This window comes from Tenrec ecaudatus, assembly GCF_050624435.1.
Source record: "Tenrec ecaudatus isolate mTenEca1 chromosome 1 unlocalized genomic scaffold, mTenEca1.hap1 SUPER_1_unloc_16, whole genome shotgun sequence".
In the NCBI taxonomy this organism is placed as follows: Eukaryota; Metazoa; Chordata; class Mammalia; order Afrosoricida; family Tenrecidae; genus Tenrec; species Tenrec ecaudatus.
The window spans coordinates 394,685-466,582 of record NW_027457556.1 but is presented as its reverse complement, the minus strand read 5'-3'; the positions used below and the strand labels follow the sequence as shown (position 1 = coordinate 466,582).

General features: G+C 51.0%; 2 pseudogenes; one reads left to right on the top strand and one right to left on the bottom strand.

Moving 5' to 3' along the window:
- Positions 1-31,343: 31,343 nt before the first annotated feature.
- LOC142435808 (large ribosomal subunit protein uL3 pseudogene) lies at positions 31,344-32,530 on the top strand (annotated as a pseudogene).
- Positions 32,531-43,577: 11,047 nt separating this feature from the next.
- LOC142435803 (cytosolic phospholipase A2 beta-like) lies at positions 43,578-53,549 on the bottom strand (annotated as a pseudogene).
- Positions 53,550-71,898: the final 18,349 nt, after the last annotated feature.

The following is a 71,898-nucleotide window of genomic DNA, read 5'->3' as shown; positions in this document are numbered from 1 at the left end:
ATTGTAACGTGTAAAGGCCTGGAATTAGGAAAGCAAGAGGAATGAGTACAGTCAGCATATCATAAATTGAAAGAACAGAAGAAAAAATCCAAGCCTTGGATTAAAATGTTCAAGGATTATTTATCAAACTATTGAATGATGCAGGGAGAATCCAAAGAATATGGAAGGAGTATACAGAGTCTCTGTACCCAAGAATTACTTGAGGTTCTATTAGTTCAAAATGCCAAGAGGAAGTTGAAGCTGCAATGTAAGCATTAGTGAAAAGCAAGGAAGGGATAGGAATGGAAATATTTCAACACGCTCATGCAGTGATAGTCCATGTCAAGAAATTTGGAAGATAGCTATCTGGCCAACCAACTGAAAGTGATTAATATTTGTGTCCATTCTAAAGAAATATGACGCAACAAAATCTGCACATTAATTTAAAATAACATTAATATGACATGCAAGTACAATTTTAATGACGATAACTTTAAAAGTAGTTATAGCAATATGTCAACAGGAAGCTGCCAGAAATCCAGGCTGTATTAAAAGAGGGCATGAGGCAAGGTATATCAATGCTGATTTCAGATGGACCTTGGCTGAAAGCAGAGGATACAAGGAAAATGCTTACTTATGTACTATTGACTATGCAGAGGATTTTACTGTGTATCATAACAAACTTTGGGTAGCATATGAATACATATGAGAACAATGGGAATTCCCGTACATTTAATTGTGCTCCTGTGGTACCTGTACATAAACCAACAGGAAGTGGTTGGAATAGAACAAGGGAATACTGCGTGGTTTAAAATCAGGAGAGTGTGTGTTGTGGTTATATCCTTTCACCATATGTGTAAGACAGGGTTCTCTAGAGAAACAAAACCAGGACATTTATGATTTGATAGATAGATAGAATACGAAGGAATATAACAGCTAATTAGTCCACATAGCAGTACAGAGGACTCAGTTTAACTCACTTCCATGCAACAGTAAATATGCCAGTACAGCCAGGCAGCAAACTGCAGAATTAGGTAAGGCAGCCACACACTGGTCTGGTCACCAGAGAGCAACTGAGAGATAGGAGTGGCTTGCTGAGCCATTTATCTCTTTGCCCACTAATCAAACTGCAAACTTATTAATCCCACATGTTCTTATTGGCCAGGTTGGCACTATAAACCTACCTATCTATCACACTATACTTATTCAAATAATCTGAGAAGCTGCTCTGTATGAAGAAGTTGAGGCATCTGGATTGGAGGAAGAATCATTAACAACCTGTGTTATGCAGATGACCCAGTCTTGCTGGCTGAAAGTCAATAGGCCTTGAAGTACTTACTGATAAAGCTCATATAGTACACCTTCAGTATAAATTAGTCTTCAACACTAAGAATACAAATGTCATCTCAACTTGACAAATATAAACACACAAATCATTATAAATAGAGAAATGTAGCTAAACTCTATTTTACTTGGACCCACAATCAATACTCACAGAAGCAGCAGTCAATAAATCAATGTATTTCATTGGAAAAATTTGTTGTAAAAGACCTCTTTAAAATGTGAAAGAGCAAATGCTTTACTCTGGGGATTAGCAAGTTATGCCTGCTTTTAGCCTTGATATTTTTAATCACCTTAGATGCATGTTAAAGGAGTCTTAATTTCAGTGTCTGTTATGGGTTGAATGACAAACAGCAAGGTTGGTGGTTCAACCCACTTGCTGCTCCACAGAAGAAAGAGGAAGCTATTTGACCCTGTAAAGATTTACAGCCTTGGAAACCCTATATGGTCACTTTGAATAAGAATAGACTTGATGGTAATGTTTGACATATGCATGTGAAAGATGGACCATAAATAAGGAAGACTGAAGAAAATAAGATGCCTTTCAAATATGATGTTGCAAATAATATTGAATATACCATGAATGCCCAGCAGAACAAAGATGTCTGTCCCGGAAGAAGTACAGCCAGAACGTATTTTAGAAGTGAGGATGGTAAAACTCCATTTCATATACTTTGAACATGGTATCAGGAGAAATTAGTCCCTAGAAAAGGACAAAATATTTGGTAGAGCATCATCCAAAAACAGGTAAACCCAGAATGAGATGGATCAACACAGTGGCTGTAACAATAGGCTAAAATATGACCATTGTGAGGATGTCACAGGACTAGAAAGGCTTTTATTCTATTGTGCATAGGGTCACTATAAGTGGCAGTGCGTGAGATTTTGTTGATTAACAACACTGGGATATGAGCAATGTCCCCATGGCATATGCTAAACTGTCACCATGTTGGACACAGTTGATCTTTGTGGCTTTAGAGGGTAATTATTTAGAGGGTTATGATTCCACTGAATGTTTTTCTGTGTATTCAAACTATTCCATCCTAAGATTCCACAGATCTATCCAAACCAAGCTCACTGCCATTGATTCAATGCTAACTCATATCGACCCTATAGGACATGGGTACAATTGTACCTGTGAGGTTCTGAGACTGTACCTCTTTACAGAGTAGAGTCCCATCTTTCTCCCGAAGAGCAGCCGGTGATTTCAAAATACCGACCGTGCAATTAGCAGCCCAATGTGTAACCAAGAACTATTCAGGGAAGCTAGAGGGAGAGCATGAAAAGAAATGAGTAGTTGAGGTAGTTGGATGCACATCCATCCCTTTGTTCTACTCTCTATGACTTTTTCTGAGTTCATTCAAAATGTAAATTAAGACACAAAATAGAATTCTACCCAACCCTGCTATATGCCTCAACAGTATCCATTTTTCTCATTCTTACTACTAATAGAAGCTCAATTTTGTTTAGGGTGATAATGGACCTACATAAATCGCTCCCTCCTAGGCTCCCTTGCTGCTATGCATGAGCATTTGACCCAGTTTGGGCCAAATATGTGTAGGTGAAAGATACTGAGTAGGACTCCCAAGAAAGTTTTTCTTGTTGTTTAAGGCAAAACACTTGTCTTGCATAACCCATTTCATTTTTGTCCTTGGCTCTTCTGCTGTCATGCTCCCTAGTCAGAATATTGAAAGATGGGAGAGTCACATAGGTTACATGAGTTTGGCAGACCAAAAAGCATGCATTTTCCTATATCCAAGATGAGTCCCTGAGCAAATACGCCAGACCTAGGCTACCGATTTCAAGACTTACTATTGTATAAGACAAACCCCTGTGTGGTGCAAAGGGTTAACACAATTCACTGCTAAGCCAAAGATGCCTTGGAAGAAAAACCTGGCAATCTACATTTAAAAATTCAGCCCTTGAAAACCTCATGGAGCACAGTTCTACCCTGAATCATATGGGGTAACTGTAAATCAGAATCAATTCAGTGGCAACTGGTTTGATATTTTTGGTGTTAATATAAGAAAAATGAAGCTTTTGTGATTATACCACTAGAGTCGGTTTGGTTTTTCCCATGTAGCCAGATGCAATTTGGACTGATAGAGAAATAATTAAAAGAATGTAGAGTTAAGTAAGCATAATGATTATGGAAATAATCATTTAGCAATGGGCTGCTAACCACAAGGTCAGTAGTTCAAATGCACCAGTCACTCAGGGGGAGGCAAAAAGTGAAGCTCTCTGCTTCTGTAAAGATTTGCAGTCTTTAAGCCCTATATGGGGTTGCTATAAGTTGTAATCACCTTGATAGCATTGTATTTGTTTGAGTTTGGTGACTAGTATGGAAGCTTTGAGGGGGTAGTAATAGATACTTTGAATACTATACTTAGCACTATAGGTATTATGTTTTTTGCAAATGGATAAACGAACAAAAGCGATATTCATTTTGTGTTTTCTGTAGTTTGCCTTATTCTTCCAAGAAGATTCCTCAAGTGTTAAGACCCAGTCTTCTCTGGCATACTTGAATAAAAGAATAACTGATAGACACAGACTTGAACCCTGGCCTGTGTGATCTTGTTTGTGTCACTGTTTTTCGATCCATTTCTCATCTGTGAACTGGGGATTACACATGTAGCCCACAGGGTTGTTTTGGAGATTCAGAGTAATGTGTGTCTTGGATTGAGTGCCCTTGCATGCCGAGCTTATTCCTCAGGCCTGGGTGCAGGGAGTCTATTTGAGATCTGATGGCAGGGAGTGGGAATAGGAAAGCGGACGCAAGACTGAGTTAGGGGGAGAAGCAATTACAATGGGAACGGGGTGTTGAGGCTTATAATGTAGGATAAAGGGGCTTGATTCCCCCAGGACTTCTGAGGAACATGGGTTCTGTCCTAGAATTGCCTACCAGAAACAGGAGGCTGGGCTCTTCTTCGCCTGTAGTGGTGTTGAGCATTCCTCCTAGTAGGGTGACCTGTCCTACCTTCCTGGGTTTGGCTTTCCATGCCTTTGAAAAGGCTTCGAGGCAGAAGGACATGGAGAGCTGCGTGCTGCACAGTTGTGATAAGACACCATTTCAGCAGGAGTCTGCACTTACATAGAGCCGTTCGCCACTGCTATGATGGATATCAGGAGGGGCCCTGGAAGTGCAGTGGTTACAAGTTGGTTTGCTAACTTCAAGGTCAGCAGTTCAAAACTACTAGCTCCAAGGAAGAAAGATGGGGTTTTCTACTCCAATAAAGAGTTGTAGTGTTTGAAACTCGCAGGGGGAAATTGTACACTGCCCCACAGGATCGCTATGAGTCGGTATTGACTGGAAGGCAGTGAGATGGTGTCAGAGATGGGTCAAAGAATGTGGCATGGCAACTCTAAGAATCTGCTACAGAACCATAAAGTGCCTGGGATAGATGAGTTTATTGTGCTTGACCTTTTAAAACCATCAAACGGGAAACAGAAAGACAAACATACCAAGTGTCATTGGAGATCCGGGGAAAGCAGAGAAACACTTCTAATGATGCAGGTTTGCTGCACAGCAATCTGGCAGAGCTTAGTGAAAGCCCATTGAATGTACCCTAGGACCTAGTGAGCCCCTCCTGGGCGTACAACCAAAGAAGCGCAGTCACTGAGTTGACTTTCATTCCTGATGACCCTATCAAACAAAGCTGAATGGTCCCATGATGTTTTCAAGGCTTCTATTGGGAAGTAGACAGCCATGCCTTTATCCCACAGTGTGTGGAAGACGGCTTCAAACTACTGACCTTTGGGTTAGCAGCCAAGCACTTAATATCTCCCCCATCAAAGCTCTCTCCTGGATGTATAAAAACAAACAAAACCCCAGTTGATTCTTCCTCATTAGCAACCCTACAAGGCACAGTAGAATTGCTGCTTTAGGTTTACAAAACTAAATTCTTACGACAGCAGACAACCTCTCTTTGCTCCATGGAATAGCTGGTGGGTTGGAACTGCTCACCTTGGGGTTAGCAGCCCAACGCTTAATTCCTGGGTATATAGGCCAAGCTTTTTTTTAATTTTTATTTTAACAATTTATTGGGGCTCATACAATTCTTTTCACAGTTCATACATATACATACATCAATTGTATAAAGCACATCTGTACAGTCTTTGCCCTAATCATTTTTTCTCTTTTCTTCTTTTACATTTTATTAGGGACTCATACAACTCTTACCACAATCCATACATATACATACATCAATTGTATAAAGCACATCCATACATTCCCTGCTCCAATCATTCTCAAGGCATTTGCTCTCCACTTAAGCCCCTTGCATCAGGTCCTCTTTTTTCCCCCCTCCCTCCCCATTCCCCCCTCCCTCATATGCCCTTGGTAATTTATACATCGTTGTTTTGTCATATCTTGCCCTATCCAGAGTCTCCCTTACCCCCTTCTCTGCTGTCCCTCTCCCAGGTAAGAGGTCACATGTGGATCCTTGTAATCAGTTCCCCCTTTCCAACCCACTCACCCTCCACTCTCCCAGCATCGTCCCTCACGCCCTTGGTCCTGAAGGTATCATCCACCCTGGATTCCCTGTACCTCCAACACTCATATGCACCAGTGTACAGCCACTGTCCTATCCAGCCCTGCAAGGTAGAATTCGGATCATGGTAGTTGGGGGGAGGAAGCATCCAGGATCCGGGGGAAAGCTGTGTTCTTCATGGATACTACCTCACACCCTAATTAACCCATCTCCTCTACTAAACCCTTCTATGAGGGGACCTCCATTGGTCGACACTTGGGCCTTGGGTCTCCACTCTGCACTTCCCCCTTCATTTAATATGATCTATATATATACATATATACATACATATATACATATACACATACATACACAAACTTATATCTTTTTTTTTGCATGATGCCTTATACCTGGTCCCTTGGGCACCTCGTGATCGCACTGGCCGGTGTGCTTCTTCCATGTGGGCTTATTTGCTTCTGAGCTAGATGGCCGCTTGTTCACCTTCAAGCCTTTAAGACCCCAGACATTATCTCTTTTGATAGCCGGGCACCATCAGCTTTCTTCACCACATTTGCTTATGCACCCTTTTGTCTTCAGCGATCCTATCATGTAGGTGTGCAATCAATGATATGATTTTTTGTTCTTTGATGTCAAATAACTGATCCCTTTGGGACCACTCGATCACACAGGCTGGTGTGTTCTTCCATGTGGACTTTGTTGCTTCTGAGCTAGATGGCCGCTTGTTTATCTTCAAGCCTTTAAGACCCAGTCACTATCTCTTTTGATAGCCGGGCACCATCAGCTTTCTTCACCACATTTACTTGTTCACCCACTTTGGCTCCAGCCGTTGTGTCGGGAGAGTGAGCATCATAGAGTTCCAATTTAATAAAAGAAGGTATTCATGCATTGAGGGAGTGTTTGAGTAGAGGGCCAAGGTCCTGCCGCCACCTTAATACTTGACCTATAAATATAGACACATAGATCTATTTCCCCATCCTCCTATATATATTTGCATGTACATGTCTTTATCCAATTCACAGGGCCCTTGGGGCATTTTTACAAGAATGGTCACCACACTGATGCCTGCAGTAGAGAGGAGTTGGAGCCGAATTGGATGCCAATCAACAGACAACTGAAGATGGAAACAAAAGAAAGATGATGATTGCTCATGACCAAGTGGCACGCAGCAGCACATGCAATTGATATGCAGCATGGCAATAACTCTTAATGACATTGCAAGGAGTTGAAAAGGTCAGAAACTGAATGAGATTTATATTGCAGTACCATTCACGGATGCTGAAAGCCCATTCACCAAGCAGCATGGTCTAGTGCACATGGCTGTATGCCTATAAGGACACACACACACCAAGCACCCAGCAGGGGGTATTAGTCTGAAGAGGGGAATGGAAGTGATGTGAATGTGGAAAAGGAGGGACAAAACACAAGCAGGGCCTGACATTGATCAGGGTTCACGGTGTGCTATAAAGTAGGCATGATTAATCACTTCCCTGTACCAGAAGGCTGAGCTAGATTTTTAAAGCAAGTCATAAAAAATAAAATAAAATAAAATAAAGCAAGTCAAGTACCTGGAACACAATGGTTGTTAGCTGCTGTTGAGTCAGCCTCCAGTCCAACTCACTGTGACAACCAGCTCCCAGTGACTCCATGGGCAATATTCTCCCTGGTCCTGCACCATCTCTTTGGTTGTGCATCAGATTGTGATTCACAGGGGTTTTCGTTAACTGGTTTTCAGAAGTAGAATGCCAGGCTCTTCCTCATCGCTCATCTTAGTCTGGACACATCACAGAAACGGGTGCAGTCTCATAGCCGCACCCAACCAAGCTTCCCCATTTCAGTATCATAGCAACACAGAAATCAGTTCAGTACCACAGCAATAAACAAGCATCCCCCTGACAAATGAGTGTTGGATGCACATGAGTTGCATTGTCTTGGACTCAAACCCAGATCTCCCACATGGAAAAGGAGAATTCTACAACTGAACCACCAATTTACCCTCAGAATATAATAAGTATCCAGTAAATGGTTATTAAGAATGTGGCTGCCAGGAAAATCCAGCAATTTCCTGCCTAGGCTTAACACTAATATCTTCCCCCACACACTAGAAGGCTGCAGAGGAATGACTTTCTCCATGCCAGCCCTGGTATCTAGACAAGGGACCCTAACACTGAGCCACTGAGCCCCAGCAGGCTGGGGAGCAATGTCAAATTGGATGAGGGACAATCCTGGTTGAGTTAGTTTCCCTAAGCTTGCAGGGCAGTTTAGCATGTCCACAGCTGTGTTCAGAATAGCCATGTGATTACCACCGAGAGAAATTCTACATGCTTTCACACCCCATGCTAGTCGTTGCAGCCATCGTTGAGTACAGTTCATGCTCATCACTATCTAGAACTCACGGTGACGCTGTGGGTGAGCCATTGGGCAGGTAACCTCAAGGTTGGCAGTTCAAAGGCACCAGTTGTTCTCTGAGAGGAAGGTGAGATGATCTGCTCCTGTAAAGATTTAGCCTGAGGAATTTTATATAGGGTCACAGTGAGTCAGGATCAACTCAATGGTGTGGGTTTGGTTTATTAGACCCACCATCAGATCATATTTACTGTATTTATTAACATGTATATTTGCCCCAAATCCAATGTCTTTTATTTTTATCACTGCATTTCAATACAATTTGTGCCTTTGTGATTCTGTATTTCATTGGAGGTATTTGGAAATATTATTCTGGGGAGTGGGCAGGTGTTCCATAGCCTTTCCTAAATGCCAAAAGGATCCATGGGGTTGCAATGGTTAAGACCCTCTAATAGAGTTTATCAAAGAGCCCTGGAGGCACAATGGTTAAGTGCTCAGCTGCTATCCAAAAGGTTGAAGGTTTGAACCCACCAGTGGCTCTGTTCTTGGAAGAAAAACCAGGCAACTCATTCTTGTAAAGATTACAGCATAGAGAAGCCTAGAGCAGTGGTTCTCAAACTTCCTAATGCCACAACCCTTTTATACAGTTCCTCATGTTGTGGTTACCTCCACAACCATAAAAATATTCTCATTGCTGCTTCATAACGGTAATTTTGTTACAGTCACCCTGTGCAAGGGTCCCACAGGTTGAGAACCATTGGTCTAGAGAGCTCTGCACTGATGCATTGAGTCACTATGAGTTGGACTGGACTAGAAGGTTCCTAACAAAAACACCAACAATACTTTATTACCATGACCTTGTTAACTCAAAAAGATTAATAAGCAAATTCACAAATGAGGACATCCAGTTGCCCCGCCAAACTGGAGAAGCATGAGTTAAATGGTGACCCTGACCCCACGGTGTCCTCCACCTGGTGCCATGCTAACTTTATTCCTTCTGCCTCTCAGTTCTGTGGAGAAGAAGGGGAAAGGGAGGGAAATTAAAAGAAAGAAATGAAAAGGTAATTTTTCCAGCTTCTTCACATCACTGAATTGAACTTTACTTTTAGTAAAAGTATTATGAAATGGAAATGGTGCTTTCACTATTTTGCTTTTAGGTGATATTCAGAGAAATGGTGCTGGTAATTATTTGAGCCGGGGAGGTTAGTGTGCAGATTTTCGGAATATGGTTGAGCCAGCATGCCCCCTTCCAGGCCTAGCATTTCCCTGGGCTATGAGGAGTTATAGACAGTCTACCCTCTTCTTCCTCTGACTTCGCTGTAAACCATGGACACACTGGTTCTGACTTGACCTGGCTCCAGTACAGAAAAAAATATCCTCTTTGCATAATTGTATTGTTTGCATTGGAAGGCACCCAGAGACAAATCTCTCTTCTGGTGGCATAATGGGTTATGTGTTGGGCTATTAACTGCAAGGTCAGCAGTTGGAATTCACCATTCACACCTTTGGAGAAAGATGAGGCTTTCTTCTCCCATAAAGAGTTATAGCCTTAGATGAGTATAAAAACTCAAAATGCATTGGCAGAGATTCCACAGAGAATAAGCCTCCATTAAATCCCCTGGGACCATTCACCAGGGATGGGATTAAACCCTGCTCACCGTCAGTACATCAGAAAATGTATTGTTGCAGATATGATTAGGTTAAAAATTAACATCTTATCATTTGTCTTTACTCTTAACACGTTTTTCATTTGTTCTTTTTTTAATTTTCTGCTTTCCTTTTTATTGAAAAAAGTAACTAATGTCACTAAACAAGTAGAGAATTTGTTAAATGAAAATCTAATCGGTTATGTAAACTTTCACTGAAAACATAACACTTTTATTTTTACAAAGAGTTATAGCCTTGGAAACCCAGGAAGCCGGAGTATTTTCTCTCGATAGGATTGTTATGCACCCAATGGCAATGAGTGTTGTTGGATTTTGTTTCTTTATTGTTTTCTGTAGCTATGGTTGGGTATAGGGTTTATGTGTTGGGTTGCTGAACGCAATGTCTGAAATGGCAAATTTGAAATCCCCAGCCACTCCAAGGGAGAAAGATGAGGCTTTCTACTCCCCTAAAGAGTTCCAGTCTGAGAGCAGCCAGTCCACAAAGAGAATAACATGGCTGGCCCCACTATGAGACATGATGCCCCTCAGTGACCAAGGGTGATACAGGGGACAGCACTGGAGACACAGTGTGCGAATGGCACCTGACCTGATTCCACCACACTGAGGCAAAGTGTGGTGAAGTGCAGTGGAACAGGAAGGGAATGGAGTGGCAAGGTCCCCAGGGAATTTTCAAAGTGGACTTTGGGGCCAGGTTGTGGCGCCTCAACAGACTGGATTGGAAAACACTCCTAAGGTCCAACAAATGATCCTTGAACTAACTACAAGCTCTTCTTTCTTGATGTGTTTTGTTTTGTTCTTTGTCAGTGGTTTGGTTTTGTTGTTTTGTTGTCTGGTTGTATACTGTTGCTTTGTTTCCTCTGTCTTGTTTTCGTGCATGTTAGTGTCTCCACAGGTCTGTCTAAATAAGACAGGCTGGATGAACTATCTGGAGGAAAAACAACAGGACCGACAGTTTCGGGGGCACTTTGGATAGGGGGAGGTGCTGGGGGGGTAAGGAAGTGGTGTTAACAAACACAGGGATAAGGGAACAACATGGGACTCAAAATGGTAGTGAGGGGGAAGTGGCAGGCCTGGTAGGGAATGATCAAGGGTAAGGTTACGTAAAGAAGAGGTATAGTTGTAACCCAGGTGGGGACGGAGCATAGTAGTGGGAGAGGAGGAAAGTCAAGGGAGATGGAGGAAAGAGCTAGGAGTCAAAGAGCATTTATAGAGGTCTAGACAAAGACATGTACATGAAAATATAAATATCATACATTTTCCTTTGTAGTGGTAGACCCCCAATCATAAAATTATATTCTTTGCTACTTCGTAACTCTCGTTTTGTTACAAGTTATGGATAGTGCCACCCTGTAAAGGTTTCGTCTAAGCCCCAAACGGGTCACGACCCACATGGTGAGAACTGCTGCTCTAAATTTAGAGGAGTTTCTCTTAAGGTCTATTTCACCATACTGTTAGAAGCTCAAGTCCATTTGTTGTTGTTGTTAGGTGCCGTCGAGTGGGTATGTCTCATAGCAACTCTACACACAATATAATGAAACGCCGCCCTGTCCTGTGACATCCTCACAGTGGTTCTCTGCTTGCGCTCATTGTTGCAGCCACTGTGCTAATGCATCTTGTTGGGGACCGCCTCTCTTTTCCTGCCCTTTCATACCAAGATTTGGGACTTCCTCTAGAGCAGTGGTTCTAAACTTTCCTAATGCCATGATATTTTCATACCGATTCTCATTTAGTGGTGAACCCCCCCCCAACCATAAAAATGATTTCATTGCAGCTTCATAACTGTAATTTTGTTACTGTTATGAGTCACGACACCCCTGTGAAATTTTCATTCCATACCCACAAAGGGGTCGCGACACACAGGTCAAGATCCTCTGCTCTAAACTAAGAGGAGATTCTCTTAAGATAGAATTCAGCATACTGGTAGATGCACAAGTTCTGTTGTTATTGGTGTTAGGTACCATCGAGTGGGTTTTGGCTCATAGTAACTCTATGCACAATATAATGAAACGCTTTCCCATCCTATGCCATCCTCACAGTGGTTCTTTTGCTTGTGCTCATTGTTGCAGCCACTGTGCTAATCCAACTTTTGGGTAGCTGCCACTTTTTTGTGGCCTTTCAATTGTACCAAGACTTGTGTCTTCCTCTAGGGCAGTGGTTGTCAAATTTCCTAATGCCATGACCCTTTCACACAGTTCCTCATGTAGTGGTGACCCCCATCATAACATTATTGTTACTTCGTAACTGTAATTTTCCTACAGTTATGAATCATTTCACACCTGTGAAAGGGTCATTCGATCGCCAAAAGTGGTCGCGAACCACAGGTTAAAAACCGCTGGTCTAAACTAAGAGGAGTTTCTCTTAATATCTACTTCACCCTATTGTCAGAAGCACAAATCCTATAGTTATTGTTAGATTCTGTTGTGTAGCTTTCGACGCCTAGCAACTCTAAGCACAATATGATGGAAAGGTGTCCTGTCCTGCGCCATCCTCCCAGTGGTTCTTTTGCTTGCGCGGATTGTCATTGTTGCAGCCACTGTTGTATTCCATCATGCTGTGGGCTGCCTCTTTTTGCTGCCCTTCTACTGTACCCCGATCTATGTCTCCCTCTAGGGCAGTGGTTTTCAACCTTCCTAATGTCATGACTCTTTCACACCATTCCTCATGTACTAGTGACCCCCCCCATTCATAAAATTATTTTCCTTGTTACTCCATAACTATAAATTTGCTATTGTTATGAATCAGGTCACCCATGTGAAATGCTCATTGTTCCCTCTTAAGACGTCGTGACCCACAGTTAGAGAACTGTTACTCTACAGTAAGAGTTTCTTTTAAAGTCTTCTTCAGCATATTGTTAGAGGCACAAATCCTGTTGTTTGGTGCCTTCGAATGGGTTCAGGCTCATGCCAACTCTATGCACCATGTAATGAAATGCTTTCCCGTCCTGTGCCTTCCATATAGTGGTTCTTTTGCTCACACTCATTTTTGCAGCCACTGTGCTAATCCATCTTGTTGGGCACTGCCTCTCTTTTCCTGCCCTTCTGTACCGAGATATGTGTCTTCCTCTAGAGCAGTGGTTCTCAACTTTCCAAATGCCACAACCACTTCACACCATTCCTCGTGTAGTGGTGACATCCAACCATAAAATATTTGCATTGATACATCATAATTGTAATTTTGCTTCTGTTATGGATCAGGCCACCCATGCGAAAGGTTCGTTAGTCTCCGCAAAGGCATCTCGACACACAGTTGGAGAACAAATGGTCTAAACGAATTGGAGTTTCTCTCTAGGTCTACTTCAGAATATTCTGAGAAGCCCAAGTTCTTTTTATTATTGTTTGGTACCTTTGAGTGTGTGTTGGCTCATAGCAACTGTATGCACAATATAATGAAACTCGGCCCCATCTCGTGCCATCTCACTGTGGTCCTTTGCTTGCGCTCACTGCTGCATCTATTCCATCTTGTAGGGACTGCCTGACTTTTGCAGCCCTTCTGCTGTACCAACATTTGTGTCTTCCTCTAGGACAATGTTTCTCATACATCCTAATTCTGCAGCCCTTTCGCACAATTCCCAATGTAGTGGTGGACTCCAAACATAAAATTATAAAATTATATTCATTGATATTTCATAACTGTACTTTTGCTACAGTTATGAATCAGGCCATCACTGTGAAGGGGTGTTTCGAAACACCCCCCACCTGAAAGTGTTCACGATCCAATGTTGAGAACCCTGCTGTAAACTAAGAAGAGTTGCTCTTAAGATTTACTTCAGCATATTGTTAAACACACAAGCTCTGTTGTTATTGTTGTTAAGTTCCGCGGAGGGGGTTTTGGCTCATCGCATCTCTGCACAATATCATGAAATGCTTCCCAGACCTGTGCCATCCTGACAGTGTTTGTATGCTAGTGCTCATTGTTGGAGCCATATTGGGGGGAGGTGGCTATTTTTTGTTGCCCTTCTACTCTACCAAGATATGTGTCTTCCTTTAGGGCAGTGGTTCTCAACCTTCCTCATATAGTGCTGACTGCCAAATCATAAAATTATTTTATTGCAACTTTGTAACTCTAATTTTTCTACTGTTATGTCTGGGCGACCACTATGAAAGGTTCATTCATCCCCCAACAGGGCTCGTGACACAAAAGTTGAGAACCGCTGCACTAAACTAATAGGAGTTTCTCTTAAGGTCTACTTCAGCACGTTATAAGAAACACAAGTCCTGTTGTTTTGTTGTCAGGTGCAGTCGAGTGGGTTTTGAATCATAGCAACTCTATGCTCCATATAATGTAACGCTGCCCCATCTTGTGCCATCCTCACAGTGTTTCCTTAGCTTGAGCTCATTGCTGCAGCCACTCTGCTATTCCATCTATTTGGGGGCTGACTCTATATTGCGGCCCTTCAACTGTATCAAGACTTGTGTCTTCCTGTAGGACTGTGGTTTTCAGCAATCCTAATGCCTCAACCCTTTCATACAGTGCCTCGTGTTGTAATGACACCCCCAACCAAAAATTATACTGTTGCTACTTCATAACTGTAATTTTGCTACTGTTACGTATCGGCCCACGCCTATGGGAGGGTCATTCAAACACCCCCAAAGGATTTACCACTCACAAGTTGAGAACGGCTGCTCTAAACTAAGAAAAGTTTCACTCAAGGTTTAGTTGAGCATATTGTTAGATATATGATTCCTCCTGTTATTGATGTTCGGGCCGTGGAAAGGTTTGGGCTCATAGCAACCCTGTGCACAATATAATACAGGCCTGCTCAGACTTGCATCATCCTCACAGTGGTTCTTTGCTTGTGCCCATTGTTGCAGCCAACGTGCAAATCCGTCTTGTAGGGACTTCCCCTCTTCTGCTGCCCTTCTACTGTACTTGCGACTTCCTCTAGGACAGTGTTTCTCACCCTACCTATTTCTATGACCTTTCCATACACTTCCCAATGTGTAGTGGTGGTCCCCAAAGCATAAAGGTTTTTTTCTACTGTTTTTCCATAACTGTAATTTTGCAAGTCTTATGAATCTAGTCACCCCGTGAAAGGGTTGTTCAACCAACCAAAGTGGTCACAAATCACAGGTTGAGAACCGCTGTTCTAAATTAAGAGGAGTTTCTCCTGTTGTCTAGCTCAGTATATTATTACACGCAAGAGTCCTGTTCTTATTGTTGTTAGGGGCTGTCGAGTGGGTTTGTCTTATAGTTGGCTCATAACAACTCTATGCACAGTATCATGAAACACTGTTCCATCCTCTAACACCCTCACACTTTTCCTTTGTTTTCGCTCATTGTTGCAGTCTCTGTGCTAATCCATCTTTTGGGGGACTGCCTCTCATTTGCTGACCTTCTACTGTACCCAGATTTGTGTCTTCCTCTAGGGCAGTGGTTCTCAAACTTCCTAATGCACGACTCTCTCACACCATTCCTCATGTATTGGTGCCCCCCCCCAATCATAAAATTACTTTCCTTGTTACTTTATAACTAAAATTATGCTACTGTTATGAATCAGGCCACCATGTGATATAGTCATTCTCCCCCTCAACCCCCAAAAAGCATCACGACCCACAGTTTGAGAACTGCTAATCTACACTAAGAGGAGTTTCTTTTTAAGGTATGTTTCAGCATATTGTTAGAAGCACAAATCCTGTTCTTGTTTTTGGCTGCCTTCGAGTGGGTTTTGGCTCATACCAACTCTAGGCACAATGTAATGAAACGTTGTCCTGCCCTGTGGATCCTCACAGTGGTTCTTCTGTTTGCGCTCATTGTTGCGGCCACTGTGGTAATCCATCTTGTTAGGGACTACCTCTCTTTTCCTGCCCTTCCGTACCAAGATTTGTGTCTTCCTCAAGAATAGTGGTTCTCAACTTTCTGAATGCCACTACTATTTCATACCAGTCCTCATGTGGTGGTGACACCCCAACCATAAAATATTTTCATTGCTACATCATAAGTGTAATTTCGCTTCTGTTATGGATCAGGCCACCCATGTGAAAGGTTCATTAGTCTTCTTAAGGCACTGTGACACAGTTTGAGAACCACTAGTCTAAACTAATGGGAGTTTTTCTTAAGGTCTACTTCAGCATATTCATCGAAGCACAGTTCTGTTGTTTTTGTTTGGTGCCTTTGTGTGTGTGCTGGCTCATAGCAACTCTATACGCAATATAATGAAACGTGACCCCGTCTCGTGCCACCCTCACAGTGGTTATTTTGCTTGTTGTCATTGTTGCAGCCATGGGCTAATCCAACTTTTGTGGGGCTCCCTCTCTTTTGCTGCCCCTCTACTGCCATTTCATTCATTTCCTCAGGTAGTGATGAACCCCCAATCATAAAATTATTTTCATTGCTACTTCGTAACTTTAATTTTGCTACAGTTATGAATCAGGCCTCTACTGTGAAAGGGTCATTTGACCCCCCCAAAGAGCTAGCGACCCACAGGTTGAGAACCACTGCTCTATACTAAGAGGAGTTTCTCTTAGGATCTACAGCACTATATTGTGAAAAGCATGAGTCCTACAGTGATTGTTGTTAGGTGTTGCCCAGTGGGTTTCGATTCTCAGCAACTCTACGCACAATATAATGAAACGCTGCCCCGTCCTGTGCCATCCTCACAGTGGTTTCTTGTCTGCACTCAGTGTTGCAGCCACTGCGCTAATCTATCATCTGGGGGTCTGCCTCTCATTTGCTGCCTTTCTGCTCTGCCAAGGTTTCTGTCTTGCTCGAGGACAGTGGCTCTCAACCTTCCTATAATGCCACAGGCCTTATATACAACTCCTCATGTAGTGGGTACAATCCCAGTCATAAATTTATCTTCATTGCTACTTCATAACTGTAATGAAGCTACTGCTATGAATTGGGCCACCCCTGTGCAAGGGTAGTTCATCACACTAATGGAGTCCTGACCCACAGGTTGAGAATCTCTGCTCCAAACTATGAAGAATGTCTCTTAAGATATATTTAAGCACATTGTTAGAAGCAAAAGTCCTGTTGTTATTGTATTTAGGTGCCTTCAAGTGGGTTTTGGCTCATAGCAACTCTATGCAAAATGTAACGAAACGCTCCCCCATCCTGTGCATTCCTCACAGTGGTTATTTGCTTGCGCTGGTTGTTTCAGCCACTGAGCTAATCCAACTTAGAGGGGCTGCCTCTCCTTTGCTGCCCTTCTACTCTACCACCATTTGTGTCTTCTTCTCGGACAGTGGTTCTCAATCTTCCTAATTCCACGACCCTTTCATGCAGTTCCCAATATAGTGGTGGACCCCCAGTCATACAAAATTTTCGCTGATATTTCATAACTGTAATTTTGCTAATCTTATGAATCAGGCAACCCTTGTGAAAGGGTCATTCAACCCACTCACTCCCCAAAAGGGGTCTTGATTCATAGGTTGAGAACCCTGCTGTAATCTAAGAGGACTTTCTCTTAAGATCTACGTCAGCATATTTTTAGAAGCTCAAGTCCTTTTTGTGTTGCTGTTAGTTGCCGTCGAGTGGGTTTTGACTCTCAGCAACTCTACGCACAATATAATGAAACGCTGCCCCGTCCTGTGCCATCCTCACAGTGGTTTGTTGATGGCACTCATTGTGGCAGCCACTTAGCTATTCCATCTTGTAGTGTCTGCCTCTCACTTGCTGCCCTTCTGCAGTACCACGTTTTGTGTATTCCTCTTGGGCAGTTTTTCTGAACCTTCTTAATGGCATGGCTCCTTTATACAATTCTTAATGTTGTGCTGATCCTCCAACAGTAATTTTTTTCATTGTTACTCAATTACTGTGATTTTTCTACTGTTATGAATTGGACAACACCTGTGAGAGGCTCGTCTGAAACCCCATATGGGTCGCGACCCACAAGTTAAGAACCACTGCTCTAAATTTAGAGGAGTTTCTCTTAAGATCTAGTTCAGCATATTGTTAGAAGTACACGTCCTGTAGTTATTGTCGTTAAGTTCCGTCGAGTGGGTTTTGACTCTTAGCAACTCTATGCACAATATAATGAAACGCTGCCTTGTCCTGTGCCACCCTCACCGTGCTTGTGTGCTTGGCCTCAGTGTTGCAGCCACTGTGCTAATGCAACTTGTTGGAGACTGCCGCTCTCTTCCTTCCCATCTGTACCAAATTTGTGTCTTGCCCTAGTGAAGTGGTTCTTAACCTTCCTAATGCTACTACCCTTTCATATCGATTCTCATTTAGTGGGGACCCCCAACCATAAAATTATTTTCATTGGTACTTTGTCACTGTAATTGTACTACAGTTATGAATCGGGCCACCCCTGTGAAAGGGTCATTCTACCCTCCCAAGGGGCGCGACCCACAGGTTGAGAAATGCTGCTCTAAAGTTAAAGGACTTTCTCTTAAATTCTACTTCACCATATTGTTAGAAGCACAAGTCCTGTAGTTATTTTTGTTGAGTGCTGTTGAGTGGGTTTCTGGTCACAAGAACTCTATGCACAATATAATGAAATGCTGCCCAGTCCAATGCCATGCTCAGAGTTGTTCATTTGCTTGTGCTCATTGTTGCAGCCACTGGGCTAATCAATCTTGTAGGGGCTGCCTCTCCTTTGCTGCCCTTCTACTCTACCAAGAATTCTGTCTTCCTCTAGGGAAGTGGTTCTCAACCTTCCTAATGCCATGACTCTTTCATACCATTCCTCATGTAGTGGTGACTGCCAAATCATGAAATTATTTTCATTGCTACATCATAACTCTAATTTTTCCACTTTAATGAATGGCCCACTGCCGTGAAAGGGTCATTCGTCCCCAAAAGGGGTCACAACCTTCAGTTTGAGGACCGCTGCGCTAAACTAATAGGAGGTTCTCTTCAGGTCTACTTAGGTACATTGTTAGAAAAACAAGTCCTATTTTTTTCTTGTGGGTTTTCACTCATAGCAACTCTATGTCAATATAATGAAACACTGTCCCGTCTTGTGCCATCCTTGCAGTGTTTCTTTGGCTTGTGTTTATTTTTGCAGCCACTGTGCTATCCCGTATATATTGTGGATGACTCTATTTTGTTGCCCTTCAACTGTATCAAGAATTGAGTCTTCCTCTTGGACAGTGGTTTTCAACATTCTTACTCACGACCCTTTCATATAGTTCCTCATGTAGTCGTGACCAACCAACCATAAAATTATTTTTGTTGCTACATCCTAGCTGTAATTTTGCTACTGCTATAATTCAGGCCACCCCATGAAAGGGCTGTTTGACCCCCTAAGTAGACACGACCCACAGGTCGAGAGCCGCTGCTATAAACAAAGGGGAGATTCTCTTAAGGCCTTATTCAGCATATTGTTAGAAGCACAAGTCCTGTTGTTATTGTTGTTGGGTGCAGTCGAGGGGGTTTGGCTCATAGCCACTCTCTGCACAATATAATGAAACTCTGGGGGTCTTAAAGGCTTGAAGGCAAACAGGCTGATATCTAGCTCAGAAGCAGCAAAGCTCACAGAGAAGAAGCACACAAGCCTATGTGAACACGAAGTGTTCAAGGGATCAGGTAGCAGACATCAAAGAACAAAAACCATTACTGTGTGATCACCTTACCCACATAAACGCTGAAGATCAATGTGTGCATAAGGAAGTGTGGTTAAAAAGGCTGATGGTGTCCGGCTATCAAGCGATATAGCATGCCGGGTCTTAAAGGCTTGAAAGTAAACAAGCAGGCCCAGAAGCAACAAAGCCCACATGGAAGCATCACACCAACATATGTGATTATGAAGTCCTGAGGGGACCAGTTTTCAAGCAACAAAGGCGGGAGGAGGGATTATATCATCGTGAATGAGGGGAGTGCATGACGGGGGACCAATGCCCACCTGTAGACAACTGCACATCCCTTGCGGAGGGGTAGTGGAAAGGAGATGAGTCACTCAGGGTTCAGTGTAGAAATAATGAAACCCACAACCTTCCTCTAGTGATTAAACACTTCCTCCCCCCATCTCTCATGATCCCAATTCTACCTTGCAAACCTGGTTAGACCAGAAGATACACAGGGCTACAGATGGGAACTAGAAACACAGGGAATCCAGGACAGATGAACCCCCCAGGACCAGCGGTGAGAGTGGCGATACTGGGAGGGAAGTGGGTGTAGAAATGGGAAACCGATCACAAGGATCTACATATAACTTCCCCCCTGGGAGATGGGTAACAGAAAATTGGGTGAAGGGAGACGCCGCGCAGTGTAAGATAAGAGAAAATAATAATTTATAAATTATTAAGGGTTCATGAAGGAAGAGGAGCAGGGTGAGAGGGGGAGAGGGGAAAGGGGAAATGAGCTGATTCCAGGAACCCAAGCGGAAAGCAAATTTTGAGAATGATGAAGGCAACGAATGTATAAGTGTGCTTTACACAATTGGTGTATGTATGGATTGTGATGAGTTGTATGAGCCCCAATAAAATGATTTTAAAAAAGAAAAAGAAAGAAATGTCTATAAATGAATGAAGGCAACATATGTACAAAATGCCTGATGCAATCAATATGGATTGCAACAAAAGTTGTAAGAGTCTCCAATAAAAGATTTTTAATAAAAATGTATATATAATAAATATTTTCCTAACTTATATAAATGATTAATAAGAATAACATTAAGCAGCCTGGGATTTTTATAGGAAAAAATAATGATAAAAGAACAAATGAGAGATTCAGGAGGAAGCAATGGATAGGAACTTATTATAAGAAAAGTTTTCTCTTATGTGGAATGTACATTCTCTTACATGACAACAATCAGAATATGCCATAAGAACCTCAGACCAAATACTAGAATAAAATAGAGGAAAACATTCCCAACCCTTCAATAAAATGCTATATGCTTTCTATGATTTTCACAAAAAGGTCAAATTCTTTAACAAAATATTTTGTTCATTCAAATTTTTAATTATGCATAAATGTATGTCTACTTGCATTACATCTCATACAAAGGCATAAGAATTGTTTTTGCTCTATCTAAAACTAAATAGAAGATAGTGAAGGTGAAAAAATTGCTTTCGTGAATGTTGCTTTGAAATACAAATAGCATTGTCCTAAGAAATTATAATGATTTAATTTTTAAAAATCATTTTATTAGGGGCACATACAACTCTTATCACAATCCATACATACATCAGTTGTGTAAAGCACATCCGTACATTCATTGCCCTCATCATTCTCAATACATTTGCTCTCCACTTAAAGCCCTGGTATCATGTCCTCATTTTTCTCCGCCCTCCCTGTTCCCCCCTCACACATGAACCCTTGATAATTTGTCAGATCTTACATATATTGTCTCCCTTCACCCACTTTTCCGTTGTCCTTCCCCCAGGGGGAAGTTATACGTAGATCCTTGTAACTGAGGTCTCAGAGCAGCTGGGTGTGATGCAGGGGAAGCTCTGGAAGCAGCTGCAGACACTGCGGGAGTTGGCAGCCCAACAGTGAGGGTCACTGCATCCGTGGGTACCAGAAAACTGGCTGGGGTTGCTTCTTCCCCTAGATGCTACTCCTGCCTTGAAGAGAACCATGACAGAGGCCCGTGGACATGTGTCAGGAAAAGATGAGTCCTTCACTGTTTCCTCTTCCCACAAACTTTTGAGGAGAGCCTGCAGGGCAGGGGCTCGGCTCCCTGGCTCCTGTCAAATGCCCTTCCCCACAGACACACCCTCGCCAGCACCAACTCCCCATGCCCTGGGTTTGCTTCTTGAATCCAGAGGAGCAGCCTGGGCAAAGACCATGAAGAACCTTGTCCTTCAGGCAGCCCCTTTGATTGGGTCCCTTGACCTCCAGAGTGTGGACACATGCACACTAACTGTTGGGGGACTCAGGCTGTCACCAGAGGGGCCAGGATCTGAAGAGGATGCTGGCACTGCAGGGCTTCCTGAGGGAAGCCGAGGACTTGCAGAGCTGGCTGAGCAACCAGCAGCAGGTGGCCAGAGGAGAGAAGACTATGAGCACACCCTAGTGAGGAAGGGGCTAGGAGCAAGGAAGGTGCCCTGGAGCCGAATGAAGACGGGTAGTGGAGGGGGGCTGTATGCACAAGGGGCTAATGGGGAACATCAGTCTGGACTGAGGACAGCTGTGGCTTCCTATTCCCCTCTCTGCGTTGAGGGGAAGGTTCTGTGGCTGTTCAGTCCTGCCCTGCCCAGTCACTCACTGAGCTGTCTCACAGCCCACCAGCCAGGGACCCCTGTGACCCCTCTCCTCTCTTCTCAGCTCCTCTTAACCAAGTTTGCAATGTTTCGGCACCAAGTGAAGATGGGTGGCCACCAGGGGGCAGCCTGCCGCACTAGCGGAGAGCCTGCTGGAGTGGTGGCCCAGCACTGCCCCCAGGGCCCAGCAGTGGTGACAGGACCTACAGTGAGTACCAGCAGCCTGCAGCAGGGGTGAGTTTGGGAGGAGGTGCTGGGCATGGGATGAAGAAGCTTCCAGGGAGACCCTTGCTGTGCTGCGGCTCTGCCAAACCACTGTCTCTGGACAGGGCCCGAGGTCAGGGAACCCAAGGCAGCCCCTGCCGTCTGCGGCCTGGGGAGGAGGCAAAGCTGGGTCGGTGGATCAGGGAGCCTGGTCACAAAACCCACTTAGCAGGGTCACTTTCCCAAGCCACGGGCTCCCTGCACCTGCAGGGGCGTTCTGGGAAGAGTTAAGCTGGGCTGAGGATGCCCTGCACAGCCCCAGGCTGACCCAGGTCACAGTACAAGCTACTGCGTTTCCAGCCCAGATGGAGCTTAGGCGAGATCCCGATTTGCCCATGATCCTAGCCCAAAGGCTGGTCCGGAGTCTCAGGGGCCCGGCATTTGCTGCATGCAAGAACCATGGAGGGGTGCAGCTTCTACCTTTAAAGGGTGTGCAGTCTCCTCCAAACACACAGCATGCCTAGGTGGCACACAACGTGGCTACCTGCCGTGTGCCGGGCTTTAGAATGACCCCACCTGCTGACTCATGGGGATCCTCCAGAGGGTTTGCAAGTCAGTAAATCTTTCCAGGAGCAGGGAACCCCTTCTTCCTCCTGAGGAGCAGTTAGTGGGACTGAACCAGGCAACAGCCCAACACTTCCCAAGCAGGCCTCCTGGAGCATCGTAAGAGCAAGAGGTAAACTGCTAGTGATAATGGGCTCCTGGGAGGAGAGTTTTCAGAAAGGCCTAAAGCGCTGAGCAAGATCTCAGGACAGTGGCCCTCTGAGAGCTTAGGACAAGTTCTAATCCCAGCCAGGAAGCTGAAGGGTTGACCAGACAGAAGCTGAGGGGGAGGAATGAGCATGCTGGGATAACTGCTGACCCCCGCCTGGGGGCAGGGCTGCCTGGTTGGAGCTGTGGGAGCTGACTCAGGCCAGACCCCACCTTATCTGAGACGCTGAGGCCACCCTCAAAGTTCACAGCCAACTGTCTCACGTGCTCGTCCGTATCCAGGTGTCTGCCTGGGGAAGGGGGTGGCTTCTGCAAGTGCTGCCACCCCAGGCCCAGAGTCCCACACTCAATGCCCGGGCGCTTGGCCACCATGCTGTCTCAGGAGAAAGCCACAAGCCTCCCAGAGCCTGTGTCCCACTGGGTAGAGGCCCTCCTGAGGAGACATGGATCGCACCAATGAATCACACAATCTGCCTCTGACACCTTGAGGCCTCCTCACCCCCCCTTATCATCACCCAGGTGCCGCTTCCCACTCTGGACTAGAGTGCATAGGTATTAGCAAGAGATAAAACTCACGACACATGGAACCCAGGAACAGGTATGGGAATAGAGATACCAAAAGTGTAGGGGGAATGGAGGTAGAGCATGGGAGGAAGGGGAACCGATAGCAATGAATGACATATAACCACACCCCCTTCGCAGGGAGAGGAGCAACAGAAATCTGAGGATAAAAGAGACAATGGTCGATGTGAGATATAAAAATTATAACAATCTATAATCTATCAAGGAACCATGAGTGGGGGAGGAGGAAAAAAAGAGGAGCTGATCCCAAGGGCTCAATAGAAAGTAAATGTCTAGAAAAGAATGATGGCATGTTCCAGATCTGTGGGGACACAACAGATACTCTCCCCTGGGTGGGTTAGTACCAGAGGATGTACAGCCGTGCAGTGGGGATGTGGAGGCATAGGGAATCTAGGACAGACGAAACCTTCAACACCAGCGGTGGGAGTGGCGACACCAGGAAGGAAGGGCATGTAGAAAGGGAGAACCGATCTCAGAGATCTATGTGTAACCTCCTCTCTGGGAGATTGTCAAAGGGGGGGCGGGTGAGGGGAGACGCCAGGGAGTGTAAGATAAGATATAATAATTATTTATAAACTATCAAGGGACCAGGGGTGGGATCGGGGAGGGAGGGGGATGGGTGGAAAAAAAGGGAAACCGAGTTGATTCCAGGAACCCAAGTGGAAGGTGAATTATGAGAGTGACGAGTGCAACGAATGTATAAGGGTGCTTTGCTCATTTGATGTATGTACAGATTGTGATAAGAGACTTATGAGCCCCAATAAAAAGATTAAAAAAAAAAGAAAATGATTAGTGCAAAGAATGTACGGATTTGCTTTATACAAATGATGTATGTATATGTATATGTATGGATTGTGGTAAGAGTTGTATGAGCCCCTAATAAAATGTAAATAAATAAATAAATAAATAAATAAATAAATTTAAAAAAAAAAAGAAAAGAATGATGGCAATATACGTATGACTATGTCAGATACAATTGGTGTATGGATTGTAACAAGAGTTATAAGAGCCCCCAATAAAATAAATAAATTTAAATTTAAATAAAAAAAACCACCAAAAACCTCCATCTGCACAGTGAGGCAGTGAAGGGACAAGAGTCCCGAGTCCCTCGGCTCTCACACAAGGCCACCAATGGCTACCTCTAAGTGGGGGTCTGCCAAAGTTGTGGATGGGTGGGCAAAGCTATCAAGCAGCCCATGAGGGACTTCATTGGTCCTGGAGAACTGGGTGGGAAGGAGGGGTGACGGGCAGAGCTGAGGCTGAGTAGACACTTGGTAAGGCTGTGGGATTGAGCGGCAGAGACATGGAGGTTTGGACATGAGTGGTGGTGGACTCAGGCCGGCTGTGACGCTGCCTCGGTACCAGGTCCCCTCACCCCGTGCTCTCCCGTGCTCTCCCAGGCTCCAGGTGCAAGACTATGCCTCCTGGGCAGCCAGTGTGCAGTGAGATTTGCAGGTGGTGGAGGAGCCCCAAGACCCCGGCAGTGGAGCCCAAAGCTTCAGTGTCCACCTAGAGCTGCGGGCCAAGCTGGAGGCCCAGAAGGAGCAGCACCAGTGCGCCACCCAGCGCGGACAGCAGGTGCTCCAGGCTACAGGGCCATCCGCCGTGGAGGTCGGCTCCCCTTTCTGGCCCTCCCCCAGCCCACTGGACCACCGCACGCTGGCCCCACAGGGCCAAGCACCTTTCTTTTCTATTATTTTAATCATTTTATTGGGGGCTCGTGCAATTCTTATCACAATTCATACATATATGCATTGTGTCAAGAACATATGTACAGGCTCTTCCTCTAACTGTAGTGGCCTGAGGCGACCTGCTAAAATGGTTCGCTACTCATTTGACCCAGAAAACCCTACAAAATCCTGCAAATACAGAGGGTCGAATCTCCGGGTCCACTTCAAAAACACCCGTGAAACTGCCCAGGCCATCAAAGGCATGCATATCTGGAAAGCCACCAAATACTTGAAAGACGTCACTCTGCAGAAGCAGTGTGTGCCTTTCCGACGGGACAATGATGGTGTTGGTAGATGTACCCAGGCCAAACAGTGGGGTGGGACCCAGAGTTGGTAGCCCAAAAAGAGTGCTGAATGTTTGGTTCACATGCTTAAAAATGCAGAAAGTCATGCTGAACTTAAGGGTTTAGATGTGGATTCTCAGGTCATCGAGCACATCCAGGTGAACAAAGCCCCCAAGATGCACCACCGGACTTACAGAGCTCTTGGCTAGATTAATCCACACAGGAGCTCCCCCTGCCACATTGAAATGATCCTGACTGAGAAGGAACAAATCGTTCCCAAGCCAGAAGAGGAGGTTGCACTGAAGAAAAAGATTTCCCAGAAGAAACTGAAGAAGCAAAAACTCATGGCTTGGGAATAAATTAAGCTTAAATAATAAAAGGGTTTTTTTTTTTAAAGAACATATGTACATTTGTTGCCATCATCAATCTCAAAACATTTGCCTTCTACTTGAGCCCTTAATATCTGCTGTTCATTTTCCCCCTCCCTCCAAACTCCCCCCTACCTCACGAAACCTTCATCATTCATAAATTAATATTATTTTATCATATGTTGCACTGTCCAAAGTCTCCACCTTCCTTCTTCTCTGCTGTCCCTCCCCCAGGGAGGAGGCTATTTGTAGATTCTTGTAATCAATTTCCCCTTTCCACCCCATATTCTCTCCACCCTACAGGCATCGCCACTCTCACCACTGGTCCTGAAGGAGTCATCTGTCCTGCGTTCCCTGTGTTTCCAGTTCCTATCTGTACCTATGTACACCCTCTTATCTAGCCAGATTTGTAAGGTAGAATTGGGATCATGAGAGTGGGGGGAGGAAGCATTTTAGAACTAGAGGAAAGTTATATGTTTCATCGTTGCTACCCTGCACCCTGACTGGCTCATCTCCTCCCTACAACCCTTCAGTAAAGGCTGTCTGGTTGGCTACCAATGGGCTTTGAGTCTCCACTCTGCACTCACCCACATTTTCAATGATATGATTTTTTGTTCTTTGATTCTTGATACCTCATGATCCCTTCGACAGCTCGTGGTCACACAGGCTGGTGTGTTTCTTCCATGTGGGCTTTGTTGCTTCTGAACTAGGTGGCCACTTGTTTATCTTTGAGCCTTAAAGATCCCAGATGCTATATCTTTTGACAGCCAGGCACCATCAGCTTTCTTCACCACATTTGCTTATGCACACGTTTGTCTTCACTGATCGTATCAGGAAGGTGGGCACCCACTGATACGATTTTTAGTTCTTTGATGTCTGATAACTGGTCCCTTCTACACCTCGTGGTCAGCCAGGCTGTTGTTCTTCTCCCATGTGGGCTTTGATACTTCTCAGCTAGATGGCCGCTTATTTATCTTCAAGCCTTTAACACCCGAGACGCTATATCTTTTGATAGCCAGGCACCGTCAACTTCCTTCACCACATTTGCTTATGCACACATTTTTCTTCAGCAATCATGTCGGGAAGGTGTGAATCCTGGAATGCCAATTTAATAGAACAACGTGCTCTTGCATTGAGTAAGTGCTTGAGTGGAGGCCCAATGTCCATCTGCTGCCTTAGTACTAAACCTATAAATATATGCACATAGATCTGTTTCCCTACACTCATATAAATATATTTACATATGTACATTCCAGTCTTTGGACCTCTATAAATACCCTTTGTCACATAGTTCTCTCCTCTATTTCCTTTTACTTTCCTCTTGTCCCACTATCATGCTCAGCCTTCATTTGGGTTTCAGTAATTTCTCTCGGTTACCTTGCCCTTGCTGAATCCCTACCAGACCACTCACACCCTCCTTGCTACTGATTTTGGATAACTTATTGCTCCCCTGTCCCTGGGTTGGTCAGCACTACCCATTTGCCCCCTTCTCTCCCACTCCCCTATTCCCCCGGAAATGTTGGTCCCCTTGTTTTCTCCTCCAAACTATTCATGCAGTCTATCGTATCTAGATAGGTCTGTAGAGATAATAATATGCACCAAAAATCAAGTCATTGCAAGATAGGCAATGAGTGAGAACACAGCAATGACAACAAAAAGGAAACCAATTACCCATAGAAGAATAAATTAATTTTGGAAGGCAAATGCTTTGAAAATGATGAGAGCAAAGAATGTACAGATGTGCTTTATACAACTGATGTAAGTATGGATTGTGATAAGAGTTGTATGAGTCCCTAATAAAATGCCTTTTTAAGAATAAAATAAAAGAAAAAAATTTTAAAGAAAGAAAAACCTATATATAGATGTAGGTCTGATTTTTAATCTCTAGGTGTGTCCTTCAGTCAGGTCCAATGGGGTACCATGCTTTGGCCCCAGTGTCTGTTCTTTGTACTAACTCAGGGGCTCCCTGCTCTGCTCCCACGGTTGCTCTGCCACACACTTTTAGTGGTTTGCCTCAGTGCCATAGGATCTGTCTGGGCCAGTTCTAACCCTGAGTCTCCAGTGTTGTCCCCCTTAGGGCCCTGGGCCATCAATGGATGGTGTGTCTCATAGTGGGATCAGCCACATTGTCCACTCTGTCCATTGGCTGTTCAGAGCCGGGATATCGTCCCCCAGGCCTGATGGGCCTGGATATGCTCCACTCTCTCTTCCTCCCCCTTCTTTGCTCCCATTTGCTCTGATCAAACATGCCCCTCTCTCCTAGATGCAGCTTCAGTGCTGTCCTCTGAAGTAAATTCTTCTGGGGGTAGGGGCAGTTGTCCACATAGCTGGTATGGAAGCCCAGCCCTCAGGCCTCTACACTGGCTCCCCACTCCGTGCGGGCACACTGCATTCATCTGGCACTGGCTTTATATCTGGTCCCTCTTTCCCTGTGGAAACACAAACAATACCCTCCCCTTGGGTGGGACAGTCAGGCACCTTTTCTCTGGAGCTTCCCTCAGCACCACCTTCGGTTGTGTCCATGCCCATGCCCAGGTCCAGGAAAGGCTATGTGCCCTGCAGGATGCTTGGGAGCAGGTCTTTCAGGCCTGGGAACGGAATCAAGGGAGACGGCAGGCCATGCACCACAAGCAGCTCTTCCTCAGACTGTGTGGCATGTGGACAAGATCCTGCAGGCCCAGGAGACAGCTCCCCTCACCACACACAGACACACTGACCCCAGGATCTCCAGTCCTCCTGTAGTACCACCCCAATCCCCCTTGCTTCCTGGATCACTGGCTGCTATTCTGATACGGAGCTAGATAGTGTGTCCTCCCAAGTGGCCAAGGGGACACCTGAGCCTCAGGTCACTCAGGGCCATCTCCTCCCCAAACCTGGCACCGGCAAGCCAAGCCCTACATGGTTTGGTTGGAAATTGATGGGGCTACTCCCCACCTCGTCAGAAGTTGGGATGTTCCTAACGGCCCCCAGGTTGGAGTGCTCTTCTTCCTCAGGTTCCTTCCCCTCCTGCTCATTACCCACCTCCCCACCCCCAGCCGCAGGCCCCTTGATGCACCCCCAGAGAGCCCAGGCTGTAAACCAAGGTTCTGGCAGATGTTGCTGTCTAGGGTTCCCTTTGAACCACCATCTGTGCCCCCGAACCCCCTCCCCACCTCTGTGTCACCTCAATGGCTGCCCCAGGTCTTCCAGGAAGCCAGTTCCCTGGAGGGCTCTGTGGAAGAGGTGGAGCGGCTGATCCAGAAGCATGGCATCTTCCAGAGGTGTTGAGCACACAGGACAGGGAGGTGATGGCCGGGACGGTCATGGACGTGATGCTGATAAGGCCGGGGTATCCAGACTGTTGGGGGCACACGGGTGAGGTGTGTATGCACACCGAACCTGTGCCGGTGGGTGAGGGATTACCAAGGAGCCAGGGGCTCCAATCCAGGGCTGGTGACCAAGCCGAGGTGCCCAAGCACCCAGAAGCGCATGGGGATGGGTTAGGCCACACTCTGGGGACCACAGAGGGCATTTGGATCTGCCCATATCACATGGCCCCTGCTTCCTTCTGCCCAGGAGCCTGGCCAACCCTCAACTGCAGAGCTGTTAGTGAGGGTTAGAGACTTATAGTGAGGGCTATGGGTTGTGAGCCAGCCCCAGCAGGGGTACACTCGGTACTCAGGGATGGGTCCCCCTCACACCTCCCACCTCCCACTACGCAGGAGGCTGCGCTGAGAGAGCAGGCCAGGGTGCTGCCAGGCCCCTGGGTTCAGGGCCTGCTGGGCACGATATGAGAGCGGCCGGTTTGAGTGGAAGCCCTGGGAGAAGGTCAGCGACACAAGCTTCACACCTCTCTGATTACTGCCGGCTTTCTCAGGGCTGCTAGCCAGGTCAGAGGGCACCCCACCTGAACCCCATTTCACCTTTACAAGTGACCTTCAGCCCCACTAGGGGCCAAGGGGCAGCCTGCGGTGGAACGGGATGTGGAGAGTTTAATGGCTTTTCCAGGGGCAAAGCTAGGACTGGAGCCCAGGGCCCTTGATTCTCAGATCCGTGTGGACAACTGTCATCCTGATGGGCAGAGTAGAAAGGGCCCCAGGGGTGGTTGAGGGGCACCCTCCACATGAGAACCCACCCATGGACCCTGCCCAGCCACTTCCTAGATCTGAAGACTGATGGGCCTGGGCCCTGTCATCTTGGGAGAAAGAAAAATTATTGTGCTGTCCCTGAGCCTGGTCAGCATTTCACTCCTTGGCACAGCCCGAGGGGGAGACGGGGTCACCGTTTGGGGCCAAGGCAGTATGAACATCAGGGCACTCATGTCCCCATCATCACACAGGACGGCGACTGGATCCAGGGGTGGGGCCAGCAGCTGGAATAGCCTGTCCCTCTTGGGGACCACAAAGAGAAGCTGATGCGGTTTCAGAAACACCTGGCCTATGAGACAGAGACCCCATGGAAGGGAGGCAGGAAGGGAATTAACAGGAAGGACTGGGACCCATGCTAGGTACTGGTTTTCCAACCAGCAGCCTTGTCCCCAACACCCGCAGTGTCACTGTGCAGACACTAATCAGACTCTGTCACCTGCCTGAAGCCAAGGCCAAGACCAGCCAGGAAGAAAGGATCGAAGAGAACCCTGGGCAGAAGGGCAGAGGCCAAGCCTGTAATGTGCCCGTCCTCCACAGGGTGCCCTTGCTAGAGTCCTGGACCTTGGGAAGGCTCTGGAGAGCATGGAGAGGCTGCTGCACAGACACGAGGCCTTGGAGCAGGAGATGGGCCTCCTCCAAATTCAGGGGCAGGTATGCCACTGGGTCTAGCATCGGGGCCAGGCCAGGGGACCTCTTCTGTGGGACCCTGCAGAGGAAGAGCTGAGCCAGTATACTCCCATGCCAGGGGCCTCTTGAGCACAACCTGATCCCCTTCCTCAGCCTCCGGACATACCCCATATCCCGGAGCAGAAGGCAGCCCTCCTCTGCCAGAGAAGCCTGGGTCAGCCCGCAGCCTCGGCCACAGGTGCCAACAGTTTATGGACAGCTGGCAACAGCTCCAGAGCACAGCCCAGAAGTGGTATGGAAACCTTTTGGGTCCATTTCTTCACTCCTGCCCCCCTTCAGCAATCAAGTCCCATGCATCTCCTTGACTCCTTGTTTTAGGGTACAAAAGAGACCTTCAGGACAAACAATGTAAAGAAAACATCGATCAAGTCTTAAAAGAGACCACGACCACACAATGACCCAGACACATCATCCGTGAAACAAATCCAGGGAGACTCATATATGTGTAAGAAAGAGGTCTACTGGCTATATCTAAAACAGATGGAAATAGAGTTACCATATGACCCAGCAACCCCCGCACCCTTACTGGGCAAGAAACAAACCAAGATCAGACATCTGTGCTCCAATGTTCATTGTGGCACAGTTCACAATTGCAAGGAATTGGAAACAACCCAAATTTCCATCACCTGAAAATTGGATTAAAAAGCTGGGGTACCTCTACCAGCGGGGATCAACGATGTAATGTCACACCGGAAGTTCTCGGCGCCCCAGCATGGGTCTCTGGGATTCCTGCCTCGGAAGCGCAGCAGCCGGCACGGCGGGAAGGTGAAGAGCTTCCCCAAGGATGACGCCTCCAAGCCGGTCCACCTGACGGCCTTCCTGGGCTACAAGGCCAGCATGACCCACATTGTGCACGAGGTCGACAGGCCAGGCTCCAAGGTGAACAAAAAGGAAGTGCTGGAGGCCGTGACCATCATGGAGACCCCTCCCATGGTGGTGGGGGGCATCGTGGGCTATGTGGAGACACCTCGCGGCCTCCGGACCTTCAAGACGGTCTTTGCGGAACACATCAGTGACGATGAGTGCAAGCAGCGGTTCTACAAGAACTGGCACAAGTCGAAGAAGAAGGCTTTCACCAAGTACTGCAAGAAGTGGCAGGATGACGAGGGTAAGAAGCAGCTCGAGAAAGACTTTAGCAGCATGAAGAAGTCCTGCCAGGTCATGCGCGCCATCGCCCACACCCAGAAGCGCCTGCTCCACCTGATGGAGATGCAGGTGAACGGGGGCTCGTTCCATGGCTGAGAAGCTGGACTGGGCCCGAGAGAAGCTGGTGCCAGTGAACCAGGTGTTCGGGCAGGATAAAATGATCGACGTCACGGGGGTGACCAAGGGCAAAGGCTACAAAGGGGTCACCATGCGTTGGCACACCAAGAAGATGCCCCGAAAGACCCACCGAGGGTTGCGCAAGGTGGCTTGTATCAGGGCCTGGCATCCCGCCCGTGTGGCCTTCTCGATGGCCCATGCTGTGCAGAAAGGCTACCACCACTGCACAGAGATCAAAAAGAAGATCTATAAGATTGGCCAGGGCTACCTCGTCAAGGACGACAAGCTTATCAAACAACGCCTCCACCGACTACGATCTCTCTGACAAGAGCATCAACCCCCTGGGCGACTTTGTCCACTACGGGGAAGTGATCAATGACTTTGTCATGCTCAAGGGCTGCATGGTGGGCACCAAGAAGCGAGTGCTGACTCTGCACAAGTTCCTGCTGGTGCAGACCAAGCGCCGTGCCCTGGAGAAGATCGACCTCAAGTTCATAGACACCACCTCCAAGTTGGGCCATGGCCGTTTCCAGACCGTGGAAGAGAAAAAAGCTTTCATGGGACCACTCAAGAAAGACCGGATTGCCAAGGAGGAAGGCGCATAACAGATGGTACTGCTGGTGGGATCAGAATAAAGATTTCTTTTCCAGTGGGGGCAAAAAAACTGTGGTACATACATACAATGGAGTACTACGCATTGCTAAAAAGTAGTGATGAACGTATGAAGCACATCACTGCATGGGAAGAACTGGAGGAAAGCATGCTAAGCGAAGTAAACCACGCACAAAAGGACAAGTACACATTGAGTCCACGGAGGTAAACTTTAAAAACAATGCAAAAGGGACATAGGGGAAAAGCTACTGTATGAACATTACTGGGGTGAGGACCAGGTAATATGGCAGGGACCAGACCAAACTCAGGGATACACATGGTAGACAGATAAAAAGAGGCGGGGAAAGGAAAAGTAATAATAATAATAAATAAATGGGTAGCGGGGTCACAGGGCACTAACCCGCCCAAGGGTGCCACCGTGAACCCGTATATCTCCGATCTGCCTGCCTCTGTGCCTTTGCTTGTGCTCACCCTTTCTCTACTTGACTCGGTCCTACACCTGTTCTTTTGTGTCTGGCTTTTGTCATTACCAGCAGCCCTGCTGGTGTAGTGGTTACAAATTGGACTGTGATCTGCAAGACCGGCAGTTCAAGTCCACCAGCTGCGCCTTGTGAGAAAGATGAAGCTTTCTATGTCTGTAAAAGTGTTACCATCCCCGGAACCCATGGCGGGAGTTCCACTCTGCCCTTTGGTGTCACCATGAGGCAGAGTTGACTGGATGGCAGTGAGTTGGGAATTTTATTTATTTCATTCCCAGCATGTCTTTCCAAGGTTCATTTGTGACCTGACATTTATCCCCCTATTTTAATGAAAGGACACCACTCCATTCTAGAACTCGAACTCACTGACTTGGTCCATCCATCTGTCCACGGACTCAAAGGCGGCTTCCACCTTTGGCTGTCGTAACTATAATGCAGTGATGTCCATAATTTAAAAGAAAGCGTTTTGACATGATGTTTTTAGGGGACACAGTGAGACCAGAGCATTTGTCCCTGCTGGTGAAGGGACTGGAGGTCAATCCTTTTTTTCCTTCTTTTTTAAGTGTCTCTATTCCCATCTACAAAAGATGGGCCCCACTCAGGACTGTATATGGTTTCTCTCCTTGAAACAAAATAATCCATTGTTGTGCCCATTACATAGAGGGGGAACGAAGCTTACAAGCTAGTGCCCAGAACCTACAGGCACAAGGCTGGTGGCTGGAGGAGGTCTGTGTGCCCACTGTGGCTGCAGGAGGGACAGAGGGGCCTGCAGGGGGGCCACTGGGCCTCAGAGACCTTCCAGGCGAGGCTACAGGAACTGCAGCAGCTCTGGGGCGAGCTGAGGGCCAACTGTAGGAGGAAAGAGACCACGCTCCAGGAGGCCTGCAAGGTGGGATTGTGCACTCCCTGGGCCAGGTTGGATGGTATCCCAGGTTGCCCAGTGCCCACTGCTCACCCCACGTCCTGCCCCAGGCCCTGCGTATGGGGGTGCATCTGGGAGCTGGAGAGCTGGCTGCATCCTGTGGAGGGGGAGCTGTGAGTCCCTGGCAGTGGATAGGACCGTCCTGGGGTGGATGAGCTCCTGGGGGCACAGGCAGACGTGGAGGCAGCAGTGGCTGACTATGCTCAAAGGGCACAGAGTCTGCTGGCCCGGGCCTGGGCCTTCATTCCTGAAGGGCTCAGCCTCAACGTGGAGGATCCTGCCCTGCTGCTGCTTCAGAAGTAGATCTGCCTGTGCCCCCTCCTCCTTCCCTGCAGGAATCCCACCCCTGTCCCCAGCACACCCACTCCCAGCGCTCCTGTGACCTGCATGAGGAGCTTACCTTAAGACTGTCAACCCTGCACCATCACCACCCCCTGACCCCTCCCACCCCCACCACTCACCCCCACCCCCCGCACTGACAGCAAGCTAGAGAGCCTGCGGGAGCCCTGAGGCCCGCAGCCTCCTTTCCCAGTTCTTTAGGGACACTGATGAGGAACTGGCTTGGGTGCAGGAAAAACTGGCCCTGGCCACAGCTCAGGACAACGGCCAGAGTCTGAGCGAGGTGCAGCACCTGCAGCAGCAGCACCAGGTGCCAGCCCACCCCAGGATCAGAGGGGAGGGTGTCTGCCCCAGCAGGGAGCAAGCACAGGGCCCTGAGTGACCACTGGAGACTACAAGAAGACACAATGTGGGGCCCAAGGAGGAGCTTCTGCCTCAGCAGGCTTTGGGACATCCTGGGCTCTTTGCTGACCATGGAGACAGGGTCTATGTCTATGGGGCCCCATAAGGCTTCAAGGGAGTCTCCCAAGGAATGGCCTGTTCACATAGCAGCCCTGGAGACCTTGCGTACTCCACAGAACTTGGAGCAAGAGCTCCACAGCCGGTCCTGGCCAGGATGGTGGAGGACACAGGGCACAAGCTGCAGGCCGGCACTTTGCCACCCAAGAGGTGGCAGCTGAGGTGCAGCAGCTGGAGAGCGCTATTCGCTGCCTGTGCGCAGAGGCAGAGCAAAGGAGGCTGAGGCTACAGCAGGCTCAGGAGGCCCAGCAGCTGCAAATAGATAGAGGTGAGGGGCACGAAAAGTGGGGGTCTGCCCGGTGTCCAGGGCTCAAGGGGACTCCTATGGGGGACCCAGACTCTCGATGTGCCTAGCAACTCCTCTAAGCACTCTCTTGTTCCAAGGCCTCTCTTCCACACGTGTCCAGAGATGAGACCCACTGGGTCCTTTAGCTTTGCTTTCCTACTGAGGCAGAATGGACCCAATGGCAGTGGGTGTGGGGGTGTCTTCTAAGCCGGTGGCTCTTCTCAGTCGGTTATTGCATTCGAATGTCCTGGAACTTTGAAAAGATATGGACATGCAGCCTCCCATCCAGACAAAATCTGGATCTACAGGGGTGGGGCCTAGGCAGAAGCACCTTTTAAAGCTCTCCTGCCAACCCCGCGGGGAGGAGGCAGCACACCCAGGTCCAGTGGGGAAACAGATAAGCCACTCTGGACAACCGTCTGGCCGGAACCACCGTGTTCTTGTGACATGGGAGAACTTCGTGGGAAAGGGAAAAGAAAAGGCCACAGGGCTGCAGGGGACCTCGAGGAAGGAGCTGTCTTGCTTCCTGAGCACCAAGACTGCCTTCAGAGTAAACTGTGGGAAATAAAAAAGAAACAGGGGGCGGGCTTCTAAAGAGCAGCCAGGTGGGCCGGTGCACTCCTTCTCAAGGCTGCAAACCCAGGCTGGAGGCCATGGCCCGCCCGGCTGTCACCCCAGCTCCTGGAGGCAGAATCCTGGCTGGCAGAGCAGGGTTGTGCCCTGGACGGCATGAACACGGGCCTCGTGCACCCTGATGCCATGGTTGGAGGCCACCCAGAGCGAGCTGAAAGGGTTCTGCGGGCACCTGGAGGATTTGCAGAACTCAGACAGGTTGGCAGGGGGTGGGAAACCTAGGGAGTAGGGGGTGGGCAGCCAGAGAGGAGATGGCAGCAATCCCCTGTGACTTTCCTGATGCAGCCCCACACTGCTGTCCAGCTGTGGGCGGTGAGGGAGGTCCACGCAGTACGACTATGAGCAGCGGAGGCCCAGGGGTAGTGCCAACTGGAGGGAGAAGCCCTGCTCCTCCACGCATGGCTGTACAGCAAGGTGGCCACTGCCGACTCCCAGGACTGTGGCCAGGACCTGGAGGGTGTGGAAGTGAGTTGTGCTGGGAAAGTGGATGGAGGAACGGAGGGTAGGGTAGATGCTGGGTGGGCTGAGGGGGCAGGAGATGCCCTGCGGAGTTCTAGAACCAGGGCTGAGGGATGTGGGAGCTGTTGGGGCCAGCTGGCCCTTTCGTGAGTTTTAGGAGCTGCCTGAACCCTATCCACATTGACCCTCTCCAGCCCCACCTTTGCAGATGCTGGAACAGAAGTTCAAGGTCTTCCGGGAGAAAGGGCAGAGTGTGGGGCTGCCAGGGTGCAGGCTCTGAGGGAGCTGGCAGGTGCCCTGGAACTCGCCTCCCCCAGCTCCATGGCCCAGAGTCAAGTCCACAGGAGCTGGGTTGAGGCCACATGGGTGAGGCTGGACAAGGCAATGAAAGCCCGCACAGAGGTGGGTGCCTAGAGGGACAGGCCTTCGACAGCCAAGGGGCTCGGGACACAGGGGCCTACCCCAGATGTGTGTGCGTGTGTGTGCGTGTGTGTGTGTGCTCATGTGTAGTGGTGGGCATGTGGGTGTGTGCATGCGTACATCTGTGTGTATTCTCGTGTGTGCATGTGTGTATGAAGGGGCATGGCTGACTCCAGATCCCAGCATCAATCAGCCTTCCCCGTCCAACCACGCTCCTTCCTGCCCCCAGTTTGGAGTCCTTCAGCGCAGGTCACCCCTTGTGGTAGGAGCATGAAGTGGACTCTCCCAATGCTCCCTGAGCACGGTCCGCAGTTTCGTTGGGGGCACAGGCCCTGCTGGTCTTCTTGCTGACCGCCACTCTTAGAGCTCCCTGCCTCCCCTTCCCACACCCTCCTTTCTCGGATTCTGGTGTCTCAGTGCACTGAGCACCTTACAGGTCCTGCAACCGAAATCCTGGGGCGGGTGGCCCCGGGGCCAGCCCTCTCCTCACTGACTGTTGGAGGTGCTACAGGCAGACCCCCTGACAGGCAGCCCACTCGCTCCCTGAGCCGCCGTCCTCATGTGCTCAGGGCTCCCCTTATTTTTGCCTTCCACCCAACATGTGTGTCAAGACCCTTTCCTCCCTCGGGCCCTGCCTGTGGCCCCCGGGCCTCATCAGGAACCTGCTGTGATCAGAGGAAACCATCTTCTAACCACCAAAGGGCCAGAAGGCGCGAATGTACAGCGATGATAATAGGTAAAGGTCACGGTAAAGTCACAGAGGACAGGAAAGACAGGGGCGAGAGAATACAATACAGAGTCAGACATGTTTTATTATGCATTCTCACTTCAGCTCCTCTTGATGGACCACGTGGAACTGGGAGAAGTGGAACCTTTGCTATCTTGGGACGTGTATAGGGAGCCTGGAGACACACCTCTTCAGTAGTGACATGGGTCACAAGGTGGGTGGTATCTATCGTAAGGCCCCTGTACTTGAGCTCACCAAGGTGGGAAAGTTAATACCTGCATTGGGGGAAGCTACAAAGGGGGCTGGGTGTCACGGTGGGAAGAGAGGGCAAAAGGATCATATCTGCTTCTACACAGAGATACAATCAGCCATGTGCTCACGTTAAGGCAGCCTAGCTGTTAACGGAGAATCCGTGGGAATGATTTTTAAAGTAGGATAATGTACTTGGACTTTACCTCTAACTTACCAAAGTAGAGGCTTTCCTACCGTGGAACACCAGCTTTCCAGATTCTCACTGTTATAAGTTAGGGAATAGAGTCTTCGTCCTATTTCCCTCCGTGTTAACGCCCCACAAATCCCCAAGCCACAGTCTTTGCTCAAAAGGAGGTGGCCCTGTTCTCAGGGAGAAAGTTGCTGGCCCTCCTTCCCGCTGTGCCCTCAACTTCCACAAGGCGGCGCTCAAGCAGTGGGGCCACATGCAGAAGGTGGTCCTGGTGGAGGGTGCTGTCCTTGGCCACGACCTGGCGTCTGTGGAGGTCCTGCAACGCCAGCACCGCCTCTTGCAGGGAGGGCCCCAGTCCCTCCCCCCACCCCGCGTGAACTCCTCTTTGTAGGCAATGGATGGATGAGGAGTCCTCACCCCCAGCTGACCTCAGGCAGGACTGCAGCCTGCCCCTGCCCCCTCTGCGATGGGGGGGTGACGAGCCTGGGCTTGACCTAGGCTGGGGTACAGCCAGGATGGCCTGCAGAGTCCTGGGTGGAGAAGCATTCAGCCTGCTCTTTGCCAGCTGCAGAGGGAGCTGGTGGCTGTGGACGAGGTGGTGGTTCAGATGGGGATGGAGGCCATTCAGGTACACCCTGTGGTCCAGGAGGGCCTGGCCGGGCAGCTGGCTGAGGTGCAGGAGGCCTGGGCCACCTGGACCTGAAGTCCTGGGAGCAGGGCCAGCAGCTGGAGTGGGCAGCCCATGGCCATGCCTTCCTCAGGCACTGCCAGGAACTGCTGTATGTGCCACCCCACCTGGATGGGGGCTCGCTCTGTTCCATGCGGGTGGGGGCACCCAGCTCTTCCCTGCTTCCTCCCTGTGCTGCCCTCCTGGCCCTAAGACCTGTTCCCATGCCCTGTCCCCCACCCAGCATTCGGGCTCAAGAGAAGCAGGCGCTAGTCTATATCCTCAGAAGGGCCAGCTGGGGCCAAGGAGACACTGGGGCAGGAGCTCTGCCTGAGAGCCCAGGCAGTGCGGCCGGCGGGGTAGCAGCTGCTGGACACCAGCCACGTCATAGCCCCAGAGATGTGCGCGCTGAGGGCTAGGGCCAGGGTGGTGCGTGGCCACAGCCCCCTTTCCTGCTTCTCCCTGCTCCACGGTAACCCAGTCCTGCCCCACCCAGGCGACACCCTACGCCCCTCCCAACAGCCCTCTGCCCCCCAGGTCACAGCGTCTCCGGGAGCTGAACAGGCAGCTGCAGGAGCTCCGGACGACCTGGGCCCTTCACCAGGAGCACTGCCTGGTGATCCAGGACCAGGAGGAGCTTCGGGGAATGCTGGATCAGGCTGAGGTCTGGCTGGCCTCCTGAGAGGACCTCCTGCTAGACCCTGACTGTGGGGTGAGCAGGGATCCACCCCTTAGAGGGCCACATGCCTGGCACCACGACTTGGAAAGGCAGCTGGCGGCCCAGGAGGAGAAGCTCACCCAGCTCCAGATGTAGGTGAGGGTGTGGAGGGCTGGACTGAGGAGGGGTCGAGGGGCCTCAACCTGCGGTGGAGTCCCCAGAGCATTGATCCGCCCTGAGGGGCACCCCTTTGAGGAAACAGCCGCAGGGTCCTGTCCTCCGTGGGCAGTCTGGCTCTGTGGGGTCCATCACAGCTTCTTCTGCCCAACTGCTCCCTCCCCTCCTCCTCCTGGTTTCCCCCTCTGAGAGCTGCCACCAGAGCAAGCCCTGTGGGACACAGAGGGTCACTATGGGTGGAAACCAATCAATAATCTCATGGGTGCAGAGCACACTCTGAGGAACACAGGGGAGGTGACACTAGCTACAGAGAATCTGAGTGGAGCGAGGGTTTGTAATCCTTGTGTAGGCTGGGGGCGGGGCTGATAGGGGGGGTTGATACCACAGGATCCTGTGGGATTGAAAGGGAGAACCTGAGGGTGGATGGGCAGAGGGAGTGCCCCATCCTCTGAGGCAGGAAGGTGGTCAGCTAGGGTGAGCATGGAAGAAGATGAGCAGGGGCTCTGCAGTCACACAAATGTCATCTAAGAATCTCACTTTAGTATAAAATGTTTGTCTCCATTGCAAAGCCACCTCTAGCAACTAGGATCCCCTCTCTCCCCATCTGGAGCAGACGAGTGAAGAAAATCAAAAACTGAAGCAAAGCAGTCCACAGGACTAACGGACCACCAATACCACAGCCCTCCATCCTTGTCCTGGAGACCAGGAGAGTTAGATGGTGCCCAGCCACCGCCTCAACCTGCTCTGGTTGAGCTCAAACTGGCAACTTGTGCACAGCTTGAAAGCCAATGGAAGTCGACTTCATGAAGAGAGGGCATTACAAGTTTGACAGGGACTGCTGGAGCCCCAAACCAGGGCCCTTCAAATCCAAAACAGAGCCCAGCTCCGGGAATCACCCCTGCCCAAGCAACAGTCGAGCTGATAAAGTGAATGCATGGCACCTGTGAGGCACTTGCTTCCCAGAGCAAAGGGGAGCATTTGCCCTCAAAGTTCAGGAGGGAGGGAGAGGCAAGAAGAGTGCTGTGTTATATTATGAGGGCTGCAAACAAAATGTGTAGAAATTGTTAAACTGCTCTGCATGTTTCCACTTAAAAAATACCCTCTATATTAAAACTCATATATATATATATATATATATATATATATATATATATGCATTATATGTGTGTGTATATATATATATTAGTCAAACCCAAGGTCAGAAAAAGGCATGCCCCGGGCTGCTGCTCATGGCAAGGTCAGTGGTCTGAAACCCATCAGAAAGACGCGGCTCGGTTGTCTGCTCCCGTAGTGACAGCCTCAGAGAGCCGCAGGGGCCGTCGTGTGCTGTCCTACAGGGCCTCGATGATAGAAATCGACTCGATGGCAATGATTTGAGTGCTTTGAAGGTCAGAAACTGTAGACAGTGATCTATAAACGTCCTTCTCTCCTGTAAGGTGTCTGTAACACAATCAAAGGAAAACAATCAGTCTTCTCTCCAGATCTTCAATGGGACCATTTCCAGGGAGCCTGGCCACACACTAACAGGCTGTGCCTTCTCAGATCCGCTGGCACTGCTAGGAAGGTTGTGGGCCCTGCAGGGCTGGGGGACTCTCCAGCCTGCTCCCCAGCAATAGAGGCACTAGGCCAAGACTGGAAGAGCCCAGGCGGGGGGAGAGTGGGGAGGTTGAGGCAGTCACTGTGCCCTGCTTCTGACACTCTTCATGTGGCTGCTATGGTCACCCTTGACCTCAGGGAAGGCCAAGGGTCACAAGGGCAGAAAACACTTCCTTTTTACGGTGAGGGCCATATCAGGTCTCAACTCCACTACTAATTAGCTGTGGTCTCTAGCAAGTAACCCAGCCTCTCGGTGTACCCAGTTTCCCCAGTGCTATCTGGAGTCCCCAGAAGGGCCAGGTACAGCGAGGCTGCTTGCAGCTGGGCCAGAACCAGCAGCTGCCCTCACCGTGCCCTGAAGCCAGAAGCCCAGAACTCAAAGGCTGAGCTTTGCTGAAGGTCGTCTGACAGGGCCTCTCAGCTTAAGTAAGCGGTCCCAAGCTCCAGGCTGCACAAGTTGCTCCCTGGAACACGTGGCCCGGGCCCCCAATGTGGGCACACAGAAAGCTAGTTCACCTCTCAGGACAGTGGTGGTGTGACTGGATGTGGACACGCCTGCATCGCCCACTCGGGGCTCCTGGAGCAGGGTCCCCATCTGCTCTGCACCTCCCGCCCCAGACGCCCACTGCCCTGGGACTAAGAGAAGCCTCACCCCCACCCGCCAGGGCAACCCATGGTCCCCGGGCAGCTTCTGGACCATGTCACTCCCTTCCCCAGACTTGACGGCTGTCCCACCCACGGGCTCAGCCCTCTGTACTCATGCCTGTCCATGTGTGCATGTGTGTGTGCGGGCGCACCTGTGATAGATGTTCACGTGTTTTTGGTAGATGCGTGTCCATCGGTGTGGTGTGTGTTCATCCAGGTGTGTTTATGGTATACATGCCTGTGGTATGTCCATCCATGTGTGTGTGTCTGTGTGGTGTGCGTCCATGGGCACACACACACATCTGCAGACCCGTGCGATCCTTCAGCTTCCTGTTGCTGGCTGGTCTGCGGAGAAGAGCAGGTCCTCTCGGAACGCCTTGCCTACTGGAGCAGCACGGGGTTAGGGCAGCCTCTCTTGGCATAGTCCCAGCAAGCTTGCCTGGACTTGGCCTCCTGCAACTGTGCCCTTTGGCCTGCCTTCTCCCCTTCCCTCTCCAAACCAACCTCGGCTCATGGGCAGCCTGCTGCCTCCCCGTCCCTTGCTGTCACAGTCCCATGCAGCTCTCCCAAGGCACAGGCCCCGTCGACCTCCAAGGGGAGAAGAGAATCTAGTCAGGGGTCAGAAGGTGGAGGCAGAGAAGGCAGGGCAGGGCAGGGCAAGTCTCTCTCTCTCTCTCTCTCTCTCTCTCTCTCTCTCTCTCTCTCTCTCTCTCACACACACACACACACACACACACACACACACACACACACATGTGCAAGCAGGAGCCCTTGTTCCCCCCTACTCCCACCCACCAGAATGTGCAGCACCCCTGAGCCCACCACCCTCCACCATTGGAGACATCCTGGGGCACCATCTCTGCTGTAATTGCCCACCTCCACGCACTCTCCCATGGGGTCCAGTTCATGAATGGGATGAATGGCTGGGGTGAAGCCTCATCCTGGACACAGGGGTACTGAGCAGTCACTCCTGCCCTGACTCTCACTCTGTGCCCAACCTGGGAGTCACTCAGCCATGCATTGGGGGGAAGGGGGAAGGGGAGTGTCATGGGAATCCACGTGGTTACCAATGCTAGAGGAACGTGGGGTATTGTCAGGGAGGTGGTGGTGGGGCAGGTGTGACCAAGGGACCCAACATTCATTCACTGGGCCTCGCTGCTCCTCCACAGGGGTGGGTGGGCCCAGAAGTGACCTTGGGGCTGTAGGTGAGGACGTGCTCCATCCAGGTCACCACATGGAACCAGCCACAGACTGCCCATGCAGGCTCGCCACAGTCTAGCCAGGCCACCATGCAGCACCCTGGGAACGGGCAGCTCCTGGTAAGAGGCAGCCTTTCCGAGGTCACACCTTCCTAGGCTCTTCCTCAAGGTGCTCTGACCCCCACCCGGCAAAGAGGGCAGCTACTGGCTGGGAGGGTGGGGCAGGGGTGCCCGAAGCAGACACCTCCTACAGGACTTCCTGCTGGGAAAGGGTGGCACAGCACCAAGAGTCTGGCAACTCTTTGCGGGGCCAGGGAGATGTGTCCTTGTCTTGTTTCCTAAACTGGTCTTTGATGGTGGTACCAAAGGTCTCCCCATTCGTAGCAGCAATGACATCCTCAGACCGTTGGTGGGACGAGTCCTGTAATGTGTGCAGCCCCCGAGTCCCTGCGTACAGCATTCAGAGCAGCAGGGCGGGGGAGACTGGGACCCACCCCCCAGTGCCAGCATTCTACACCGGGCCCAGCCACCCCGAACCCCAACCCCACACCATTTGCACCCGGCTGCCACAGCACCTCTGCACCCCACCTCCCCGGTGCTTGGAGAAGAGGCCCACTGTGGCATGCTCCAGGGGCCCAGGGCCCAGGACCAGAGCAGCTGCTGAGCTGTGGCAAGCCCATAGTCACAGCTTCAGTTCACAGTGCAGATGGCCCTCTGTGAGGTGCTGGCAGCTCCTGCCCCATCTGGGGTACCAGGGCATACACCCAAGGCTAGGAAGGGTGCCGCTGGGGCCAACCAGGCCCTCCGAGGTCCCAGAACACTGGGGGATGGCTCTCTTCGGCTGAGGCATGGCGTCACTAGGGGGGGGGGGTTCAGCGCTGCCTCCTCTTCCGCACGGCCTCGCGCAGGGCAGCCGGCAGCCGCTCCTGGTTGTTGCAGATGTTGTAGTGGGCCAGGCCCAGAAGCTTGTCCAAGTCCTCTTGGCTATAGGTCACTTTCGAGTAGTGGTAGGGGGAGTCAGACGGAGACAGGTTCACCCGGCCGGCCTCCTGCTCCTCGGGTGTCCTAGGGACCCCTGTGCAGAGAGCACATCGTGGGCATGGAGGGGCAGGGTGCTGGGGTGGAGGGCGGGTCTGCTGGGTCGGGGAGGCTGGAACACCAGGAAGGGGGTGGGGGCAAGCTGGCTCACCAGGGGCTGAGTGGTCCCGGAAGGAGTCGTTGACCAGGGGGAAGTGCAGAATGACTGGGGCCTCAGGCTGGCCGGGGTCAGAGAACTTGTGGCACTCCCGAGGCTGGCGCTCCTCACCGAGGCTGGGAGAGATGGGCGGGAACGGGATGCCCTGCTCTTGGCACATGCGGCCCACCAGCTGCAGCTGCTGCAGGGGCACAGAGGGCAGGAGAGGGCTAGCCTTGGGCTCCCTTGGTCCTGGACACTGACGTCACATAGGACCAAGCATCAGTCGGAGTGGACAGCCGTGCCGCAGCCCCTCAGAGCTCCACCAAACGGACTGTAGCCATCGCTGAGGCCAGCCATGAAGGGCACACACCTCTCACTAAATTAACACAGAATCTAAACGCTGGGGTGTCGACGGCCTGCAACCAGCTGGGGTGCAGGTGCAGCCAACCAGATTCACCATCACATCCTCTCCCCATTGCGGAGAAAGCCCCCTGATGGAGCGTGAATGAAACCCCAGTTCTTTTCACAGGGAGCGCTGGTGGTGAAGCAGTTATGTGCTGGGCGAGGTTCTGCAGGGTCAGCACTGGGAAAGCACCCGCTGCTCCATGGAGAGAGGGCCGAGCACCACGTTCCTGAACTTGTGCCTCCACGTTGGTAGCCACAGACTCTCCCTTAACAGCCATGCTGCCTTCAAGTGAGCACATGACTGGTCTGATCTCCCTACAGAGGCAGACATCCTCTGGCTCTCTCTTCTTGCTGTCGCCCTGCCCCCCTCTCAGCTTCCCCCAATGCAGCTGTTAGGCTTCCTCACTTGTGAGCTCAGCATTACTGTCGATCCCACCCACTTTGTGGCGTATGTAACTACTGAATATGCATGTCTTAAGGCTACCTGTAACTACCCCAAGATAATACAGATGCTCTCTCTTCCCCCACTTCCACGTGGTCCATCAAGAGGAGCTGAGGTGAGCATGCTATCATAAAACGTGCCTGACTCCTTTATTGTACTCTCACTCCCCTATCTCTCCTAGCCTCTATGACTTTACTAGACCTTTACTATTTTATCGCCATACAATTGTGCCTACTGACCCATTGGTTGTTAGAGGCTGATTTCCTGTGACAAACTGCTCCGTGGGCATTTTTACTCCCGTAAGCAGTTCAATCTCGGAAACACACTAAGGGAGACTGGTGAGTCAGCATGGACTCCATGGTGGGGATCCTGGTTTGGTTGTTTTGACATGGTGTGGTGGTTAGATATTATGTCCACTTGGACCTGCGTGAAAGTGCAGGGGTGGAGTCCCACCTGTCACTCAGGTGGAAGCCTGGTGATCCCTCCTTGGAAGGAAGGGGAGATGCTATGAGCCTCTTCCTCCTCGCTGGGATTCTGTCTCCAGGGACGGCCCCATGGGGCCACCAGCCTGGAGAGCCTCCGACTCGGCCGTGTTCACGCCAGCCTGGGCATTATCTGCCTGCAGCTACACAGAGGCTGTGGAAGGTTCTGACTAGCATGGTCTTGAATCACACTGGGCTTTGATGCCTTGCTGATCTAAAATGACTTCTTGATCTAAAGCTCTTTCTTTCTACACAGAGGAGTGTTGCTGTTTTTGTTTCTCTGGACAGCTCAGCCCATAGCATGTGGGTCCCTGTCTCGTAGGGTTGGGAGGAAGCCAGCAAGGCACACACTGTGAAGCCGCCCTAGCATCCTCGGGTGCCACTCATCAGCTCCCCCACCTGAAAGGCAGCATTTAAGTTGTAGTCCAGCGACAGGATGAGGTCCACGTCCCGGGTGGGCTGCAGGAGGGGCGGGCAGCTGGTGTTGACAAAGTAGCCCACGTCCAGCAGGCACAGGCAGGGCTCCCCAGGGGTCAGCTGGTTAGGGAGTCCATCCAGTTTGGTGTCTGGAGAGGTGGGCGGGGTGGGAGGGCAGCCTTGAGCATGGGTGCTGAGGACACCACGCTTGCTCCCCTGGTCAGTGGCAGTCACTGGCTGCTCCTGGAAAAAGACTCCGCCCTCAGGCCCCACCCACCTGGCCCCAGCCCTGAAGCAACCTCCAGCCCCAGTTGAAGGAGAAGGCAGGAAACTCTACTTCCCACATCCCGTGGGGCCACACATGGAAGGCCTGGAGCCAAGGGGTGAGGTGAGGGGCCTGGAGCCAAGGCCCACAGCTCTGGGAAGACATCAGGAGGCTGGGCCCCGGTGGGAGAAGCTACCTTTCCAGGAGGAGAAGTGAGGGTGCTGGAAATAGTCTTTGTGGAACTGGAGACCACGCAGAAAGTTGTGGGTGGCCTGGGCAAGCGGGCGATACGTCAGGAGGCCAGAGAACAACTCCCCGATCCTCCCAGCCAGGCTGGGTGGCACTTCCATCTTCAGCACTGGGACCTGCTCCTTGTCTGCACAGCCAGGGAGTGGGGCGTGGGTGCTAGCCCAGTCTGAGGGCAGTGACCCCGGAGAGGGAAAGAGCTGAGACCAGTGCCCCCACCACCACACACACACAGAGCTGGGAGTCACATGCCCACCCCCAGCAACAGCCCCAGAGCCTGGGCACCTACCCAAGCTGGTCAGGGTCTGAGCCCAGCGATCCCAGAACGGACTGGGCTCCGAGGACCAGTATAAGCTGTCTTGGAGGCTGGCTGCATATAGGTTGGTCCAGATACCTGGGAGCGCAGACACAAGGGGACGAGAGCCCCCATTCCTGTCACAGCCTGACCCTTCCCTGCTGCCCGCCTCAGTGATGGGGCTCCCCCAGAAACATCCTCCCCTCCCCCATTCTCTCTCCAAGACCCCCTCACCTTCCAGGAAGCAGATGCGGGACTCAGGCATCCTCTTCATCAGCCGCCCCATGAAGAACTCGGAGCCGAAGAGCTCAGAGGGGATGAAGGCACCTTACTTGGAGAAACCGAGCTCGTAGGGGGAGAAATCACACCACTCTGCGGTGAGAAGGGACCGCTGTTGGCCACCACCCTCCTGCCCACCCGAACCCACGCAGGGCAGCCACAAAGGACGGGGCGACTCCCCTCCAGTCCAAGTGACTCTGGGATCATGGGTGTCTGGATTCACTCGGGTCCCGGACCAGAGTGTAAGGAGAAGGGCATGAAAAACTGACTCCCCACACCATCCCAACCAACCCTTCCCTGACCCCTGGTCGCCCGGGGCCTCAACCAACTGCCTCGACCTGCCTCCAAATTCAAAGGTGGACAGGCCGTGCCCCTTAGTGTTGAGGGCATAGTACATGGGGAGAAGTTTCTGGCCGTGCCTCAGAGCCTGTCGCTGCTCCGAGAGCTTGTGGACATCAGGCTGTAGGGAGATACCTCCATGTAAACCCATTGCTGCCTGGTCTCTGGAGATCTCCCCTCGCGCTGCTACCCAGCAGGGCTGCCTCCAGGTCCAGGCCCGTCCCCGTGGGCCGCCCTTCTGTACCCCATCATGTCGCATGGCCTCATTGATGAGGGCCCAGAGGTTGGTGAAGCAGGCCGGGTGTCCCAGGCGAGCGCGCTCCTCCAGCTCCTGGTAGTACCATTGCAGCTGGCTGGGAGCCAACACGCCCAGCTTGTTCTTGGTCACCTGCGTCTTCAGCAGTACGGTGGCGCCCCCCAGGTCCTTCTGCGACCACTCTGGATCCTTGTAGAGGTTTTCTAAGGTCCTAGGCAAAGCCAGAGGTCGGGGGCAGACAGGTTCCTCTAAGAGTCCCCCGAGACCTCACACCCCTTCGGACCTTCTCTCCCAGGGCAGCAGCCCGCAGGTGCCTTCCAGCTCCATGGAGACAGCCGAAGCCCATGGGGCACCTTGGGCATATCGCACCTGCCACCTGCCTCCTCGCAGACCTTCCAATCTAGTCAGGGAGGCCAAGGGGGCACTGGAGAAGCCTTACCACAGGCACACCTGCCTCTGCCCACTCACCCCCAGATCCCACACTCAGCCTGCTCACCAAGTGGAGCCCGAGGCCCCTGTGATGTAGAAGACGCAGTCCAAGAGGCCCAGCTCCCTGAGGCCGGTCAGCTGCCCATACAGGGAAGTCATTGCCCGGACCCTCCACCAGTAGCCATGGTTGCCACCACTGGGACCTGGAAGGGCAGAGTACAGCTGGGCTCAAGGGAGGCCCTGCGGGGACTTCCAGTTGGTGGAGGGGAGGTCAGGGTGCGCCGGGCAGTAAAAACCACAGGAGGAGAACACAGCAAGTCAAGTGGCCACTCAGTCCCCTGCCCCTGGCCCCACCACCAAGTTAGCATAGGTCAGAGTCTGGTGGGGACCCATGGAGCGGGTCTGAGTCAGAGCAGCTGAGGAGAGTCATGTCAGGATAACCTCCTTCAGCAGGGTGGGTCCTTTCGGGTTTTGAAAACTCCAGGGAGCGTACAGGCCACAGGCCTTATCTCCCCATCCCCAGCCTGGGGAGTACGGCGGTCACTTCTTAAAAGACACAGGCTCACCTCAAAACCCCCAAATCAGCGTCCCTCTCCCCTTGCAAGGAGCTCATTTCCTTAGGAGCCAGCCCAACCAGCAGAGAGGCCTGGCCAGATGTCCACCGAGTTGTCTGAGAGGCCCAGTCTTAAAATCAGCTCCAGGCCAAGGGCCAACGCCCAGAGAAGGGTAGCTACCCCTGGTGGGGCCCGTGGTTCTGACACTGCTCAGCCGCATCGGGCCCAAGATAACATCAAGAAAGCTCCGGGAAGTACAAGGGGGGTAGGTGGGCAGACGAGAGGCAAACAAAAGTCCGCCTTACAACCAACCCTGGTCGGGCAATGGAAGTGTGGAGGCCCACTCAGCTCAACACTCGGCCTGAGACCCCCACACTCCTGCCCAGCCTGACAGACCTCGTCCTCCTGCAGGTCTCCCTCCAGTTGCAGGACCTGCTGCAGGGCCTTGGCCACCACCTGCTTCCTCCTGCTCAGGAAGGCCTGCTCCTCAGCACACAGCTCGAAGCCCAGGCGCACGGCCAGCTCCCCTGGTCTGGGGTTGGGGTGGGGGGATGGACGGACAGTGAGGCAGTGCTCATCTTCGTCAGAAAAGAGGACACTGGCCCCATCTCCCTGCAAGATCCACATCCATCTCTTCTCTCCCTTCAGCCTGTGTGCTGAAGCTTGGAGAGTGAGGGGGGGATGGTGGGCCCAGAGCCACACCAACACGCCCGGCATGACAGCAAGGCCAGCCGGCAGATGAGGGTGTCCCTGTGGCCAAAGGTGGCCCTGAGTCTCAGCTTCTCCCTCCCCTGCAACGCTGGACCAGGGTTACACTGGGGAGGGGGCACGGGGGCTGAGAAGGAACAAAGGCCTTTAAGTTGGGGCTGCTTATACTCCTAGACACCGAGGGAAAGCAAAAGTTCTTGAAGGCCCAGCCACGTTGCTTCCACCCAAAAGGTTGCTTCCTTCTGGTCTTTGTGCTCCTCAAACCAGGCGTGTTACTCTCCTCAGCCCCCACCTCTCTCCCACCCAGTGAGGCCACACGCAGACTACAAGGCTGAGGAAGGACCCTCTCTGCTCTGAGCACCTTCCCAAGACTAGGAGCTCCCTGCTGCAGCCACCCGCTTGCTTCCGGTCCTCCAGGCCACCCAGCTGTACGTAGCGCCCTCCCTCCCCCGGCTGCTCTCCCCCAGCCCAGCCTCTCACCTGTCTTTTTTTCTCAGCTCCACCTTCATCAGAGGCTCCTGCAAACCAGCAAAATACCACTCAGAAAGGCTGGCACCTCCACCCCAACTTCGGCCCTGGGATGCCCCAGTCATCTCCACAGGGATGCACCCCCACAGCCAAGCCCAGGGGCTTGGCCCAAAAGAAAAGGGAGAGAAGGAGTCACCCCCTGCCCCCACCCCCGCACTGGCCTGAGGCCCTGTCCCACACCCACATCAAGGTCTCTTCCTCTGAGTGAAGAGTACCTGGGACGTAGGGAAGACCAGCCTCACGAGCTGGTCTGATGGCAGGGCCCTGAGTGGCACCTTCAGTTGCTCCTGGGGGGCGTTCTGCAAGGGGACCAAAACTGTACACTTACCCGAGTCTCAGAGCAGGGGTACCACCCGGCCCTGTGGGCCTGAATTCCAGGGGGTCAGTGGGGGGGCACCCAACCTGCAGATGGATACTAAGCTCCTGCTCCCAGCAGGTGGGGAAGTGGAAACGGAAGGAGTCGCTGCCCACGGTGGCCTCCTGAGATCCCTCGTAGGACCCGGGGACCACAAGCTGAACTTTTCCCTTTGACTCTGGAGAAAGGAACCGAGGTAGGGGTGGGAGGGGGTTCCCGGGTGGGAGGGGGTTCCCTGCCCGTGAGGTGTCTCCCGCCCCTGTGGCTGGCAGAGGCTGGGAGGAGTTACCCCCAGCCCAGCCCCCTCGGAGCAGGGTCATGGGAAAAGACCAGGTCTTGGTAAGCCCGGGCAGTTTCACCCCCAGCCCCTAGCCTTCGGAGGCTAAAGGTGGCTGGCAGCTTCTTCCAGGATGGGCAGCTGAGGAAGGGGGAAGACATAGGCTGAGGGCCAGGGCTGTCCTGTGACCTGGGAGACTCACCCTTCTGGTCCCCGGCCTCCTTCAGCCGCACATGCAAGCGGGAAAGCTCACGGGCCTGTGTTGGGAAGAGAAGATTCATATGCTGCCCCTCCCACGCAAGGATACCTCACCACTACCCTTTCCCCTGCAGCCCGCGGTTCCTGCTCCTCAGTCCCATGTCCTCTGGAAATCATAGCCCCTCCCACTTTGCTCTTTCCTGCTCCAGACAGACTTGCAGGCAGGAGGGCAGGTGAGCAGATGGCCTGAGGGAGGGTGTGTCACTCACCACTACAATCCCAAAGCACTACTATGACCCCAAATCACTACTGTGATCCCAAATCACTACTATGATCACAAAGCACTACTATGATCCCAAAGCACTACTATGATCCCAAAGCACTACTATGATCACAAAGCACTACAATGATCACAAAGCACTACTATGACCCCAAAGCACTACTATGATCCCAAAGCACTACTATGATCCCAAAGCTCTACTATGATCATAAAGCACTACTATGATCACAAATTACTACTATGATCACAAGGCACTACTATGACCCCAAAGCACTACTATGATCCCAAATCACTACTATGATCCCAAATCACTACTATGATCACACAGCACTACTATGATCCCGAATCACTACTATGATCCCGAATTAGTACCATGATCCTAAGTCACCATTACCATCCCAAATCACCACTATGATCCCGAATCACTACTATGATCCTGAATCAATCACTACAATGATCTGACTCACCACTAGGACACCGTTGCTGGTGAGCTGCTCCGCACAGTCTGTCCTGGGAAAAGCCATGAGCGGGGGTCAGGTTCTTGCCCCCAAGGAAGCCTAGGCAGTCCTTCCAACCACAGAGGGTCCCCGGGGAAGGACACCAGCCCTGAGCGCATGAGGCTCTCTCCTTCCAGAAGGGACAGATTTGACCCAGAGCCCCTCTCCCTACCTCGCAACCCCCAACTCCCCTGACCCCCGCAACCCCCAACTCACACACTCCACAGGCGGAATTCAACGTCAAACCGCTCCCCACCCTGAAAAAGCAAGTTATAAAGGTAAGACGTTTGCATGTATGTGGGCATGCATGTGAGTGGTTGTGTGCACATGTGAGTGTGTGTGCATGTGTATCCACATGGCTGTGCATGTGTGAGTGTGACAGTGGTTGAGTGCGTGTGCTTGCGTGTGAGTGTACCTGTGTATGTGTGTGAGGCTGCGTGTGGGTTGAAATGTGAGTGTGAGTGTGCGTGTCAGTGTGGGTATGTGCAGATTCCAACCCAGATGCCAGCCAGGGGTGCCAATGCGGGGAGGGCTGCTGTCCATAATGTGGCCCCGAGAAGGGGGCCGCTCCTCGGGAAGCAGGTCCTGGTTGACAAGGGCCTCGGGCACCAGGGAAACCTGACCTCATGGTCTGTAAACAAGTTCTTTGAAGAGGGGCATTTAAGCAGCATCCCGTTGGTGGTACCGAGGGTGGCCGCCCATGTGGAGTCTTGCCTGTGGGCTCAGCAAGAAGCTCTGGCGCCGGAACTCCCCAGGCAGCAGAGTGCCCAAGTCAAACAGCACTGACAGTATGGGGTCGTCGCTGGTCAGCATGTCCTGGTCAAAGACTTTCAGCTCCACCATGTTCTGGAAGGGGAGCAGCGGGACAGGGCCATGGGGTGGGGGGTGGTGTGGGGGTGGCGCTGGGGGTACGCAGGGCTGGGCTGAGGCAGGCCCACCTTGATCTGGCTGTGCACCCGGAAGTGGAAGCTCTGGTTCCAGACAGGGTTTCTGCAGTTGTTGACCGTGCGCGTCTGGAGCCGGTGGTTGCAGGCCGTGGGCAGCCACAGGGTCACATAGAAGTCAGGGTGGGTCACTTGGAGGAGAAGAAATGAGGGCCAATTCTCCCCCAAGCCACGCAGAGTTCACCACCAGAGGGATCCCTGGGGACGCACCAAGCCCCACCCTCCATCACCAGCCCTTGCCCGTCACTCTTTGCAGGCCCTCCTCCCAGGACCTCGCAGGCCCAGCCCTCCTGCCACCTCCCACCGTCCCTGCCCTGCTCCAATTGCAACCTCAGTTCCCTTCTCCTCTCTCGGTCAACTCACCCACGTCCCTGGCAGGCAGGCTGTGGGCCTGCCGCACGCGAATGGTGAGCAGGCAGGTCCCGGGCAACTTGGCCTGCAGAGCAGCGGGGAGGGGACAAGCTTGCTGTGGGATGACATGACCAAAGGCCGCAGGCGATGGAAGGGAGGTTGGGGCACCTGTGAGGGCTCACCCTGCACCAACAGGGCCAAGGCCACCCAGAACCCCGAGTCTAGAAGAGACAGGGCACGTCCATAGGAACTTACACAATGCCCATGACAGGTCTGTCCCAAGGGCTATCCATACATTAACTCAGCCGACTACTACGCTGCCTCACGAGGAGGCGGAGGCATGGAGAGATGACCCAGCAACTGGCCAGAGACCCAGAGGCAGGATCGCTGTGCTCTCCGCTTCCCTCTCCTGGAACCAGTAGGCTCCCATCTTGCCACCTGTCTGCCCCAGCCCATGCCCTCGCTTACAAAGCCCTGGGTGGGCATACAGAAGGGCAAGGAGGGAGCGGCCTGCTAGGACTAAGCTCCTGCTTGCTCACTCGCTTCTCCCTGTGCATCCCACCCCTGGTCAGGGGGCAGTTCTGGAAGCCACCTCTGTGCTGGGGCAGGTGGGAGGTTACCAGGCCAGGCAGCCTATGGGCGCCAAGCCCTGCGCCCTCCAGGTTCTCCGAGGGCAGAGAAACAAAGGACCCCAGGACTCCATCCAAAACCACCCCGGGCTCTGGGCTGAAGCCCTGCCAGGTGCGCTGGGGCCAGGTAGCGTGTGTCAGCACACCCTTTCACTGGCCTCCCAGCTGCCATTGGAAGTCCCAGCTGCATGCGCCCAGGGGTTCCTGGCAGAGGAAGAACCCGGGAAAGTCACCCATCTCATCAGTCTCAGGCCCCGACAGCCCAGGCAACTGACTCAGAGGGAGCAGGGGAGCAGCCAGGAGCCTCTCCCTGCCTAGAAGCTCTGTGGATCCCCAGCCCTGCCAAGCCCCTACCCAAAGCTGGCAAACACGCAACCTACACCTGAAGACCACCGCGGCCACAGCCCTCCAGAGAAAACATTAACTAGGACTCAGGTGGGGAGCAAGGGTCAGAGTGGGCTCCAGTGCCATGCCAGTCTTACCAGAGCCATGAGGCTGGGGGTCCCAGGCGGGGCGAGCAAAGGCAGCAGTAGCCACTGGGCCAAGGAGTGTGGGGTTTTAAGCCAAAATCCAAGTATGTCCCAACTGGCCTCCCTAGCCCCTCCCACCTGCATCTTCCGCTCCGCCCAAGCCCCACACCCTGCCCAAGAAATGAGGCACCTCAGCCTATATACTGGGGCTACTGACACCCTCCCATGGGCTCAAGGTCCCCCACCCCTGCTGGGTTCCTGGAAAACCCACTGCCCCCAGCAGACACCACCTGGGCCTGCCCAGCCGGGTCCTGCTTCCAGGACAGCTCACCAACCACCCGTGTGAGCAGGACAGGAAGGCATGGCTTGGAGGGGCCACAGGTCTGGGCAGCCGCCAGAGGTAGGGCAAGGGCAGAGTCCCCACCAACAAGGCTTGTAGAAACATCCAGGTACCAGTAGGACAGGAATGCCCAGTCTCCACTGAAGCAGACCCGGAGGAGGGGTGTATCCGGAGCCTATCATCACAGCAGGGGAGTGGCTGTTACTAAAAACAGCTCTTCAAAGCCAGGGCCTGGGCCACCTGGGTCCCCAGAGATGGCCAGGACTGGAGCTCCAGGTGGGCACCCAGGGGAAGGGGGCTCATCTCCCCTTTTGTGGGGGCAGCATGAGAAAGCCAGTTCCTTCTGCAGAGGAGCAGCCCAGGGGTGGGGGTGGGGCAGTTTCTGTCCCCTAGTCCCTGTGCTGGTTAGGAGACACAGGCTCGTCCCCAGGCCACCAACCCCATCGCAAAGTAAACCAGAGTCCCAGTCAATGAGCCCTGGCAGAGAGTTAAAACAGGGTTGGCCTGCCGGCCAGACCGGAGTACAAGCTGTGGTCCCTGGACAGACAGGGAGCTAGCTCCTCTCTCTGACGTTTCCATCTGAACCCTCCCCGCCCTCCTGGAGACACTGAAAGCCACAAGGAGCAGGTACCACATGGAGCCTCCCCGGCTTTATTGAGCATGTCCTTCGAGCGAGCGAGCGGGCCCTTACAGAAACCCTCTCCACTCCCCAGGGCAGCCAGAAAGGTAGGGACCATCATTATCTCCACTTCACAGCTTTACAGAGGAGGGAGGACGCCGCAGCTGGCCTCCACCCACGGGGCTGCTTCACCTGCGTGGCAGCTTTCTGGGAACCCTGACCTAGACACCTGCCTGGCACTTCCTGGTCCTCCTCCTATCACCCACGATAGTCTCCAGGGTCGGTCCCAACCCAAACGGGGTTCTGGGTCAGACAGATTGCAGGGTGTCTCTGTGGGGGCCCATCTGGGGAGGAGCCAGAGTGCCCCCTGAGCTGTGGGGGGGCACGTTCCCTGGGGGCTCCACTAGTCCAGGCCTGAGGCCTTGGTGAGGGTGTCGAGCAGTTGGAAGTAACTGTACTTGAGGTCATACTCCATGTCGTACCAGAAGTTCACTGTGGGGAGAGCAAGCACAGGAGTGGGTGGCCCAGCTCTGACCCAGAGCCTCCCCAGCCAACCGGCTGGCCGAGGCCAGGAGCTCCTCACCAGCAATGCAGCCCTGGGACTGCTGCACGTGGTGGAACCACAAGGCCGGCAGGTAGAGCATCTCGCCGGCCTGCATGGTGCAGCGGAGGGCCTGGGCCTCACGGTACTGTGGGTACTGGGACAGATCTGGTGTCAAGGGATCCAGTGGAAGCCAGGGCACCTGGGGACGGAGCAGGACCGGGGAACTCGGCCTTTGGCCTTGCCAACGGTAAGGGCCAAAGGTCCCCCTCCATCCGCCCTGGGAAGCCAGCCACAGAAGGTGGGACCTTACGGAGGAAGGGGCCACCTTCCCAGGACTTTTGGGGCCCACTTGCTCCTCGGAGATGGATGAGCTCGCCCCTCCCTGAGGCCCAGGGCCAAGATGGACACCTTCTCCATGGCCTCTTCATCCACCACCTCAAAGGTGCCCGCCTCAGTGAGTCGGTAGGTTGCTGGGGTTTACAGCTCTGATGCCAGAGAAAAAGGGGGAGCTTAGCAAAGAGTGCTCCCAGCCCCTCACACCTCCTCCCAGCCTCTCCTGTTGGCTGCCTGGCCCCAGGGACACAGGCAGGGAAGCCTCGCTACCCTTCCTCTGGTTTGGGGCCCATGCGTAAGCCAGGTCCCAGCCCTACCATAGGGGATGAAGGGTCGGTCGCTGGGCGGGTGTAACAGGAAATGCTTCTCTCCAGAGAGGACACAGTAGAGGTTTTCGTAGTGGTCCTTGTTCACTGCCAACACAAAGAAGGTCCTGGGCAGATTTGGCGGAGCAGGGCACATGAGAGGCAGAACCTGCCCACCCAGAGCCTTGCGCCTCAAGACAGCCAGGGGTGTAAAAACGAGAAAGTCCTGCGAATAAAGATTTCAACCTTCCATCCAAAGTGTCCCCTGATGTCTCCTTTACGCCCAGTACTAGTTCAACTTAGCCAGTAAAGGATCTCCATCCCTCTGCCATGAGCATGGTGCTCTTTTAAACTCCATCCGGGCTCAGACTGAAAACAGCCTCTTCAAAGAACAGCCAGGATCCTGGAGGACAATGAATTTATAAGGGGGGAGGGGGAATCCCATTATTTTCTACACAGTTTCTGAAGCCCCCTCATTTCCCTCAGGGAGAAGAACTCGGGAAGGGAGGGTGAGAACGTTTGAACCAACTAGAGGGACTGAATCAATGTCACAGAGCTGTCAGCGTTGAAGCTTGGTGTGTGCTTTTGCTCTGTGTATTCTCAACGACATAGTCAAACCAGACTCCAGGAGATGCCCAGGGGCGGCTGGGGTGGAGGGCATGCCAGATCCCAGCCACCAGGGACTTGGCACTCACCACACGCCCCATGCGGGTCATCTCTCCAAAGAGGTAAATATCCACGCATAGGGTTCTCCCAAGTTCACCTCCGGGGCCAACGTGCCCTCTGAGAGATGTCTAGTGCGCCCCCACACCAAAGTCATCCCACCCACCACGCTGCAACGCCGCTCCTCCTCTGTTCGCAGAATTGTAGACCGAAGCTCCAGGCCAGCCTCCCACCCTTGGCCCCATCCTGGCTCCTCCCTGTCACTGCATCCCAGAGACACCTACAGGACGTCACTGCAGCCGCCTCCCCCAGCCAGAAGTTCACCGCCTCTGGCATCTTCCCTGCAGGACAGAGGAGGAGAGTTAGGAGCGGTTGTCCCCTGCAGGTTGGGTCTGGGATAACACCCAACAGGATGAGGGCAGGGGTGCTGCGTGCGAGCGAGGGGCATCCCAGGGAAAAGTGGCGAAGAGGCCATGGTTTGGAGGGCTTGGGGAGTGGGCCCAGCCCCCCACAGGCAAAAGTTAGAGCACTAATCCTTTGCAGTCGGTCAACAGTCAAGGCTTCCAGGGCGGCAGGACCTGACCCTGGTCATGGGGTGGTGGGTGTGGGCCAAGACAATCAATGTCACTGAGCTGTCAGTGTAGAAGCTTGGTGTGTGCTTCTGCTGTGTATTCTCAACGACTGCCCTCTGCCCCAGTCGCCCCCTCTCACCCAGAGCCTCGGAGGCCCAGGGCACGTGGGGCTCCAAGTCGGGCAGCAGCTGGGTCAGCTCGGTAAGCAGGTTAGAGCACTGCTTCTGCACGTAGAGCATGCCAGGGTGCCAGGCCCTGCCCTCCAGGACGTCCAACACACCTCACAGGGGCAGCAGGCTCTCGGCTGGCATCACGAAGTGGTCTTCGCGCACGGAATCAGCATAGCCATCTGGGGTCACCGCTACGCTCACCTCCGTGGCGCCCACCGTGGCCCTAGGGGAAGGGACTCTAAGAGCATGCCCACATGCCACAAGACAGCTCGCCCATCACCCTAGCCCAGCCCAGGGCTGCACCCACCTCAGATAGGGGAGTGACCACTTCTGCAGGGCATTGCGCATGATGCAGTGCCTGCTGGGGCAGACCCAGTCCCGGTAGAAGTGCAGTGGCATCGGGGCCTCATCCAGGTAGGGCACGGTTGGAGGCACGCCAAGCTCTTAAGTGGGGTGGGAGGTAGATGTTGACATAAAAAGCACCCAGCCACTTACGGATGAGATGCCCTCTCTGGGCAGGCCACAGGGTATCACTGGGCAGTGCTCACTGGGGAGGGACCAAGAGACTCTGGACCACCAGAAATAGAAGGGGATTTTCAAGGAGGAGGCTGCCGCATGCCTACTCCAGGAGGGGACACACAGCCCTAGAGCACGTGAGCAACATACTCTGGTGTCAACTTGTGGAGGGGTGGAGTCTAAGCTGTCATTCAGGTTGCAGCTTGATGACCTCATTTGGAGGTGCCCACGGAAATCAATAGCTCCCTTCCTGTGAGACATTCCTGCTGACAAGACACACAGAGCTACACTAGAGCCCTGGAGCCGCAGGGCTCACTTGGAGACCCCTGCTAGCGCTGGGATGCCTCCACCACCACTGGGTCCACAAGGCTTTCCACCCACTGGCCTGTGATCTTCCTGCATCAGCATCATTGCTTGTTTTTCGTGAGTAGGAAGAGATATTTATAGACTGGTATCGGACATATGGGCTTATATCAGACTTAAGGACTTGATCTGGACTGGGCTGGGATGTTTTCTTAATGTACAATTTTTCTTTGATATAAAGTTCTCTTTTAAAACACATATAAGTGGCTATGAATTTGTTTCTCTGGTCAACTGGGGCTAACACAGCGGGACTCCTGCTTGGCCCAAACCCCAGTCCTCCCTGGGGCCAGACCCTTGGTTAGCTTCCCTAGCTGCGGTGGCGGACCTCTAGCGAAGTATAGAAAAGCAGCCTCAGGCACCACGCAGGGAGCTCCCCATGGCTGGGGGCAGCAAGATGAAGGAAGAATGCCTTCCAACTGCGAATATTCACTGAATATTTTGGAATGTGCTCAGCACTTGGCTTGGCCAGTGTGAATGGGTCCTTTCAAGATGCTGACAGCCTCATCGGGGAGACATGCCTATAACCTGAACGCCCTGGGTCTTCCATGATGGTACCGTACTGTGTGCTGCCTGGGTGGCTTTCTCTTGCTGCCCTTCATAAACATCACTGACTCCATGTTGTGCTCCTGGCTGGCTCCTCGTCTCACCGAGTCTACCTACTAACACTCCCAACCTCCGTCGCCCTCACCTTCTCCCTCTCCCATGCCACCTCCTTTGGGGCCCCTCCACTCACAAGTCACCCAAAGAGCCTTCCTTCCCCCAGCTGGCTATCCTTCTTCTTTAGGAACTTGTGAACCAAACCACCCACCGCCCACCCCCTCCCGGCCCCAGCCCACAACCATTTCTAGTAAACAAACAACAGTTGCCCTCGAGTCGATTCTGGTTCCTGGTGACCCGGGATGTCAGAGTGGACCTTTGCTCCACAGTTTGTGGCCCTGACTTTTCTGAAAAGGATTGCATTTCTTTGGGGGTCCTTTAGGAGTAGGCAAAGTGCACCGACCTTCCCATTAGTAAGACAAATGCTTAACCATGGACACCACCCCGGGGCTCTGAAAAACTCCTTGTTCCCTTCCTGCGTGCTTGTCCACTTGACCACCTGCACCGTCAAGCACACTATCTTCGGGCCCTGGTGGTGGCACGGTGCTTAAGCACGTGGCTGCTAACCAGGAGGGGGTTGATCTCAGTCCACCAGGTGCCCCTCGGGGGAGAGACGTGGTGGCCAATCTGTTTCCTCAGACACAATACGGGGCAGTCCTACGACTCCAGTGACAGGTTTGCAAACAGGTTAATATACTATCTACTAAATTGATTTCCACTGGATAGCTGTCTCTGTCCCGGCTAGAATGTGATCTCCATGAGGGTGAGGGTGTGGGTTACACCTTCCCAGGATGGAGCACAGTGCCCAGCACGCCCATGATCCCCAGTACACACTGGCTTAATGACTGGATGAAAGGCTTACAATATCTCCTGCCACAGTGAACTAACTGGTTCCCCTGGCTTAACTCCCCTCCTTCTAAAAGCATTTATCACCCCAGCTCCAGACATCCTCTTGAAAGGCAGTCTCATGTTTTCACTCTGAGCAAACCTCCTTTGATGACTTACCACTTGGAGAATAATGTCTGCCTGGCCTTGGTAACGGGGCCCAACCCATTATTCTCCTCTGATGAGCCTCTGCCTGGAGCCGGCCCCTTACCACACACCCTCCCTGCTCCCTGGCCCTGCAGCTCCCTCCATTCTTTCCCTTGGGTAGAGCGGAAGGTCCCCCCTGTGCTTCAAGGCCACTGCCCTCCCCCTGAACCACAAGGTCGCGCGCCTCCGGTGAAGTCATCCGATTAGTCTCACGGTCAGTGGGAAAGTGGGGATGTCTTTAGCTAGATCAGAAATTGGAGCTGAATAGGAAGGTCCCAGGGGACCTGGGAAGGTGGAAAGGGAAGAGCTGATTGGTACTTGAAAGTCACTGGCAAAGAGGCAAGAAGGATCCTGCCTAGTAGATACAGGAACGCGGAGGGGTGACACGTGGCCAAGCTGTGCCAGCCCACTGTAACAGGCACAGCGGAAGATGACTCAGTAAACCCCTGAGATTCTCACAGAAATTCTTAACAGAGGTGCTAACTGCTATTTTTAGCCCCTTTATGTTTTCTACTCTTCTTCCATTTTGATTTTCTTGCATTTGAATAGATTTCTTTTGGGGTACGGTCACTCTTCTATCCCAGGGCTTTGAAATGAGAGAATTTCAAAGGAGATCGAGACAATTCCTTTGACCCCATAATTCCACTGCTAGGAATTTAACCAACCAAAATACACATGGGCAAAATGCTTCCCTCTCCCGAGCGCACAAACCTCTCTCCGACTCAGGGTGTTTGCCTTCCGTGAAGTTCCCCCGCATGTGTCTGCACACTCCCTCCATCCCCGCCCTTGAGTCTGTGCCCAAGAGCCACCTCCTCATTGAGGCCCACTCTACTCAACCTATTGAACCTCCATCCCGGAGCCCCTCATTCCACTTAACTGATTTCCCCACATTTATCTTCTAACCTACTGTCTCTTCATTTAGTGTGCCTACGGGTAACTGTAAGGAACCCCGGTAGCTGCTAACAGCAAGGTCAGTGGTTCAAACCCATCGGCCACTCCTCAGGATAAAATAGACGCTGTCTGCTCCCTTAAAGAATTTCAGCCTCACTAACCCACCCTAGGGGAGCGGGTATTGTTTTTATCTCCACAGGGAAAGAGGGACCAGACTTCAACCCAATGCTCCAAGATGTGAATGCAGCATGCCAGCATGCAGTAGGGAACCAGTGGAGAGGTTTGAGGGGCCGGTCCCAATCCCAACTACTAAATGGACACCTGCCCCTCACCCCAGAAGAATTTATTTCAAAGGGCGGCATTGAATCTGAAGCTCCGGGAGAGGGACATATCTGATCAGAGCACACGGGAGCAGAGGAAGGGGAACGAGGAGAGTGGAGCACATCCTGGACCACCAGGCCATGGGGACGATATTTCCAATTAGAACAGCCAGTTCACAGAGAGGACCACATGGCCAGCCAAACTAGGAGACATGGCGCCCCTCACTGACTCATAGCCCTACAGGGGACAACAATGGAGACACAGTGTGGGAATTGCACCCAATATGATCCTGCCACACTGAGGCAAAACACTAAAGGGGTGTAACAGCAAGGGATTGGAGTGGCGAGGTCCCCAGGGAATGCTGAAGATGGACTTTGGAACCAGCATGGTGCCCCAACAGACTGGACTGGAAAACACTCCTAAAGGCCAACAAACAATCCTTGAACTAACTACAAGCTTTTTTTTCTTATTGTGTTTTGTTTTGGTTTTTGTCATTGGTTTGTTGTTGTTTTGCTGTATATTGTTTCTTGGTTTTGCTCTGTCTTGTTTTTGTGCATGTTATTACCTCCTCAGGTCTGTCTACATAAGATAGGCTAGATGAACAATCTGGAGGAGAAAACAATGGAACCAACAGTTCCGAGGGGACATGGGAGAGGGGGAAGTGGGGGGAAAGGTAGTGGTGTTAACAAACCCAGGGACAAAGGAACAAGTGACCCAAATCGGTGGTGAGGAGGGTGTGGGAGGCTTGGTAGGGCATGATCAAGGGTAATGTAACCAAGAGGAATTGCTGAAACCCTGGTGGGGACTGAGCAAGATAGTGGGAAAGGAGGAAAGTCAAAAAAGGAAATAGAGGAAAGAGCTGGGAGGCAAAGGGCATTTATAGAGTTTAGATAAAGACATGTACATAGGCAAATATGTTTATATATGAGGATGGGGAAATAGATCTGTTAGGTAGCTAAGCCTAGGTAATTGGGAAGTCCATTTACGCATGCCTAGGAGAACCAGCAAAGGACAAAGCTGGATTTTCCCGCCAGTGGGTGGAGATGGGTGTTACACCTGGAGCAGCCCACCTGGGCCAGTTTACTACAATTCAGCCAATGGGATCGACCTGGGGTCGTTCACCACGCCTCCCCCAGGAACCCTTAAGAAGGCAGGAACCGAGAGGGAGAGGGTCTGGTCATCTCCGTGGGAGGGGTGATATCCTTGCGTGTCCCGGAGCAGTCTCTGTCAGGCCGCATGGTCAAAGGAATCCTATGGGTGCCGCGTAAAACCTGATGCTTCTTTGAACTTTCATTAAATTCACTTGGATCACGAGCCCAGCTTCAGCATAAAATCTTTCTCGCGCGGAGCCAAGGACCAAGGCTGAAATCTAGTCCCAGAGAGAGAGACCTTACAGATCTATGTGCATATATTTATAGGTTTAGTATTAAGGTAGCAGAAGGACTTTGGGCCTCCACTGAAGTACTCCCTCAATGCAAGAATACTTTCTTCTTTTAAATTGACACTCTATGAGGCTCACCTTCCTGATACAACTGCAGAAGACAAAGCGGGTGAATAAGCAAATGTGGTGAAGAAAGCTGATGGTGCCCGGCTATCAAAAGATAATAGCATCTGAGGTCTTAAAGGCTTGAAGGTAAACGAGCGGTCATCTAACTCAGAAGCAACAAAGCCCACATGGAAGAAGCACACCAGCCTGTGTGATCAAGAGGTGCCGAAGCCATCACTTATCAGGCATCAAAGAACAAAAATTCATATCATTGTGTGCTCACCTCCCTGATTTGATCGCTGAAGACAAATGGGTGCATAAGCAAATGTGGTGAAGAAAGCTGATGGTGCCCGGCTATAGAGTCGGGGTCTTAAAGGTTTGAAGGTAAACAAGCAGCCATCTAGCTCAGAAGCAAAAAAAGCCCACATGGACAAAGCACACCAGCCTGTGCGATCACGAGGTGTTGAAGGGATCAGGTATCAGGCATCATCAGAACAAAAAATTATATCATAGTGAATGAGGGGTGGAGTGCAGAGTGGAGACCCAAAGTCCATTTGTGGGCCACTGGACAACACCCCCTTACAGAAGGGTCTCGGGGAGGAGACAAGCCAGTCAGGGTGCGATGTAGCAATGATGAAAAATACAACTTTCCTTAAGTTCCTAAATGCTTCCTCCTCCCCCACTATCATGATCCCAATTCTACCTTGCAAGTCTGCCTAGACCAGAGGATGTACACTGGTACAGATGGGAACTGGAAACACAGGGAATCAAGGGCAGATGATCCCTTCAGGACCAGTGGTGTGAGTGGTGATGCTGGGAGGGTAGAGGGAGGATGGGTTGGAAACGGGGAACCAATTACAAGGATCTACATGTGACCTCCTCTCTGGGGGACGGACAACAGAGGGGTGGGTGAAGGGAGATATCGGACAGGGAAAGATATGGCAAGATAATAATTCATAAATTATCAAGGGTTCATGAGGGAGGGGGGAACAGGGAGGGAGGGAAAAAATGAGGACCTGATGCTAGGGGCTTAGGTGGAGAGCAAATGTTTTGAGAACGATGAGGGCAATGAATGTACGGATGTGCTTTACATAATTGATGTGTATATGGATTGTGATGGGAGTTGTATGAGCCCCTAATAAAAAGATTCTTTAAAAATATGTTGTGCTTCCATACACCAGCAGCAAACAATCGGAAAAGGAAAGAAAGAGAACAATTCCATTTCTAATACCATCTAAACAACTAAAGGACTGAGGAATATTTTTTAATAAATCGTTTTATTGGGGCTCGTACAACTCTTATCAGAATCCATACATACATCAATTGAGTAAAGCACCCTTATACATTCGTTGTCCTCATCATTCTCAAAATTCGTCTTCCACTTGGGTTCCTGGAATCAGCTTTTTCCTTTTTTTCCCCTCCCCTCCCTCTCCGCTCCCCCTCCCCCTCCCCCATGAACCCTTAATAGTTTATAAATTATTATTTTATCTTATCTTACACTGCCCCGGGTCTCCCCTCACCCACCGTCGCATTGCCCATTTCCCAGAAAGGAGGTTACATGTAGATGGGACTGGGGAATAATTTAATGAGGGAGACAAATACTAAAAATACTTCTGAGGGAATTTAAAGAAGACATAAATAAATTAGAAGGCTTAATATTGTTAAGATGACAATATGACCAAAGTGATCTGCAATCACTATAAAAATTCCAACAGCTTTTATGTTCCTTTTAGGGGAACGGAAAGTCAATTCTCAAATTCACATGATTGCAAAGGGCCTCAAATAGTAAAAATGATCTTGAAAAAAAGAATAACAAAATAGGAGGTTTCAAAATAAAAAATAAATTTTTAAAAATAGGAAGTTTCATCCTTTCCAATTTAAAAATGTACTGTAACGTTGTTAGGCAGACTAGCGCAGGGATGGGATGTCCCTTAAGCCATGCCCAGAGAGCCAGGCAAGGGAACAAAGAGCGGCACACTGCACATGCTCAGAGGCTCAGGTTTCCCACCAGTGGGATTGGGTGGGTGCTAAACCTGGATCGGCCCACCTGAGCCAGGTGAATTCAGTTCAGCCAATGGGGTCCATCTGGGGTCGTCCACCATGCCTCCCCCTGGAATCCATGAAAAGGGAGGGGTGGGGGAGGGGGAGAAGGGAGAGAGAGAGTGAGAGAGAGAGAGAGAGAGAGAGAGAGAGAGAGAGAGAGAGAGAGAGATACAGATCTAACAGAGAGCAGAGAGTCGCAGGGAAGGAGAGAATTTTGCGTGACGCTGAGCAGCTTCAGCCAGGCTGCATGGTCGGGAGGAGTCCTATGGGTGCTGAGTAAAACCTGAAACTTCTTCTACCTCTCATCAAACTCACTTGGATCACGAACCAGGCTCCGGCGTGAATTCTTTCTAACGAGGTACAACTCGATCTCCCGAGAGATCTAACAAAGCCACAATCATCAAAAGAGTGTGGTATTCCTAAGAGGGCAGTCCAAGGAGTAGAAATGAGAATCAAGAAATACACCCGTACACCTATGGTAACTTGTGATTTGACAATTATGTGAATGGGGGAAGACCCACTTATTCAATACACAGTGCTATGACCACTGAGTCACCACATGCAAAGGAATGAAGGCAAATGGACCGATACCTTACATCATGTATGTGGAATTATAAAGAGAATTCTCCCCAGATTTGTCTCCCCAAAGACATGTCAAACACTAGAGCCTATTTGCCAGTATATCGTGGGAGGCCAGATGCTTGGAGACATCCTCCCTGAAGGCAGTCATTGGCCAGACAACTGTCTGCTCCCAGGGCAGGTAGAGGTCCCCCCCTCCCTGCTGTTAAGGACAATGGGCTAGTTCTCCCTAAATGCTTGTGACCATTAGCTTGGTTCCCATAGGAAGAGTTTACACCCTACTGATAATGGTTTCTATGGAGACCCAGAAAACAAGTCAAACCAGCTCAGTGACATTCAAAGTTAGGCTGCCATCCTGAATCAAGGATCTTCCCTTGTCACATGTGTGCCCCCAATCCCTCCTCTTCCTATTGTGTATATCCCTATATTGTCCCCCTCTCATTGCTGTATACCCTATAGTGCAACCCCTTCCTGTGATGTATGTCATTACCTGTAATTACTGGTCTTGCACATCCCCCAAAGATATATAGGCGTGGGTTATGTGTCTTTGTAGTCAGAACTCCAGAGCCTCGGAGAACTCTGCTGATTTTCTTTAGATGCCTTTCCTCCCACATACCCAACAACCCGTTCCCCTATTTTAGCATTGAAAGTCCCTCCACCCAGGCCAACTGGTTTGATCATGTATTCGATTTGCATGCAGCCCCTCCCCTCTCCTGAGGGGTAGCCTCAGTGAAGGCACTGACAGGCTCAGAATCTTGGTTTCCTGACCTGTGCGTGTGCTGGAAAGTTTACATGGGATGATAAATTATAACACGGATCGCAATGAACAATTATAAGCACTTACTATGGGCCAGACGTTGTTCCTCAGTGCTTCTAGCAGGCACACAAATGCCATGTCCTTGGGGCCTACAAGAACTCAGATTCCACTTCAGCAGATCTGAAAAAAGCTGTGAGAAATGGAGTTTCTACAACAGTGAGGACCAGGATTCTACGAAGGATTGAGGCATTCAAATGACCGTGATGGCAAAGACCATGTATTGAGTATACTGTGGGTGGCCAAAAGAATGAGCAAATCAGTCCTGCAGGAAATCGAACCAGGACATTCTTCGAAGAATGTTCCTAGAAGATAGAATGGCAAAATTTTGTCATGCTGATTTTGGATATGTCATTAGGAAAGACCAATTGCGAGACGAGAACATCATGTTTGGTAAAAGAGTGGATCTGGGGAAACTCTTCATGACACAGACTGGCACAATAACCGCAACAATGACCTCAAACCTGCCAATGGGCAGGAAGATTGCATAGGATCTAGCAGTAATTTGTCCTATCCGGCATAAGGTCACAAGGAATCAAATTTGCTTTGCTGGCGACTAACAACAAAAAGGTCTTTCTATCATTCAATCTCAACCTCGAACACACAACCTAAGAACTATTTTTCACTTCCCTTGTACACACAGCAGAACAAAGGGGGTTAAATGATTTTTCCGAGGTTATAGAGCTAGAAGGACATAGAGCCAAGACTGGACAATGGAGCGATTTGACACCAGAGACATTAATCTTAAGCAGGACCTTTGTCTCCCACAAAGATCATAGGCATATCCATAACGGACTTGGCACAAGCTCTTCCACATGGCAACCTTTCAGCAGATAGTTGATATCTTAGTGCCATCCAGTTGACACCAAATCAGCGACTGTATAGGGCAGGGTAGAACTGTCTATGTGGGTTTCTGACACTAAATATTTACAGCCGTAGAAATCCTCATCTTTCTCCCACAAAAGTCCCTATGATTGTTAGTAATTGGGTCAGAAGTCACTTTAATGGTGACCAAATACTTCCTCTTCTTGGATTCAACATTATACCCCACTGCTTCTAATAGCTCCTCTACCCAAACCAAAACAGGCATGAGAGAGTTGATTCTGACTCATGGTGCCTTATGTGTGGATTCCATAGGACTTTCAAGACTATAGGCTTTAAGCAGGTTTCCAGGCCTTTCCTCCATGGTGCCCCTGTGTGGGTTCCAACTGCCAATGATTTGTTGAATAGTTGAGTGTGGAACTCTTTGCCCTCCTCCAGGAACTCCAATACCCTTGAAGCTCTCTATTCACAAAGGACTGTCCTTCCAACCTAGGCTCAGAGTGCTTGTCTTCTCTCTCGTTTTCCTTTTCATCAAGTTGTTTGGGACTCCCCAGGAGTTGGGTCCCAGGGACATATTTATATGTAATTATGTCCCTGTCATCTACAACATGATCATTATAAATGGAGAAAATACTGAAGTGATCAGTGCTACCTTCTTGCTGCGATCCACAATAAATGATCACGCGAGCCCCAGTCAAGAACCCAAAGGACGTATTGCATTGGGTAAATCTGCTCTATGAGAACTCTTCCTTTTTAAAATTTTTTTGCAGCTGGGAAAGAGAAAGGGGAGATGGGCTCTTCTCCTAAGTTGGCATCCCTGCCAGGGCACCCCTACTCAAATCTGGCCAACTTCACTCCCGAATAGAGTTCCCTGCTACTCCTGTAGAACTGCCCCGTGGAAGGACCAATGGTCTAAAGATTCAGAATGGAGAAGACAAGTGCCAAAAGCCATAGCCTAGCCCTTCACAGCCAGAGTGTGACCCCACAAGGTCCCCCACAAACAGACACTTTCTAGGGATCTTAAGTTGTTGGGGCTTAAGGGGAGGGGAGTGAGGCTCTAGCAAGCTATGATCCCATTCCAGGCTGTGGGCACATATCCCGAGCCCTTGATGGGGAGGCCTCACGTACCCAGTGGGTCCAATGGAGTTCTGGGTATACGGGCCTGTGGGAGGGATGCCACCTTGGGGGCTGGACCAACCCAGAGCATCCCAAGTTGGATGGGGTGCAGGGGCCTGGGCAGGATCCCTCCTCCTTTCCATCCCTTATGACCAACCAGACTAAAAATGTCTTGGGCAGGGAGGGGGCCTGGAGCAGGACCAGGGTTGGGACAGGGGGCCTGGAGTGAGGTCTCAGGTGGGTGGGCTAGGCAGGGCAGGAGTTCTGGTGCCTGGGCAGGCACCAGGTGGGCTGCAGACCCACATCAGGGGTCATGGTGGCAAGGCCCGGGTGGGCAGGAGACTGGGAGAGGGCGGGGAGGCCACAGGAACCACACCTGGTCTGTGAAGCCCTAGGCCTTGCCCATCAGGTCATTTTGGCCCATGGAGGTGGTGCGGCTCTGAGGCTGGCTCACTCAGCACTCAGAGCTTGGCCTGCTCAGGTCCTGAGCCCTTGGCCTCCACAGGAAGTGCTGGCTGGCCTCTTGCCTTGTCCTCAATAGTGGCTCCAGCTGCTGCCAAATAGGCCAAGGCTTAAAGGGGCCATGGGCTTCCACCTGTGCGCCCCGCCTCTTCATCCTGAAAGGGGCCACGCGTTGCAGCCAGAGACCTCTTTCAAAAGTGTTCTCCAAAGTGTTTAAGAGCAAGGATGTTACCTTGAAGCTTAAGGTGTACCTGAATAAAGCCATCTGAGTCATATATTCAATGGCCTTGTATGCACGTGAAAGTTGGATATTGAAAAGGAAGATCAAAGAAGAATCAATGCATTTATATTGGGATGCTGGTGAATAATATTGGAAGTACTATGAACTGCCAAAAGAACAAACAAATGTGGGTTAGAAGTACAGCCAGAATAGTCCTTAGAAGCAAGAATGGTGAGACTTCCCCTCACGTACCTTAGACATACTGTTAGTGAGAGATCAGTCCCTGGAGGAGTAAGGACATCCTGCTAGGTGAAGAGAGATAAGCGAAAATGAGGAAGACCTTCAGTAAATGGATTGACACAGTGGCTTCAACAAGGGGCTGAACCATAACAACTATTGAGAGGATGGTGCAGGACTGGGTGGTGTTTCGTTCTATTGTCCACAGGGTGGCTAGGATTTGGAATTGACTCAATGGCATCTAACAACAGAAACAAAATCTACACCCACTACTAACAGGATAGGAAGTTTTCCAACCCCTCGCATGTCTCAACCCCAGGAACAGAGATGCCACCTTCCTTCTAGCTGTATAACCAGTATCTAGAACAGAGCTCAATGACGAAGTGCCTAACAAACCTGAAGTAGCTGTTACTTAGCTTCATGCCTCATAGGTCTCAGTTCCCCAGCCCCAAAACAATAACATCGGTGTTGTTGTTTGTTGCCATCAAGTTGATTTCTACTTACACCTGACTCACACCTGCCTACCTAGTAACCCACCTTATGAAAATAAGGCAGAAGAATGATTCTTTCCCACGGTGTCTGCAGACTATGACTCACCACTCTGAAGGCACTGTCATGTAAATGTTGAATTGCTAGCTGAAAGGTTGACAGTTGAAACCCACCAGCTGCTTCAAGGTAAAATGGTGGGGCTGTCTGTTCCAGTAATGTTGTACAACCTTGGAAAACTTACATAAGGAATTGACTGGACTGCAATGAGTTTGCTGTACCTGGAATGATGATGTGACCAGAGAAAGAATGAGAGGGAAGCCTGAACAGAAAGCACTGCCCTGCCCTCCATCTGGCAGTCTTGTGATTTTTTGCAGCAGTTGGTTCGAATGGAACAAGGAATAAATAGGCGGAGTGCATGGCAGTTGAGCGCTATTTGCCATTCTGACCAATGCCTCTGTGAGAAAAGGGGGAGGGTAGGGTTGATCTTGGTCTTGATCAAAGTCCAAGAAAATATTTGCATTTCCAGAAAGTGGGAGGTTTCCCAAACCAGGGTAGTAACAGGAGCTGCTAGCTCTCACATCTGGCCCTGTGGACCCTGTTCAAAGAATCTCCTGCACTGGGTAAGAGGTTGGTGGTTAGGCAGAGAGACAAAGAGAGAGAGTTGAACTTCCTCTGGTTGTGTCTGGTCTGAAGGGGTTTGTCGACAGGCATCCTGGCTCTTTCCCAGCCAGAGCCCTTGAGCCTCCTCAGGGCCACGCTCCCGCTTCCCCGACCCCCCACAGGGACACCTTCCAGAGGTCTTCCTGTACCCATATGTGGATTTTGGCTTTTCCTTCTTTTGGCTCTGCTCAGTGGCAGGGCATTTGAAGGGTGGTTGTGGGCTTTGTACAGTTGTCATAAGGATAAATGCGTGATAATTTCCTAAATTTCTCCTCCCGCAGCTTTAGGCTGTGTTTCCAAACTCCCGGGCCTCACAGAGGCTCTGCAGAGGGGTCAGTGGCTCTGATTCCACCTGGCAGTTCCTAGTTGAGCACATGGATGTCCCATCCCAGTCTAGCCATGGCACCAGGGATCACGGTGCTAGGAGAGGGGCAAATGGGTCCTCCAAAGAGATGTGTAGTGACCATAAAGGTGACACACTAATGGTTATCTACTAATTGTACATGGTGGTGCTTGGCCCTCTCAAGGTGGAAACATACAAATTATCCTATGCTCTAAAACCAAGGGTACCTGCTTGTGACATGAGGTTTTGGAAAGTTCTTTCATGGGCACAAAGAAGGGTGGCTGATCCAATCTTTCAGCAGCTCATCAATCATTGTGTATCTCAAGCTGATTTAGAGTAGTGTCCAGAGATGTAGTGGTGAAATGGGGTAGAAAGCTGTGGGGCGCTAGCCAGGGAGAGAATACGGAGTAATTTGAGCCAGAAAGAGTTATGAATGGGAGGCAGAATGAATATAGAAGGGATCTGGGAAATGAGTTTGGATCTATCTACCTCTTGAAGGATCTCACCCTTCTCTCTTCTCAACTGCTTCCTATGCAGCCTCGATCTGCCTGCTCTGGGCTTCCAAACCACACAAGCGACAATGCAGATACACGCACTCACAGGCACGCACACGCATATGTACACACATATTTACAAATACACTCCGAAGAAGCAAAACCTACTTCTGGTTAATCCAGCCAATTCAGATGCATAGCAATCCTAGAGGAAATAGTAGAACATCCTGTGTGGGTTTCTGACACCATAAATTTGTCCATTGTCAGACGGCCTCATCTTTCTCCCTCTCAGAACAGCTAGTGGGTTTGAACTGCTGGCCTTGTGATTAATAGTGAGATGCTTAACCCACAGCATCACCAAATCTCCTTAGCAAGAAGGATATTACCACAATCACCACCACCTTTTTCCTACTTTTCTGGGGGTTAGTGAAGGAAAGAGTACTGTTCAGCATTCGACTCCCTTTAAAGAAAATGGGAGGTCCAGGGTGATGACAGCAGATGGCTGGAACATTCCAGCCTGGCACCCTGGGTCACCTGGAAAGATTCTCCCTTGTGGGCTCTATGAAGCAGGCACACTCAAAGACCACCGAACCTCGTTCTCAGCTGTCAGCCTCGGGTCTTGGGTTTCTTTGGACCTGCTGGTGGGAGAGGGCTGCTCGATGGAGAGCCTCATCACTTAGCATCATGGCTGCTCCGACATGATACCTCGGAGTCATGTAATTTATATTTCATGCACAATTGAAGCAGCTAATGGTGTCATTCTCCAAGGGGGAAACAAGTTGTTACAGTGTGAATTTCATTGCAGGCGTGTGCCCTTTCCTTTGTCCCCAAGTGCCCCAGGGGAAGTTCCCAGGTAGCCGTCTTGTGGGTGTCCAAGAGAGTGGACAGGCCCCAAGGTGTCAGGGCTAAGGAGTGGTGGCAAGGCCAAAAATGCTTTCTCTGACTTCTTTTTGTGTGCATTGAGGCGGTGGAAGTAGAGGTGGCAGCTAAAACTGCCCAGTGGTCTCACCATTTTTTTCTCACCTGTACGTGTGGGATTGGGCAGGGCTAGAGTGTGACTCTTCAGTTCTCATGCTAACATTGATCGATATTGGACAGTGGAGATGATGTGTAGGGGAAGGGATGCAAAATCCAACCACTTGTAGTCAAGACATCAGCAGAGGGTTGAGCTAAGCCTGTTGTATCTGAGGTCGGTCTGCTGGGATATGAATTCTAGCTCCCCCTTTGATAAACTGGTCACCTCTGGGCTAGATTGTTTCACTTTTCTGTGAATTCATGTCCTCACCAATAGACGGGAGCTGATGCACTCACTACCAATGGGTCAGTCAATTCCAATTCA